Source organism: Oncorhynchus mykiss, chromosome 30 (assembly GCF_013265735.2).
Source record: "Oncorhynchus mykiss isolate Arlee chromosome 30, USDA_OmykA_1.1, whole genome shotgun sequence".
Taxonomy (NCBI): domain Eukaryota; kingdom Metazoa; phylum Chordata; class Actinopteri; order Salmoniformes; family Salmonidae; genus Oncorhynchus; species Oncorhynchus mykiss.
Genome location: NC_050570.1, coordinates 30,935,053 through 31,007,141, shown reverse-complemented (window position 1 = coordinate 31,007,141; position 72,089 = coordinate 30,935,053). Strand labels below are relative to the sequence as shown.

At 41.8% G+C, this 72,089-nt stretch overlaps 2 protein-coding genes across 10 annotated transcripts; both read right to left on the bottom strand.

Moving 5' to 3' along the window:
• Positions 1-17,580: 17,580 nt before the first annotated feature.
• LOC110521708 (volume-regulated anion channel subunit LRRC8D-like) lies at positions 17,581-28,237 on the bottom strand. Its single transcript, XM_021599500.2, has 2 exons — positions 26,969-28,237; positions 17,581-20,627 (listed from the first exon to the last, which is right to left on the bottom strand). Exon 2 carries the CDS (start codon positions 20,623-20,625, stop codon positions 18,094-18,096), a length of 2,532 nt encoding a protein of 843 aa, XP_021455175.1. The 5' UTR covers positions 20,626-20,627; positions 26,969-28,237; the 3' UTR covers positions 17,581-18,093.
• Positions 28,238-39,361: 11,124 nt separating this feature from the next.
• On the bottom strand, positions 39,362-71,687 carry LOC110521707 (volume-regulated anion channel subunit LRRC8C). 9 transcript variants are annotated; one of them, XM_021599494.2, is made up of 8 exons: positions 71,412-71,686; positions 62,042-62,176; positions 56,917-57,062; positions 43,023-43,412; positions 42,280-42,884; positions 41,798-42,119; positions 41,032-41,394; positions 40,247-40,813 (listed from the first exon to the last, which is right to left on the bottom strand). In XM_021599494.2, exons 3-8 carry the CDS (start codon positions 57,052-57,054, stop codon positions 40,247-40,249), a joined length of 2,385 nt encoding a protein of 794 aa, XP_021455169.1. In that variant the 5' UTR covers positions 57,055-57,062; positions 62,042-62,176; positions 71,412-71,686. The 9 variants fall into 9 exon arrangements, with proteins under 9 accessions (XP_021455173.1, XP_021455169.1, XP_021455171.1 ...); XM_021599496.2 differs by having other exon boundaries at positions 56,917-57,059; XM_021599497.2 differs by having other exon boundaries at positions 62,042-62,121.
• Between the last annotated feature and the right edge of the window lie 402 nt (positions 71,688-72,089).

Here is a 72,089-nt window from a genome sequence, read left to right as displayed (position 1 = left end):
TTTTACTCCACCCAAAATCTATCCACGAAAATAATAATTTTTGTATGGAGGTCAATGAGTGTCGAATTCGGTCAACAACAAAAATTGTATTACTAATTTGCAACGTGAGGCTTATTTGTTCGAATGGAAGTTCCGTAATGGTTAGGAAGTTACAAATACACTGATATGAGTGGACGCATGTGGCGTTTTAGCAACTTTAAAAAACAACAACTTTATATCGAAGTTGTGCCTGTTGTCATGAAGATAGACAGAGGACTCATCATGGATTTAACCCGTTTTAACATGGACATTGCCATTGACGCCTCCGCCATTTTAAAGTAGTCAACTGGGTGGGATTCCTATGAGTTGGGGGCAATCATCCAATGAAGAATAAGAAAATGTACTACTTTAAAATGGAGATAGCCTCAATGGCGCTGCCCATGTTGTCACAGACGATATAATGGGACAGATACAAAGATGAGTCCTTTATCTATCTCTATTGCCACTTGTTCATGCGTGTATCTGCCCTCTCATTTGCTAGAAAGGTCCCACGTGATCTAGCCTCCTCCATAGCCACGGGAAGTAGTTTGGGGGTTGGGGTGCTGCAATTTGCAGGAAGAAAATTGCTCACTCTGAAGACGTCTATATTGGTCCGCTACTTGAAATACTTTGCACACAAAAAGGGGTTGTTAACCGTGTTATTTGATCAATATTTTATTTTTATTTGATGTGGATGTTTTGTGTCTTTGTCCATAACGTTGCACCTTTTGATGTAAATGTTTGAAGACAGGGTTTGGTTCTTTCTGGATTCCATAAGAATGACTATGGCAGAGAAAGGGACAGGGCAACAACTCTTACAATTCCAACTATTGACTCCTGCAAGATAATTAAGAACAGTATCTAACTACCTTTATTGCCAAAGTTGAGATGCTAAAAAAAAAAAAAAGCCCCTCGTTACAGACATCTATATCGGTCCGCGAATACTAGTAAAGGCCCAGGGTACTGCTTTTGTGAAGAAGGAAAAAAAAATCATACAAATGTTTTGCCAGGGGGTGCTGCAGAATCATCAGCACCCCTACTTCCCGCTGCTATGGGTAAATTGACAAACCTTGTGTTAGGGCTGGAGAATGCCAGTGTGACCGTTTTTACACGACGAACTTGCAAACTAACATGCGTTTGACACTTATGCCTGCGCCTCCTTAGCACTAGACGGAAATAGAGCCCACAGTGTCTTAATTAATTCAGGCTTTAGTGGGTTTGAATAGCTTCTTTAGCGTAGAAATATGCAATCTCCTGATACAGGATCAGTCCCCAAGGGGTTTCCTCTCCCCTTTATGGCCTGGACTGGTGTACATTTCCCGTTACATCAACAACCTGGGTTGTTCTTTTAGATTCACATACAGTACCTGCTGCAATATTACATCAAACTGACCTGGGCATCGTTCATTTGCATAGTTTAGTACTTTGAAAAATATCTAAATTGTTCTGGCTAAAACTTCTGTGTACACTGCAAACTACAAATCAATCAAATCAGTGCAAAGTTTTGCAGCAAAGCAATTATTGCAGTTGACTAGCAGCTTTACTGGGGGTTTTAGACTAACACAGAGTGGTTAATATTTAAATATCTATGCACCCTACACACATTTATATTTCATTGGGTTTCCAATGCAGTTTATACTCAAAGCAAAGTGTTGGACTGCGTAATTATTTCAGTTTAGAACTTTTTCCAATCCATTACTTCCATAAATACAAGAATCTGCGTTATAGCTCCTCAGAGGGCTAATTTAAGAAAGGCACGTATTCATTAAAACAACCCTAGATGGAAAGCGGAGAAATCCCTAAATAAGCTGTTGGTTGAATGAGATGATTTCTCTCCTTCAAAAGAAACAGGGGACAATTATTGGAGGAAGCAGTGGTTATTTTTCTCCCTCTCGGCTGATTTAGTCTGCTACAAGCAGGTCTCTCTCTCTTTATTTCTCTCTGGACACCTCAAAAAAATAACGCTTCCATCAATCAGTGTGAACCCAGGCTGCCCATTCTCCTTGCTCAGAGCAGAGGGAGAGTAAGGAGACACACACATGCAGACATGCACACACACACGCACACAAACACACACACACTGGACAACTACACAGATGAGACCCCAATGTCATCTGTGGTCATTCGATGGAATTAATAGTAGTAATAGTCTATCAGATTAGATGAACAATATTAGATCAATAGAATGTTGTATGTAGATATTATAAAAGAGATTCATATTTGAATATTAATTTGTCTCTCTGTGTCTGTGTTATTAAATAATATGGTTTATAAGATTTTCAGTTTGTCATTTTTTGTAGTGTTGTGTCAATTCTTTTGTTGTGTTGTGTGTGCCCATTGTTGATCTCTGAATCCAGAGTCTGGAATAACGAAATAAATATTGAGCTGTTTAATATTTTACAGCCAACTAGGAGTAAAGTGGTAGTGTTTTTCTGCCAGACCTTGTCCGCCCCCCCCTCCCCTCCTCCCTTCACAAATGCATTGTGTGCTGTGGCCAGGCTGATCCATCACTCTGTGTCTGGTGGGAAAAAAAGCACTTTCCCAGGGTGTGTTTTTTATTTCTGCCAGCGCTGCTGTTTCCGTGGCACCCATGAGACCACGCTGATGGACACTGGTCATCACAGGAGAGCTGGGGGACTCCTCACAACCTTCTATACACCCCTTTACCTCATCCCTATCCACATACAGAAACATGCACTTACACACACACACACACACACACACACACACACACACACACACACACACACACACACACACACACACACACACACACACACACACACACACACACACACACACACACACACACACACACACACACACACACACGTAAGCAGGCACACACCCACACAAATACACACATTGATATACACACACATTCCACACCTTTCCACCCAAGCCTCCAACATCCCCCCTGCCTATCCCACCACTCACCTCATGTGTCCTGCCATCACCTTCTCCCATGTCCACCCTCTCCAGTCAAATCCAATCTTATTGGTTGCATACACATATTTAGCAGATGGTATTGTGGGTGTAATGAAATGATTGTGTTCCTAGCTCCAACGGTGCAGTAATATCCTACAATACACACAAATCTAAAAAGTTAAATAATTTAATTCTATATATATATATGAGGATATATAGACAATATGGACAGTATATGGATAGAATTGGTAGTATATCTGAAGAATAGTATATGTACAGGAATAGTTCAATAGGACACGCCTTGACAAGAATACAGTATATACAGGTACATTTGAAGTGGGTAAAACAGTATGTAAACATTATTTAAGTGACCAGTGTCCATAACTATGTAAATAGGGCAGTAGCCTCTAAGGTAGAGTAACCGGATAGTAGCCGGCTAGTGACAGTGACTAAAGTTCAGGGCAGGGTACTCGGCTAGTTGTGACTATTTAACAGTCTGATGGCTTTTCACCTTCTCTACTGCGGCCCCGTCGATGTGGATGGGGGCGTGCTCCCTCTGCTGTCTCTTGAAGTCCACGATCAGCTCCTTCATTTGGTTGAAGTTGAGGGAGAGGTTATTTTCATGTCCTCTCTAGTCCTACCTAGTCCTCTCTTGTAGCTAACGTGACAAGGTCATCAGAGAAAGAGCATGTCATGATTTGCATGTCATCAAAGTGTGACAGTAAGGATCATAATTAACATGATTATTAACAGGCTGGAAGGTCACTGCAATTCCAGATAAAAGCAACAGTGAGGGTGAAATTGTATTGAGGTTAGTAGCTTGTCTAATCATAGACAAGCTACTAAGGTAATTGTTTTTTCCATTCTGCAGTTATTCACATATTGGTCTGATATGGAGGAGGTGCATTGCAGGAGACACTACAGAAATTCATACAGTGTTTCATTTACCAACTGTGATGCCTGGTTTGCATTGTCGTTGGAGAGAAAGCTAGGTAGCTAGGGGAGGAAGGGGGTTGTGTGTGTGTATATGTGCTTAGAACAATTATGTTGCAGTAAATATATTCAAATTGAAGTCTGCTCCAGTTTTACTCCGACAAACTGAGATTTGATTTCCAAAATGCTTGCTCGTCTCGTTCTACACAAAGAAGCCAGCGGGGAGAGAGGGAGAGAGAGCGAAGGAGAGAGAGAGAGAGGGCGAGAGAGAATGAGAAAGTGAGAGCGAGTGAAAGTGAAAGCGAGAGAGAGAGAGAGAGAGAGAGAGAGAGAGAGAGAGAGAGAGGTAGAGGGAGAGAAAGAGGGAGCAATCACTGGAGAGAAGTGAAGAGAGCTGGAAGGCAAATCTAGGTGATGTGTATGTTCTCTGAGCGCCCCTGGGTCTATCCTGGGTAGGTAGGATCTGACAAAGAGATCTGTACGGGGGGAGAAATCCTCCACTCTGCTAGAGCATGGGAAATTAAGCTCAGATAAAGATTCACTCTTAAACATATTCCCTTCTCTCTTTCTTTTTTCTTCCCATTCTTTTTTCTCTCCTCCGCAGTAGCAGGAGAAATGACTAATTGTACTATTTGATAAACCAAAACAGTCCTGGTTGATAAGACCTTGGCTGCATCCCAAATGGCACCCTATTCCCTTTATAGTGCAGTACTTTTGACCAGGTCCCCATAGGGCTCTGGTCAAAAGTAGTGATATATATAGGGAATAGGGTGCCATTTTGAACACAGGATGAAACAATTAAAACGACAAGAACTAAAAGACATGACAACATTATTAGAAATGATTATAATAGGAGCATCATGATTGTATTTTCCATAGTATCACCGGTTCTTCTATCTTATTAAAAAGTGATGCTGTGCAAATGGGGGATTAGTTGGTGTAGCAGTCCCAGCACTGGTTGTTAAGACCTCTAGGTGCTGGTTCAGTCCCAGTTTAGTCTCCCTGAGGTGTTTGTTCAAAGGGAACCTCTACTAAGCCTCCTGGGGATGTTTAACTCATTGCTATGTTAAGTATTTAGAGAGAAACTCCACAAGTTTGGTCCTGTCTGCCAGATCCACAACTCAATTGTCACATTAGGTCCCAAAGAATTCTGATTGGAGGGAATTACAATCTGACCAATCACATCATTTTGACAAACCCTGGCCACCACCAATGACAAGTGGGACAAGGGGCTACTGTTTTTTTTGGGCGCAGACATTTAATTAGAATATTAAACAACACGACACTAAGTGCATTAAATTAGATGATTAACTAAGATTATAGCAGCGATGGCTGTCTGTCTGGTTCCCTGTTTTGATATCAAACAGATTTAGGCAGAGCAAACAGTGTTTTTTTTGAGGGGTTGATTTATGAATAATTTAATAAAGTCAGTGGAGGATACATCAATAAACTGGTACCGAATTGTGTGGAATTTCTAATTCAGAAATTGACACTCAGCAAACATCTTAGCAGGTCTTGTGAGTAATAAGGCTCTCGGGTTCAAAATGCATATTATTATTATTTTCCGGGGACAATAATAGCAGTGAAACCCTTCTGACTAAGTGTAATATATTGTGATGAATGTTACTATTTTTTTGGTAAAAGAACTCAATGCATACATTGCAGATATAGCAATGAGTGTTATCAAATATGATAAGAATATGACTTTGAATTATTGTAATGAAATGTCAAAATACTTTTGATTCAATCCACATTATATATTCACTACAAGCAATATAGAAGATACAATTTGATGAAGCTCAAGTTGACTGTAGGCTGTATGTTGATAGTTCACTCTAATGTTAAGGTTTGAGCGCCCTCTAGCTGTAGATTTAGAACATAACAAAAACACGGTTCACAAGTATTGTGAAAGGACGGCTGACGGTTGACGGTGTACGAGGGAGTTGTGTACGTTGGTCGCATGAGGCTCAAATCAAATCAAATGTATTTATATAGCCCTTCTTACATCAGCTGATATATCAAAGTGCTGTACAGAAACCCAGCCTAAAACCCCAAAACAGCAAGCAATGCAGGTGTAGAAGCACAGTGGCTAGGAAAAACTCCCAAGAAAGGCCAAAACCTAGGAAGAAACCTAGAGAGGAACCAGGCTATGAGGGGTGGCCAGTCCTCTTCTGGCTGTGCCGGGTAGAGATAACAGAACATGGCCAAGATGTTCAAATGTTCATAAATGACCAGCATGGTCAAATAATAGTAATCACAGGTTCCATGATTGGTGAAGCCTGTAGAGTTGATCCATAGTTCGGGGAATGGGAAATGGCGGAGAGCAGTGCGGACAAAAAGGAAAAGGAGAAAAAGTTGGTGAAGCAACAGCTGCGCTGGAATGCAAACAATATGGGTGTCAGTTATGATGGTATGGAGCGGGAGGATGAGGGTCAAGGACCAGAATGGTCAGTAGTGGAAAGACATAGGAAGAAGAGAGATCATGATATAGAAAGCAGTGGGGCGTCTAGTAAAGAAACCATAAACAGGGCCAAGGTAGGAAGCAAGAGCAGTGATGTGTTGGATTGGAAAGTGGTGATACTGTTTGATGAGACCACAGGGCCTCACTTACACCCTATACAACTAACTAATGCCATAGAGAAAAAGGTAGGTGAAGTGAAATTAGCCTGGTTTATTGGAAATGGTAGATTGTTAATATTGTGTGGTAGCCAGGCCCAGCAAGAGAAGAGGTTGAATTCATTACGGTGAATGTGGAAGCAATGTGAAGGTGATGTGCTGTAATTGTGGGGGAGAACACAATGCAGCATTTGGTGGATGCCAGGTACAAAGAGAGGCTAGAGAGGCTCAGAGATATAGGATCAGTCATGATGCATTGTATGCAGAGGCCGTAAAACAGAAGTTAGGGATTTATTTGGTTTTGAATTGTATTTTCATGGTAATACAGAATTGGGCAGATCATGATTGATCGTACATTCCAGCACAGTAGGTGGCAGCATGCACTTAAACGATTGTTTGAAGACCGCCAGGATATCATAGAAGAAGAAGAAGAAGAAGAAGAAGAAGATGATGCTGATTGTGAAAGGCCTGCTATCCACGCTAGAGAGCACCAGATTATTGTGATGATCTTAAGTAGGAAATTATTTCCCTTATTGTAAAATGTATGACTTCACTACCAAATATTTATCTCAGATTTAACACAGCAACAAGACAGATTGGACTATGGAAAGGTATTCGAGCAACAAGATGACCAGATTTAATACCAGGCCCTATGACTCAATAACGCTGTGTGAATAATTCATTTTGAAAGTGTGAACGTTTAAGAAGCAGCAGAGCACGTTTCAAGTTATTTTTGAAAAATAAATAAGTGTCTACAGGTCGCTCTCTTTGGACTATTACTGTTTCTTGTTGTTCTCTCTGTTTCCCTCAGATGTTGCAGCTGATGTTGTGAGTGTCCATCCAGTCCTTTTTTGACCTTCTGTGAGGCAGCAGGCATGTGGATAAGCTAAAGTACATTTTCAAGAGCCATAGCTCAAATCAAAAACTCATTATAGATTTTACCTCCAAGGGAAGCCAGGTCTCACAAGGTCCTTGGCAATTTTACCTGTAGAGGAACCTAAAAGGGTTAGAGTCTCCGAGGATGGGTGAAGGGGGAGGGTGTGAAAAGAGGGAGGACAGGGGTGGGAGACATAGCCTAGCCCAGGACCCCAACCCTCATCTATCCTGTGCCAAGCAGGGGGGCAACACAGGTCCAAAATTGAGATTTATAAACGCTTCAACGTCAGTGATCCCCCGAACATTAGGGCCAGCACCACAGGGGAGAGAAGAGAGGAGAAAGCAGAGGAGAGGAGTGGAGAGGGGGATACATCTTCCAATCTAGGGGTATAGGTTGCGTCACAAATGGCGTACATAGTGCACTACTTATGGGCCCTGTCCAATAGGGGATAGGGTGCCATTTGGAACATAGAGATAGAGATGAGGTGCTCTGAGTCTTTCACTATGTAAGGGGATCACCAGGGGAGTTATAGCTTCCTTCAACCCACCTTGCCACCCTGCCCTCCAAATAATATATTTAACAGTTATTAGAGAACCCTGGTCTCTCTGTGAGTCCCCACACCCTCCTAAACCATGAGTTCCCACACCCTCAGTAACCGTGTGTACTAACAAGAAAGACGGAGGCCAATGAGGCAGCCAGATCACATCAGGACATCTGTCACTTTACAGCCACGGTCTCCTTAATGAGGGACAAGGCTACCCATGCCCTGGGCACACGATCGGAAGAAGGGGAGGAGGAGAGGGTGGTTAGCAGTGGCTGGGGGCGTTAACGGGGCAACACAGCCGTCAAAGTCATCCGATGCCCTTTTTCTAAAACAAGTTGTTCCAATTATAGCAAATCAGGGTGATCTGCGGCACTGAACTATCAGGCCGCTGTGGCCAGTATGCGGCAGACTGCTGACATCAAAGCTGCCAACCAACCAACTGTGGGTGCCATGGTGGACTTCATAGAGCTTTCAATCAGTAGACTTCATAGGGGTAGTGTTCCAAATGCCACCCTATTCCCTTTTTAGTGCACAAAGTTGACTAGGGGCCATAGGGTTCTGGTAAAAAGTAGTGCACTACAAGGGGGGATAAAGTGCCATTTGGGATGCACATAGAGCGTGTCAACACCAAATGTTTTCAAAATACTCTGTCTTAATTTGTAAGAGAGAGGGGTGGATGCCCTACAGAAATCATTAAAACATAATTACAGCTCATCAGCTATGCAAGTGCTTACAAGAGGCCATCACCGGAGATCTGTTCCTTATACCTCCGGGCAGAGAGGGAGCATCAGGCCACACACTCATCCAAATTCCCCTTCAAAACCAAGCCATGTCTCCATCCCAAATGGCACCCTAGCTATTCCCTTTATAGGGCACAACTAATGGCTGCGGCCCATAGTACAATAAAATATCATATGGAGCTATTTGGGATGCATGCAGCACTGCAGTCATACTTCCACAATTCCTGTGAAAGGCCTAGTCGGAAAAAGCATGCTCAATGGAGATTTTCCATAGAAATCTCAAGCATTTTAGTCCAGGACTAAGTTCAGGCCTAGATTCAATCAGATCAAGCATTAACCAGCGATAACAGACACGCACATAGGTGGTGTTGGAGGTGGAATTGTGTTGCAGCTGCTCTTGCAATCATTGTCACACCCGCCCTACTCAAGTTAGAAGTTTAGTTATAAATAATTATGTTTATATTGGATTTGACAGCTCTAGCCCAGTTCTACCTTCAACACCGCCAAAACGGATCTGAGTGAATGGAGCCCTTAATCTAGGCCCGGGAAACTGTCCCCATATATTTCACATAAAACGCCTACATGTGGTATTGCTCAAGTTAGGGGCAAACAGGTGTGCAACCACAGACCCGGTCTTCCTATCCAATCACATCTAGAGCGAGTAGTCAGGGTTTTCTCCATGGTCAAAAGTAGTGCACTATAAACGGTTTAGGGTGCCATTTGGAACATAGGATAAATGCACTACTACACTACTATACACAGTGGCGCCCCACTTGTGATTGGTCCCAAGGGGTTATAGAAATTCATGGCTTATGAATGAAATGCTCATAAAAGTACAGTAAATGCGTATATTTTCCTGTTGCAAAAATATATTGTTCATAACAAGCTGTTCAGATACTTACTACTCTGCCCCACAGTTACTGCCAGCAGAGGCAGCTCCGCCTCTGTGGGCGCATAGGCCTTGCGAACATTGCATGGATTGTTTTGCCAGTTATTTGCTATGATGGGGAACTGCCCTAATGGAATTGCAGGATTTCATAGCATAAATTATAACAGCACAAGGTAAATGGACAGGCCTGAGGCTCTCAAATGTGCGTCAGAACTTCTGAGTCTCTCGCGCCAGAAGGCTTACTTCCGCACGTGAGACTAGATCTACTCTATCAGGTACAGATAGGGCAAAAACACAAAAGACAATTGCAATTAACTCGCAAATAAATATTCATGGGATCCTGGGACCTGACAAACCAGACAACTACTTACAACAAGAGTTGAAGGACAGAGGGATACACTTGGTAAAACCTTCTCGTCGCAGATCTGGTAGGACAAGAGAGCATGGTCAATTTTATTGCTTAACCCCATGTCGTTCATCAGGTTCTACTGTAGGTGACAGGGTGGCATGTTGTGTGAACTAAAACAGCATAAAACTGGGTGTATCAAAAAGCATTATCAAATGAATTAGCCAGCTACTGTCAATTGGAGAAACATTGAGAAATACTATAGTTTGGTCAATTACATTTTTTTGGTAAATATTTTTCACTCATATTGTAAGTAATTATAGGTTATATTTCATAAAAATCTGGAAACACTGGACAGTTACTTGAACGTCCGCTACTTTGACTGCATTATTTGCTAACTATATCTGGAATATGACTTATTATACCCGGAAAAAAGGTATCTAAATAATGGTTCGCAGTAGTGCCAGTGTGAAGTAAGATCCATTGAATTATTAGAAAGTAAGTGGTTTTGCTACGTATGCAGGCTTATCTATGAGGAAATAAGCTATAGTAACACTATCTTCCCACACAATGGCACTCCAAGACCGTTCCCCACTAGACCTACCATCTGGTCCTAAGGCTGTCGGGTGACATCACAGCCTCCAAAAGGATATTAATACGTTGCATCTCCATTCCCAAGAGAAAGCAGGGGGCACGTTCAGCAAGACTCAATGTTTTGGAACATTTAGATAGAAATATGCTATGTAGAACAAACATGGATCTCTTACATGTAGAATAAGGACTCACGTCAGCTCTATTTGTAGTATTTCTATCTGCAACATTTAAGAACATTTTGTGTACTGAACATGGCCCAGAAGAGAACATCTGAGAACCACATTTAAACAGATACTGAAATAATAAAAAGTCATGTTGGTAACTGTCAAAGATAAAACAGGTACAACATGGATATCATTGTTTTTATTGTTCATCAAAAAAAGATAACAGGTAACCGAGGAATTTGATCAGGAGTTGTTTGAAAGTGCTGCAGGGATCACTGGTATCAACCATCCTAATAGCATAAATCATTGTTAAGTAAACAGTGTGGTTTGTATAATAACAATAATCCACAATGTACAGTTGTCAACACAAATAGGATTTGTTAATGCATAACCTGGGATGGTCTGTCAGGAAGGAAGTACTGTGCCTATAGAAAGTCTACACCGCCTTGAACTTCACATTTTGTTGTTACAAAGTGGGACTGAAATATATTTAATTGTACATTTTTGTCATTGATCTATACAAAATACTCCATAATGTCAAAGTGAAAAAGAAATTCTAAAATGTTTACAAAATAATAATTTATCAACTAAAATATAGTTGTTGCAAAAGTATTCATTACTTTTTTTAGGCAAGCCAAAATTAGTTCAGAAGTCAAATTTGGCTTAACAAATCACAAATTACATGAACTCACTGTGTGAAATGTTAGGGGTTGACAATTTTTAAATGACTACCCCTTCCTCTGTCTCCTATACATACAACATATGTAAGGTCCCTCAGTAAAGTATTGAATGTCAAGTGCAGATTAAACTGCAAAGACCAGGGAGCTTTTCTAAAGCCCCATAAAGAAGAGCGGTGATTGGTAGATGGGTATCAATAAACCATCTAATGTTGAGTACATCTTTAACCATGGTCAAGTTAATAAATATGCTGTGGATGATAAACCACCCAGACACATCAAAGATAGTTGTCCTTCTGAACTGAGCTGCAGGACAGGAAGGACACTGCTTAGGGATGTCACCATGAGGCCATTGTTGATTTAGAAAAACCTACAGAGTAAAATGGCTGTGATGGGAGAACTGAGGATGGATCAACAACATTGTAGTGACTCCTCAATAATGACCTAAATGACAGCGTGAAAAGAAGAATCCAAATATAAAGAATAACAATTATTCCAAAACATGCAAAAAGGCACTAAAGCCATACTGCAAAGAAAAAATTCAACAGAAAAGGAATACACTTTTCTGCCTAAATGCAAAGCCTTATGTTTGGGGCAATCCAACAACACATCACTGGGTAACTGCCTCCTTATATTCAAGTATGGTGGCTGGATCATGGTATGGGTATTCTTGACATCAGCAAAGACCTTTTCAGGATGAAAAGAAATAGGATGGAACTAAGCACAGGCAAAATCCTAAAGGAAAACCTGATTCAGTCTGCTTTACACCAGACACTGGGGGAGGAATTCACCTTCCAGTAGGACAATAACCTACAACACAAAGCCAGATCTACGCTGGAGTATTTAGTTCAATCTGCTTGAACACATAGGGAAGATTTGAAAATCGCTGTCTAGCCATGATAATAATAATAGAGAGAATAAATTGCACAATCCAGGTGTGCAAAGCTCTGATGAGACTTACCCAATAAGATTCATAGCTGTAATTGCGGCCAAAGGTGTTTCTAACATCTATTGACTCATTTATGTTTTATTTTTCATTCATCTTAAAAAATGTTATAATTTCTCTTCCACTTTGACATTAGAGTAGTTTGTGTAGATCGTAGACCAAAAAAATGACAATTAAATCCATTTTAATCCCACTTTATAACACAAAATGTCAAGAAATCCAAGGCTCTTTATTGCCTCTGTATGTACGACTCAAATTTAGCTTGTGTTAGTTTAGTAGATATAGAAGAGAAACATTAGAATATCAGATGGTTAAAATACAAAATATTCTATTGAAACGTTAAAAAGAATAACAAAAAAATATGAAAATCATGTTGTTCTTGTTATTTAGAAACTGTGGAAATACTACATTTTTTAAAAGTAACGTTATACCGTACTAAACAAAAACAAAAGGACAACGGCTTCATATGAGACCCCCTTATTATTTGTTGTTTACAAAACAAGGTCAATTTAATTTATATTGGAACTTACATAATAATTCCCTGCCACACACGCACACAAAGAGCATTATCAGTCAGAAATCATGCTTTGACTAGAAATGGTGGTGAGGGCACATTACTACAGTGAATCACACGCATCCCTCATAGTAATCTTTTGGTTAGACAGTCTTTCTACACACTATTCTCATGACTTTTACAATGCTAAAAACATGTTCTTCTAACATGCTAAAAACTAAATTATATAGAAATGAATATAAAATAAGAAACACAAATTTCTACCCCCCAAAAATCTAAACAATCATGGAGAGAAAATAGTCATCATTTGGAAATGGGAATAATTTAATCCATTTGTGATATATTAACACTCTTAACATGTATTGTAGTCTATCAATAATGCATCAAATATGTGCATGCTTTTATTTGATCATTCTAATATTTTGATGGTCCACATTGTCATAGTTTCTGAGACCAAAGTGATACACTTTAATTTTGGGGTTCAAATAATTAAAATCTATACCTTGCAAGCGCAATCTACAACTGATGATCCCATGAGCTTGTCATCAAATCCATGCAAGACGGGCAACAATTGGTTTACTGTGCAAGTCAACGCAACTCCTTTATTGAGTTACAATTGTCATACCTTAACATTCATAATCTTTTAACAAGTCGAGACTGAACACTGTAGCATTTCAGATGGTAGCATTTTTTTCCCCATTGGTTGAATGAAATGTCAACTTAAATAAAGTTTACCGCAAATCTAAGTTTGTCAGATAATTCCATGCAACAAAAAAGTGGTGTCAGGTTGAGGTGAAACCATATTCAACAGCAACTGCTGTGTAGATCAGCCTATAAGCATGAGGAGATATCTGCAGGTCTGAATCCTAAATGAATGGAAAAGATAGGCACTATATGACTAAATTAATTAGATGTGTGCCACCAATGGAAGGCAGGAATATGATACTTCTGACTGATTGAAAGGTGCAAAACAATTCAAACTGACCTGGCATGGCCTGCATCACATGCTCTGGTAGCCTACAACCATACCAGTGAAGTTGAAAATGCTTCAAACATATTGTGAAATTGCTAGACATAGGGGGAAATCAGATAACAGAGGAACCTCTGGTATATCTCATTCTGAATGCATCACAGTGGAACGGACATGTTGAAAATGTCTATTGAAAGAGTTAAATACTTTACTGACACATTTATGAGTAAAAGTATATGATAGTAAACATAGACATGCACAATGTCATTAAGTGAGTAGCCAAGACCATATTGTAGATGCACATCAATGATGCAGAGCGGATGTCACATCCAATAGTGTTCTTATAATTGTCCTTGTTGATAAAACTCTTCCTTGCTTTAGTCTGATTATAACATGTGGTTCTTACCACAGCAGATATAGTATGGGCATAGGCATGCTTGTTGACTGGGTTGTCACACTTGTCGGTAAGTTTGGAGGTTCCTTTCAAACAACCACAGGTATTTATAATCTAAATAATGACAACAAAATAATTAAGTAAAAATCATGAGAGGAATCCCTAAACTCCTACATCCTGGATTCAGGTAAAAAGTAGAGACATGTTGCTATAAAAAAAAAACAGTAAATAAAACAAAATAACAAAAGATGAGCTTTTATCAGTCCTTCAGTCCAGGGTTGGGCCCAATTCAGAATTTTGGAATTGACTCCCATTCAACTCATGAGTTGACATTTTAATTGAATTTAGCCACACTCCACGGGATGTAGAATTAGAGTTTGAGTGACAGGAAGTATAATTTAATTCAGTGCAATTCAAATGAATTCAACTCAGTCATAGAACATGAGTTTCATTGAAGTCACACTTCCAGATACACTACCGTTCAAAAGTTTGTGGTCACTTAGAAATGTCCTTGCTTTTTAAAGAAAAGCACATTTTTTGTCCATTAAAATAACATCAAATTGATCAGAAATACAGTGTCAACATTGTTAATGTTGTAAATGACTATTGTAGCTGAAAACTGCTGATTTTTAATGGAATATCTAAATAGGCGTACAGAGGCCCATTATCAGCAACCATCACTCTTGTGTTCCAATGGCACGTTGTGTTAGCTAATCCAAGTTTATCATTTTAAAAGGCTACTTGATCATTAGAAAACCCTTTTGCAATTATGTTAGCACAGCTGAAAACTGTTGTTCTAATTAAAGAAGCGATACAACTGGCCTTCTTTAGACTAGTTGAGTATCTGGAGAATGAGGATTTGTGAGTTTGATTACAGGCTCAAAAGGGCCAGAAACAAAGACCTTTCTTCTGAAACTCGTCAGTCTATTCTTCTTCTGAGAAATGAAGGTTACTCCATGCAAGAAATTGCCAATAAACTGAAGATCTCATACAACGCTGTAGAATGGAAAGAGGAGTGGGAGGCCCCAGTGCACAACTGAGCAAGAGGAGAAGTACATTAGAGTGTCTAGTTTGAGAAACAAACACCTCAAAAACACCTCAAAACTCAAATGACCAGTCTCAACGTCAACAGTGAAGAGGCGACTCCGGGATACCGGCCTTCTAGGCAGAGTTCCTCTGTCCAGTGCCTGTTCTTTTGCCCGTCTTAATCTTTTCTTTTTATTGGCCAGTCTGAGATATGTATTTTTCTTTGCAACTCTGCCTTTTGAATTTCTTTGAATTTCACTTAATTCAAATGTATTTCCTGTAATTCAAATTGCAATTCTTATCCTGTTTGCTGCTTAAATTCAAATTCAATTCAAGAATAGAAATGTATAAAGTATTCTCAATTAAATTCTGAATTGAGCCCAACACTGATTTACAGTCACCACCAAAATTGTTGACACCCTTAATAAAGATGAGCAAAAATGACAGTATCACATAAATAATACAAATACTGAACAATATTGTATGGCCTATTTGAAAAAATTGGAAAATTATATTTTATAATAATACAATTGCTCAGAGAAAAATATAATCATTTTGTTTAACAAGCTAAAATAATATATATATTGAGATACGTAAAAATGATTGCCACCCATTTCCAATCCACTGTGCACCCTTGCAAGGATAAAGGCACTTATCCTTTTTCTATAAGGTTTTATGAGATTTGAGAACACATTGGGAAGGATCTTAGACCATTCCTCCACACAGAACCTTTCCAGATCCTTGAAATCCTTTGGTCTGTGCTGGGGTTCAAGTCCAGGGCCTGAGATGGCCGTTTCAAAATGTGGATTTTGTTATCAATTAACCATTTCTTTGTGGATTTGTTTTTTCTTTGTGGCCAAGTTTCAGCCTCCTGGCAGAGACAACAAGGGTTCTGGCTAAATGTCCTGGTACTTGGTAGAGTTCATGATGCCGTTGACCTTAACAAGGGCCTCAGGACGAGTGGAAGCGAAACAGCCATATTAAAAAAGATCTACCACCATATTTTACAGCAGGTAAACTAAAAAAAAATTAAAGTCTCTTTTTCAGGACACTGTCTTTCAAAGATAATTCGTAAAAATCCAAATAACTTCACAGATATTCCTTGTAAAGGGTTTAAACACTGTTTCCCATGCTTGTTCAATGAACCATAAACAATTCATGAACATGCACCTGCGAAACGGTCGGTAAGACACTAACAGCTTACAGACGGTAGAAAATTAAGGTCACAGTTATGAAAACTTAGGACACTAAAGAGGCCTTTCTACTAACTCTGAAAAACACCAAAAGAAAGATGCCCAGGGTCCCTGCTCATCTGCGTGAACGAACCTTAGGCATGCTGCATGGAGGCATGAGGACTGTAGATGTGGCCAGGGCAATAAATTGCAATGTCCGTACTGTGATACGCCTAAGACAGCGCTACAGGGAGACAGGACGGACAGCTGATCATCCTCGCAGTGGCAGACCATGTGCAACAACACCTGCACAGGATCGGCACATCCGAACATCACACCTGCGGGACAGGTACAGGATGGCAACAACTGCCCGAGTTACACCAGGAACGCACAATCCCTCCATCAGTGCTCAGACTGTCCACAATAGGCTAAGAGAGGCTGGACTGAGGGCTTGTAGGCAGGTCCTCACCAGACATCCCTGACAACAACGTCGCCTATGGGCACAAACCGTCGCTGGACCAGATAGGAATGGCAAAAAATTATCTTCACTGACGAGTCGCGGTTTTGTCTCACCAGGGGTGAAGGTCGGATTTACATTTATCGTCAAAGGAATGAGCGTTACATCGAGGCCTGTACTCTGGAACAGGATCGATTTGGAGGTGGAGGTTCCGTCATGGTCTGGGGCAGTGTGTCACAGCATCATCGGACTGAGCTTGTTGTCATTGCAGGCAATCTCAACACTGTGCGTTACAGGGAAGACATCCTCCTCCCTCCTGCAGACTCATCGTGACATAATAAATTCTTATTTACAATGACGGCCTACCTCGGCCCAAACCATAACCCGGATGATGCTGGGCCAATTGTTCCACCCTATGGGACTGCCAATCACAGCCGGTTGTGATACAGCTTGGACTCAAACCAGGGTCTGTAGTGATGCCTCTAGCCCTGAGCTGCAATGCCTTAGACCGCTGCGCCACTCGGGGGCCCGGTGATGGATGACAAATGGATTTTACATGTGTGTTATCTCATTTTTACACAGGAAGCCATGGAAGGCCACAATATAGTTCCTTAAACTGAGACTCACATTAAAAAGTAAAATAAGAATCTTTGGGGGTGCCAATAGTTGACACCTATAGTTTTGAGATTTGTTTTGTTTTACTTGTTAAACCAAATCTACTTCTCTGAGCGATTGTATTAGTATAAAATAAAAATAAAAATTGCATACAATATAGTTCAGAATTTGTATTCTTTATTTTATACATTCTTTTTTGCTCATCTTTATCAAGGGTGCCAATAATCTGAGGCTACTGTATCCCTGGTATCTATGAATTCTACACCACCATTCTGTTTCATTAAGAGGAGCATCCCTTTTCCTCAGAACATTGACTAATCATTTAGTGGTCTAACACAAACATTGCTGTCATTCTACAACTAACTCACTCTGGAACCAGCTCCTTATTCTGGAATCAGCCCATCACTATGGAACTAACCTATCATTCTGGATCTAGACCATCAATCTAGCATTTTCCACAGTACCTGGAATCAACTCACCTGACTAGTTAGCACAGTGCCATTTTCTATAAGTTTAAACATCATCTGTTCGACGAGTCAGCCCTGAGCAAAAACCTTTATTCCAGTTCACATGCTGTAATTAAAAGAGTTGACTAGCTGGCTGTGCATGGACAGTTATTGCCACATTTTTGTAATCTCCTTCCTGTATGGGTAAAGTGACTGTCCTCCCACACTCACACCCCATTAGCAAAGGGAACGTTGGCTTCCTGATTGATACTCTCCTTGACGTCTAGGGGGAGTGAGTCAAAGAGGTGGTCCTCCACCACCAGGCAGTTCCTGCGGAGGAGATGACACTGGCCAAGCTGGGCTGGCAGGCGGTCCAGACAGTTTCCCTTAAGCTCCAGGTTTGTTAGCTGCACCAGATTGCTTATCTTCTCTGGAAGGACAGAGATACAGTTGTGTCCCAGACATAGTGTCTTCAATTTGGTGCACTTGAACAGCTGCTTGGGTACCACCTCCACCTTGTTTCCTGTAATGGCAAAGTGCTGGAGGTTCTGCATGAAGCCGATCTCCAGAGGGATCACCACTATGGAGTTGTGGCTAACGTCCAGATACCTCAGCTTCAGCAGGTTAAACAAAGGTACGGGCAGAGATTCAAGTTTGTTGTGCGAAAGGTAGAGGGACTCAAGGTTTTTGACGTGGCTTATGGACAATGGAATGGTGATGATTTTATTGTGCCACAGTTTAAGGCAGATCAGCCTATTGAGGTGCTGGAAGCTGATGACCTCCTCAATGGTGCGAATGTTGTTGGATTTCAGGTCCAGCTCCTGCAGGTTGGTCAAACTAAAAATAGCATGGGGAATCCTCTCCAGTTCACAATTGTGAAGCTCCAGTTCAGCTAGGTTCATCATTTTTTTCAAACTGTTCAGTACCAGGAGTTTAGTACCGTCATTATGTACAACCAGCTTGATCAGGTGTGGAGAGAGATCTGTTATGTTGGTTGGGACCTTCGTCAAGTTGCTTTTTAGATGCAGAATCTTCAGATGTCTCAGGTCTCTGAGAGATTCTAAACCAATCATCTTGTTGTTTTCAGAATTCAGATTCCCGACCAAGTATAGCTCCCTCAGACTTTTCAACAGGTACACCCAGGTGGGGATCTCAGCTACGTCTGTAAACTTGACATGAAGGCACCGGAGGTGGTCACGAAGGAAACTGAACGCGGTCTGCTCAACTTTGGCAGGGCAGTGATAAAAGTGAAGCTCCTGAAGGTTGATCATCTGGGAGATTTTGGCTGTTATCCTGGCCTCTGGGATCAGCTCCAGCTTTAGGATCTCCAAATCCGTCAGATCGAAGACAGCATCTGGCAGACCTGACAGCATGAAGAGATGGAGCTCCAGTTTGTCCTGAGCGTTGCGGGTTACATGCTGTCTCAGTTTCTCAAAGGTCCACTCGTGATTCAAGCTGATCTCTCGCAGTTTATTCTCGCTGACTTCAGAGAGGAAGACGCCAAAACGCTTTGAGTACAGCTGGTCATACTGATCGACCATGTGCAAGAGAAACGCGAAGTCGTTCTTCACGTCAGGAATGTCACTGAAACTACTCTCCTCTCTGACTTTCTCGAAAGAGTACTCCTTGAGAGGTCGTCGAAACAGCCAGAAGAGAGTGTATATACAGATTAGACCATATATACAGACGAGGGAAATATAGCTGACAAGCAGCTTCCTTAACATGAATGCCATGTTATGTGTGCATTGGAATTTAGAGTATCCGGTTAAATGTTTTATGTCAGGCTCACACACATGGTCAAAGTCAATTGAAGCAACAAATGTCATTGTGTAACACAAGATCAAAATGAACTTCACAGTTTTGATCACAGTTTGAGCAACATAGAGCTTGTAGATCAAATCACTGTCTTCCACGTGGGCACGGAACTTCCTAACCTTTTCAAACAAGGCCTTGGCCTGCTCTCCATCTTTCTTGTCCAGTATGGTCATGCATGGCACTTCAATAACAGGCTTATCAGCAGTAAACTTGACCCCAGATTTAGCCAGCATCGGGGTGGACTGGTTAGGACTTCCCTCTTCACTGCTGGTTGAGAAATGTTTTGGTAGGGAATGGGCACCAGTGAGCCTTTGCTTATTCTCCTCCGAGTCCTCACATGCAGTCTCGGACAATGCCTTGGTCGTCCAAGGAGACTCAAAACACTTCCCCAGAATCCCCACAAAATGCTCTATTTTTGAACTAGTCTTTGGATATTTGAACCAAAAGTTACTGCTGACCATGAGGACGATGGTGTGTATGAGAGCAAGGTATGGGAAGTATTTTGAGTACCACGGCAGGGCAACGTGGTAGCACATCTGATTGACAAAAACATACTGCTGAAAGTCCAGGTTTGTCCTGACGCCTGTTGGCGGAGGCTGCTGTCCAACACCACCAAACTGTGTGAAGTGGATGACACTATCCGGTAGATCATTAATCATTAGGGGCGCTGCGGCTAGAGTCACCCTGCTTCCTCCGTTCCCTGACCCTGACCCAGACCCCTCCTCTGGCTGCGGTGTCGTGAAGCTGCTGGGGTCCTCTGGAGTTGGTTCCAGAACGGGAAGGCAAACCACCTGGTCTTTGGTTAATTGCATGGTTCCAGAAAATATGGCCAGCATCAGCATGACGACGCCCAGGTAGTCCATAAATACGTCCCACCATGGTTTCAGGATCCGATAGGTCGGCTGGATGTCATTCAGGGCGGCTACCTCTGTGAGAGTAAACATCACTGCAACAGAAAACAGACATATGAATTAAACAGTGAATTGAAGATGGGGGGGGGACAAACGGCAGTGTCTACCCCAGTACCTTTGTTATTGTTTTTGCTTTGTGGACGAAAGGTTAGGTTCATCAAGCAGCGTGGTAAAAAAAACAGCAGGATTCCAGCACTCCACTTACCAAGACCATTGCCGAATAAGGCACACTGTCACCTGCTTTTATCGTAAGCCCTGAGGTGGTAACACCCAGCACATCACGAAGGGAGTGTATTTCATACCGAACCTCTCCCTTGAGATGACTACATCATGATTTCAATGGTAGAGTTGAACTGCTAGAGGCAAAAAAAGTTATATTTTGTAGTAAATCTATCACTTTGTGGTCAAAATGTACACCAGAATTTACATCTTTCACTATAACTAAGCCTTAAACATTTGATTTCAATGAGAAAAAATATGTTTAATTAAAGTTACTCTTAAAAGTTATGGCCCATGTTATACAAAGAAATTGGCATAGTAGGCAATGTAACCAATTACATCCCTCATTTCAGTTGTATTATAGCACATCCTACAAATTACCAGCAGAGGGTGACCATTTTGAATCCATTTCACATTCACTCAGTTGGTAATACTTACAAATAGGATCCTAACTCTAAAAGTAGCAGAGATCCCACTCTGGAACTTTAATATGATAATGGTTTACTTTGTTTTACCTATTTTCTATTGATATTGTTTTGTATATACAGTGCCTTCGGAAAGTAATCAGACCCCTTGACTTTTTCCACATTTTGTTACATTACAGCCTTGTTCCAAAATGTATTAAATAAAAAGATCCTGAGCAATGTACACACAAAGCATAAACCGTTTATTAGACATTTTTAGAAATGTATAAAAAAATAAAATCAGAAACACCTTATTTGCATAAATATTCAGACCCTTTGCTATGAGCCTCGAAATTGAACTCCGGTGCATCCTGTTTCCATTGATCATCCTTGAGATGTTTTCAAAACTTGATTGGAGTCCACCTGTGGTAAATTCTATTGATTTAACATTATTTGGAAAGGCACACATCTGTCTATATAAGGTCCCACAGTTCAAAAACCAAGCCACGAGGACAAAGGAATTGGCCGTAGAGCTCAAGAAACAGGATTGTGTCGGGGCACAGATCTGTGGAAGTGTACCAAAATAATTCTGACCATTGAAGGTCTGCAAGAACACAGTGGCATATATATTTCTTAAATGGAAGAAGTTTGGAACCACCAAGACTCTTCCTAGAGCTGGCCGCCCGGCAATCGGGGGAGAATGGCCTTGGTCAAGGACGTGACCAAGAGCTCCAGAGATCCTCTGTGGAGATGAGAGAACCTTCCAGAAGAACAACCATCTCTGCAGCACTCCACCAATCAGGCCTTTAAGGTAGAGTGACCAGATGGAAGCCACTCTTCAGTGAAAGTCACGACAGCCAACTTGGAGTTTGTCAAAAGCAACCTAAACAATCTCAGACCATTTGAAACAAGATTCTCTAGTCTGATGAAACCAAGATTGAACTCTTTGGCCTGAATGCCAAGAGTCACGTCTGGAGGAATCCTGGCACCATCCCTACGGTGAAGCATGGTGGTGGCAGCAGCATCATCATGTTGTGGGGATGTTTTTCAGCGGCAGGGACTGGGTGACTAGCCAGGATCGAGGCAAAGATGAACGGAGCAAAGTACAAAGAGATCCTTGATGAAAACCTGCTCCAGATAGCTCAGGACCTCAGATTGGGTATGAAGGTTCATCTTCCAACAGGACAACACAGGAGTGGCTTCAGGACAAGTCTCTGAATGTCCTTGAGTGGGCCAGACAGAGCCCGGCCTTGAACCCGAATGAACATCTCTGGAGAGACCTGAAAATAGCTGTGCAGCAACGCTCCCCATCCAACCTCTACAGAGCTTGAGAGGATCTGCAGAGAATGGGAGAAACTCCACAAATACAGATGAGCCAACTTTTAGCATCATACGCAAGAAGACTCGAGGATGTAATCGCTGCCAAATGTGCTTCAACAAAGTATTGAGTAAAGGGTCAGAATACTTGAATAAAAAAATGAAATATCATTTTTAAATTAGCAAAAATGTCTAAAACCTGTTTTTGCTTTGTCATTATGGTGTAGTGTGTAGACTGATGAGGGAAAATAATAATTTAAACAATAAAGCTGTAACCTAACAAAATGTGGAAAAAGTCAAAGGGTCTGAATACTTTCCGAAGGCACTGTTCCATTCAAATTATGCTGATTCATGACTTAGACAGGTTGATAAAAACTGCCTGCCTGTCTCATCCCGACATGTTCATTACTATGTGACAGCTGTTGATTAAATTTGATAATTGAAACAATAAGGTTTATACAAATCTCCGCTGTTGAAAACTAAATGTTAGTCGAAAAGAAATGTGAGATAATGTCTAGATGCTTTTTAGAGTGGAGATCGAGTTCTTAAATTGCCTTGCTGGGCTGATGAGACAGTGGATTGCGCAGTCAGATGGACCAGAGTAAATAGGTATTTTTACATCATCAATTTAACTTGTGGAATAGACACCGGCTGGAATGAAGTTTTAACCAATCAGCATTCAGGAATAGACCCAACCGTTGTATAAAAAGGCAACTGTTGCACAATCCAGGTGTGCAAAGCTCTTAGAGACTTACCCAAGAAGACTCACAGCTGTAATTGCTGTCAAAGGTAAATGTAAACTCAGCAAAAAAAGAAACACCTCTCACTGTCAACTGCGTTTATTTTCAGCAAACTTAACATGTGTAAATATTTTTATGAACATAACATTCAACAACTGAGACATAAACTGAACAAGTTCCACAGACATGTGACTAACAGAAATTGAATCATGTGTCCCTGAACAAAGGGGGGGGGGGGGTCAAAATCAAAAGCAACAGTCAGTATCTTGTGTGGCCACCAGCTGCATTAAGTACTGCAGTGCATCTCCTCCTCAGGGACTGCACCAGATTTGCCAGTTCTTGCTGTGAGATGTTACCCCACTCTTCCACCAAGGCACCTGCAAGTTCCCGGACATTTCTGGGGGGGAATGGCCCTAACCCTCATCCTCCGATTCAACAGGTCCCAGATGTGCTCAATGGGATTGAAATCCGGGCTATTCACTGGCCATGGTAGAACATTGACATTACTGTCTTGCAGGAAATCACGCACAGATCAAGCAGTATGGTTGGTGGCATTGTCATGCTGGAGGGTCATGTCAGGACGAGCCTACAGGAAGGGTACCACATGAGGGAGGAGGATGTCTTCCATGTAACGCACAGCGTTGAGATTGCCTGCAGTGACAACAAGCTCAGTCCGATGATGCTGTGACACACCGCCTCAGACCATAACGGACCCTCCACCTCCAAATCGATCCCGCGCCAGAGTACAGGCCTCGGTGTAACACTCATTCCTTCGAAGATAAACGTGAATCCGACCTTCACCCCTGGTGAGACAAAACCGCGACTCGTCAGTGAAGAGCACTTTTTGCCAGTCCTATCTGGTCCAGCGACGGTGGGTTTGTGCCCATAGGTGACGTTGTTGCCGGTGATGTCTGGTGAGGACCTGCCTTTATAACAGGCCTACAAGCCCTCAGTCCAGCCTCTCTCAGCCTATTGCGGACAGTCTGAGCACTAATTGAGGGATTGTGCATCCCTGGTGTAACTCGCGCAGTTGTTGTTGCCATCCTGTACCCGTTATGCAGGTGTGATGTTCGGATGTACCGATCCTGTGCAGGTGTTGTTACACATGGTCTGCCACTGCGAGGACAATCAGCTGTCCGTCCTGTCTCCCTGTAGCGCTGTCTTAGGCGTCTCGCAGTATGGACATATGGCCACATCTGCAGTCCTCATGCCTCCTTGCAGCATGCCTAAGGTACGTTCACGCAGATGAGCAGGGACCCTGGGCATCTTTCTTTTGGTGTTTTTCCAGCACATTGTAACAACTTTTTACCATTTGTGGGTAGGCTATTTAGGAGACACCCTTTTCCATTAAAACAAATGAATGAGCTAGAACTGATATAAACGGTGACAAAGCATTGGAAAAGGACTTTAGGCACACTAGAGCTCTTTAGATCAAACCACCTCTGAGTGAATTTAAGTAAACGGCATTGAAATGTTGACTTTTCTTATGGATAACCGTGTCAAGCGAAGGGTTTTACTCATGCTCAGTTCTAGGGTCTGGAGCGCTGTGCAAGTGGAAATTTGAAATGGAAGTTAAGGAACTCCCTTGTGTGCTTCTCTTAAATGTGAAAAAGTCCCCAATTAAAATGTATTTAAAATGTGGAGAATGATAGGCTACATTTGCATTTGTTGGCCATCAAAGGCTATTCATGTATATGCCATTGTAAGCTACTGTTGCCTACCATATGATACAGTACAATAAATATGTTGAAATGTTGATATCGCTGGAGTCATTGCAAATCAATTTGTGCCACTCATGTTGCCTACCAGGAGCTGGCAAACAGATGTAATAAATAGCCTTTAACTCAGTTTTTAGTTGTAGTCTTGTGATATTATGTAATTGTTAATGGCCATGTTTAGTTAATTAAACTGGAAGTTATCAATTGTGATCATGGTCACAGCTCTATCGCAAATGTATCATTCTCCACATTTAATGTCAGTTTCATTGTGGACTTTTCCCTGAAATTAGATGTTGGCCTTTCAGGGGCTATAGCCTACCTGCATCTAGCTCAGCAAACCTTGGCAAAGTTGAATTGCAATTATAAACCCAGATTTTTGCCAATAGCCTATGCCTATTGTACTAACAATGACATTTCGTAAACAGGCCATTTATAACGGTTTGTAGTCTTAACATCTGCCGCACAATTGCCAGAAAATAGCCTAGCATTCGTTTTTTGAAGTTCGTCCAAGTGTTTCTTGCAGAGATTGAGATCCTCTGTCCAACTTTCATCATTCAAACTCTCCTGTCGGAATTATCTATAGTTATGCACATGCACAAACAGGATTTATTCACAATTATAAACTGGGTGGTTTGATCCCTGAATGCTAATTGGTTAAAAGCCATGGTATATGGTAACATGGGAATGACAAAAAAAACAACACTTTTACCCTTTTAATTACACTGTTAACCAGTTTATAATAGCAATACGGCTCCTCATGTTTTTGTGGTATATTGGCCATATACCACACCTCCTAGGGCCTTATTGTTTAATCATAGCAGTCAAAACAAGTTAAATCGACATCCATTGATGGAAAATGATCTGGAATAGTTTAATAAGGGCAATTTATATTTTCTCTTGAAACATATTCTTAAACTTGCAAGAATTATTATTTTGATGGAAAACCAAATTTTTCTTCCTAGCCTTAATCGTTAAAAATGAAGTAGACATTCCTTAATTCGCTCGTTAAAGGTATGGAAAAAAGGTACACATGGATAAATGTTGTAACTCTCTGCGCTGAAAACATTTTTTGGGACTGGTTTTCAGAGTCATTGGCTAGAGATTTTAGCTCGACCTGGCAACACTGCCCACAATCAAAATAAACCATGTTTGTGGTAGCTAGATGCCCTTGTAGGCTTCTGTATTCAAACTGATGGACCACATTCAAATGCTGTAGGCTCGTCAGAGATTAAAAATATACCTGGTTTACACTGTCATATCACAGTCAAGGCTAAAAACTGCGTAATCTACACATCAACTACGCTATAGTTTATATGGACCTTATATTATGAACAGTTTCGGCTACTACTGTGTTCCAAAAATGATTAAGTAGCCTACACGTCATATGAAATTGCATAGGCTACCCACCACCTCCTAGATTGAACATAGGCTAGTGTCATATTAAAAAGATGAGAACACAGCGTGATAAAGAACTCCCTGTTTTATATAGTAGGTCAAACTGGATTTGCTATCCCACAACATCATCGGCTGCGCACTGGCACGGGATGCACATGAATGGGCTCTAAATGTGACACAGCATTTCTGCTCGGAAAAGTCTCTACTGGATCCTCGAGACGTCTAACTCTGACGTCACCCAATTGACGTTGCAATTTAACACGGTAGGGGTTATGGTTAGGATATGAGTTCAGGCCTGGATTTAGTAGGCTATAAAAAAACAAAAAATGTATAGGCTACAGTAGGCCTAGCCTACTCTTGATTTCTGGACAGCGTGTTAACGTTACATATTGAAATGTAACACGGCCTAGCCTTCTCTATAGCAGCCTTATTGTAGCCTCTTCCAGTACGAGTTTTCTTAATAAGTGGGTACACATTATTTTGTGACAACATATATACATATGGTGCCGCTATTTATACAGAAAGGCATTGCATAATATTCTTGGCGGCGGTTTCTGAGACGAGATAGGCTACGCATACGCACCTTCAATTAATTTATGGGTCCCGTTGCCTCGATACTTCAGCCGAAAAATGATAATTATTGGTACGTCCCATGATTCGATAAGGTAAACAAAGACGAAATGCTTAACATCTAGTCAACCGTACTGCTGAACAGACACTAAGCTGATTAGAAAATTGCTTTGGTTCTGCTTCCTCCATAGCGACATGCTGCGGCCATGAAGGTTGGTTGCAGCATGGGACACAGAGTGCACAGGAAATAAATATTTAATGTATCCTAAGCTAGTCCAATAGCTTTACCGAACCATCTTTGGTATTACTGTATCAACCAATCATGTCTCAAAAACAAGACAAGTCTCAACTCTGCTGCCTGGCGTGAAGTGTAAACCAAAGCCTGTAGGGCACACACACACACAATCTATACAATATCCTTATGCAAAACCACCCATTGACTGTAAACAAATTATAAAAGCTTGGTTGTATTACATTGTCATAACTAACATATCTATGATTTTTAAAAAAATACAGAAAAGCTATTGCTGCATTATTTATGTTTTGGTTTGATAGGAGATTTTGTTAACTATATATTTTAGTCCTACATAGGGAAAGTAGTTTACTCCACTGGATTATTTTGGTACACCACTCAAAATAAAAAAAAAGTGCATTTCTGGCACCCTCCACAGATCCACATATCCAGCAGCCTAATCAGCTACGATCAGTCCATGACAAGCAGTGACATTTCAAAGCATTTTTTTCTTACATCAGTTTCATGTTATAATGAATGACGGTGACCTCTGAAACAGCTCTCTAAAAGTGGAAACAGAGAAATGGCATACATACTGTAACAGATCACAGCAGCTGTGCTTTACTTGCTGTGTAATCTCGTGTCCTCATGACAGACTAAACATTTGATTCCTGGAGCCAATACTGGCTGTATATTCTTAGGTACTGTCAGACATTGCCCCATCAACACATCATGTTGGTGTCAATATTTAACTTGTCATTTTGAAAAAAACATATTCAAAAGGAGGGCTTTGAAATTATTAAAATATATGTCAGGGGACTGGAATTCTGTGCTTCTCAAAATTTGCAAGGGGTGGTTCTTAAGAAGACATTTCCATTTCTTATAAAATTGATAAAGTACATTAGCTATCTATTCTGTGGATGATGATCCTAAATACTGTGTCTATGTGCCATTCAGAATGTCATTGTGTTCTCTGTAAAATGCCCTTCATAGAACAAGCCCTGTATTTGTGGGCCAAACAAATGCTACATAACACAAATATAGCCGTCGTCTTGGACTGGGCAGCTTGCCAGGAACATGGAACAGAGATGTTGGAGCACTTCTGTTGAATAAACAAAGGCCAAAGTTACAAATTATTTTATGTTGGATGATCATTAAAACTATTCAGTATAATGATGGTCCTATTTATTTCTGTTAGTTGCGGTAGCCATGTAGCCACTGCACCTCCGATCAGTTCTTTGTCTACTCCATCATGTCTGAGGGGCTCTGACTTAAAATAGTCAGTCTTGTCAATGATATGTCTATGGTCTTGTCAGATGAGGCTGATCAAATAGCCCTAGATAGTGACTACACAGTAACACAGCGGTAGAAATAGAATCTAGTAATTCTATACTTATGACCACATCTCCTCCAGTGAATTACAGCCACGTCTTTCACCTGCCCTAACTAAGGTCACCTTGACTTATCTCCAGTATCAGGCACAAGGGCACACCAACATGCCTATCACCAAGGAGAGGAGGCATGAGAGATTGGGAAGATCTCAATTGCATACTCCTCGTGTCCTCACTCTTCTCAAAACCATTGAAGGAGAAGGTCAGAGGGGCGGGACCTCTGACTTTCTCATCCAATGAGTTTTGAGAAGGCAGCAAGGAGATAGGCTGTCTGGAGAATGCAATTGAGATCTTCCCATGGAGTGTGGGTGATAAACAGGTAACTGCCAAAATAGTGGAAACACTTGATTAAATCAGGGATACATAGTATATTGAAAGCAAGTGCTTCCACACAAGTGTGGTTCCTGAGTTAATTAAGCAATTTCCAATGTAAATCCCAACAAGTAGGCTACCATTGTCAGATCGTGCAATGCGCGTTCAAATGCATTTTTACCTGGCCAAATGATTAGATCACCTGCAAAAAATATATACAGTACCAGTCATAAGTTTGGACACACCTACTCATTCAAGGGCTTTTCTTATTTTTTTTTACTATTTTCTACATTGTAGAATAATAGTGAAGACATCAAAACTTAAAAAAAAAAATAACACATGGAGCCATGTAGCAACCAAAACAGTATTAAATCAAAATACATTGTATATTTGAGATTCTGCAAAGTAGCCACTCTTTGCCTTGATGACAGCTTTGCACCCTCTTGGCATTCTCTCAACCAGCTTCACCTGGAATGCTTTTCCAACAGTCTTGAAGTAGTTCCCACATATGCTGAGCACTTGTTGGCTGCTTTTCCATCACTCGGTCCAACTCATTCCAATTAAGTTGAGGTCGGGTGATTGTGGAGGCAAGGCCATCTGATGCAGCACTCCATCACTCTCCTTCTTGGTCAAATAGCCCTTACACATCCTGGAGGTGGGTTTTGGATCATTGTCCTGTTGAAAATTAAATGATAGTGGGACTAAGCAGCGCAAACAAGATGGGATAGCATATCGCTGCAGAATGCTATTCTAGCCATGCTGGTTAAGTGTGCATTGAATTCTAAATAAATCAGTATCACCAGCAAAGCACCCCCACACCATCACACCTCCTTCATGCTTCACGGTGGGAACCACACATGCGGAGAACATCCATTCACCTACTCCATGTCTCACAAAGACACAGTGGTTGGAAACAAAAATCTCAAATTTGGACTCATCAGACCAAAGGACAGATTTCCACCGGTCTAATGTCCATTGCTCGTGTTTTTTGGCCCAAGCAAGTCTCTTCTTATCATTGGTGTCCTTTAGTGGTTACTTTGCAGCAATTTGACCATGAAGGCCTGATTCATGCAGTCTCCTTCGTACAGTTGATAGTGAGATGCGTCTGTTACTTAAACTCTGTGAAGCATTTATTTGGGCTGGTAACTAATGACCGTATCCTCTTGCAGCAGAGGTAACCCTGGGTCTTCCTTTCCTGTGGCGCTCCTCATGAGCCAGTTTTATCATAGCGCTTGATGGTTTTTGCGACTGCATTTGAAGAAACTTTAAAATTCTTGAAATGTTCCAGAGTGAATGACCTTCAGGTCTTAAAGTAATGATGGACTATCATTTCTCTTTGCTGATTTGAGCTGTTCTTGCCATAATATGGACTTGGTCTTTTACCAAATAGGGCCATCTTCTTTTTTATACCACCCCTACCTTGTCACAACACAACATTTGGCTCAAACACATTAAGGAAATAAATTCCACAAATTAACAAGGCACACCTGTTAATTTAAATGCATTCCAGGTAACTTCCTCATGAATCTGGTTGAGAGAATGGTAAGAGTGTCCAAAGCTGTCATCAAGGCAAAGGGTGGCTCGTTGAAGAATCTCAAATATAAAATATATTTTTGATTTAACACTTTTTTGGTTGCTACATGACTCCATGTATGGTATTTTTTAGTTTTGATGTCTTCACTATTATTCTACATTGTAGAAAATAGTAAAAAATTAATAAAAAAGTATGAATAAGTAAGTGTGTCCAAACTTTTGACTGGTACTGCATATTTTTAAGTCACTGCAAAAAGGAGAGTGGACCTGAATTTACGCGCTCTCCCCACTTTTTGTTCCTGTAGTGAGGATTATTTAGTAATTTATCTGCATATGTATTTATTTTATTTATTTCACCAGGTAGGCTAGTTGAGAACAAGTTCTCATTTGCAACTGCGACCTGGCCAAGATAAAGCAAAGCAGTTTGACATGTACAACACAGTTACACATGGAATAAACAAACATACAATCAATAATACAGTTGAAAAATCTATATACAGCATGTGCAAATGAGGGAGGATAAGAGAGGTAAGGCAATAAATAGGCCATGGTAGCAAAGTAATTACAATATAGCAATTAAACAAAACAATGGAATGGTAGGATGGGAAGAAGATGAATGTGCTAATTGAGATACTGGGGTGCAAAGGCGCAAGATAAATAAAAAATACACTATGGGGATGAGGAAGATTGGATGGGCTAATTACAGATGAGCTATGTACAGGTGCAGTGATCTGTGAGCTGCTCTGGACAGCTGGTGCTTAAAGCTAGTGAGGGAGGTAAGAGTCTCCAGCTTCAGAGATTTTTGCAGTTCGTTCCAGTCATTGGCAGCAGAGAACTGGAAGGAGAGGCGGCCAAAAGAAGAATTGGCTTTGGGGGTGACCAGTGAGATATACCTGCTGGAGCGCTTGCTACGGGTGGGTGCTGCTATGGTGACGTGGGGCTTTACCTAGCATAGACTTGTCAATGAGCTGGAGCCAGTGGGTTTGGCGACGAGTATGAAGCGAGGGCCAACCAACGAGATCATACAGGTCGCAGTGGTGGGTAGTTTATGGGGCTTTGGTGACAAAATGGATGGCACTGTAATAGACTGCCTCCAATTTGTTGAATAGAGTGTTGGAGGCTATTTTGTAAATGACATCGCCGAAGTCGAGGATTGGTCGGATGGTAAGTTTTACGAGGGTATGTTTGGCAGCATGAGTGACGGATGCTTTGTTGCATAGCGAAGAAGGTACGGTGAGATTCAAAATGGTCGGTAATCTGTTTGTTAACTTGGCTTTTAAAGACCTTAGAAAGGCAGGGTAGAATAGATATAAGTCTGTAGCAGTTTGGGCCTAGAGTGTCTCCCCCTTTGAAGAGGGGGATGACTGCGGCAGCTTTCCAATCTATGGAAATTTCAGATGATAAGAAAGAGGTTGAACAGGCTAGTAATAGGGGTTGCAATAATTTCGGCAGATATTTTTAGAAAGAGAGGGTCAAGATTGCATATGTGGGAGGTGGAACAACATTGTTGGTTAAGGCATATTGAGCAGGGCTATAGGCTCTACAGTGAAATAAGACTAATCACTAACCAGGACAGTAATGGACAAGGCATATTGAAATTATGGAGAGGCATGCATAGCCAAGCGATTGTATGGGTCTAGTGAGTGGTTGGGCTGGCTGGGGACACAGCGATTCAGACAGTTAGCAGGCTAGCAAGCTATCAGTTAGCAGGCCGGGGCTAGCAAGCTATCAGTTAGCAGGCCGGGGCTAGCAAGCTAGCATAAGGGCCTTAGAGGGACGTCGCGATGGGGGAAAAGTCTGTTTTTGCCTTCTCGTGCGGTGACGTCAATAGACCAGTCATGGAATTAGTAATGTTCCAAGTAGCAGAGAGGTCCAAGTACAATTGGCAAAATGGGTATAGTGGTCCAAGAAACTGGCTGGTGGATCAGCTAACAGTCCAATATGCTATAGATACAGTAGCTAGCAGGCCGCGGTTAGCAGAATGGGCCTTCGGGGGACATTGTGCCTGAGGGGCCTGTTGGGACCCTCGGGCAGATTATGTCGGTATTCCAGTCGTGAAGGATTGGCGGGGTTCCGTGCCCCGTACCGGCAGTAGAAGGGCTCTGGATATTGTAGCCGAGGAGTGGGATTCAGGAGTAGCCCAGGAGCCCTAGCCGGGAGATGGGTCTAGCATGGGCTAGCCCCAGGTTAGTTGGTGCTTGCTCCGGGATGGAAACGTTAGCCAGGACTAGTCAACCCGGGTTGCTGTTAGCTAGCTGCCATGATCCAGATGAAAGGGTTCAGAGTCTGCGGTAGGAATCCGGGGATATGGAGAGAAAAATAGGTCCGGTATGCTCTGAATTGAAATGCGTTATATGAACTGGCGAGAGCTTTCCGAGCTGAAGGTTAGCTGACTGATAGCTGATAGCTAGTTAGCGAGCTTCAGTTTAGATATTCCAGTTCGGAGGTAAATAGAAATACTTTAGAAAAATAACTGATCCACACCACATTGGGTGAGGCAGGTTGCAGGAGAGTATTTTGAAGTTGAGGTTCAGGAAAAATATTAAAAAGAATGCTAAGAAAAATATATATACATGGGACGAGACAAGACGTCTGACTGCTACGCCATCTTGGATATAATCAATGCTTTGAGCTCAAAAAGCAATAGTAACCGTATGCAAATCAGGAAGCCAAATGAAGGGCTCTTTCACCAATTAGATTCCCTACATTTGCCCCCAAAAAATCCATTCTAAAACAGCCTTTTTTTTTGCAAACGACCGGTAACTACAAAACACCAAATTATGGAATTTTTCTTGGAAAACTGTGTCACATCCCTCCAATGGAGTTCCAGACACATGTACATCAAATAAAAATGTATTTGTCACATACACATGGTTAGCAGATGTTAATGCGAGTGTAGCGAAATGCTTGTGCTTCTAGTTCCGACAATGCAGTAATAACCAACGAGTAATCTAACCTAACAATTCCACAACTACTACCTTACAAAACAAGTGTAAAGGGATGAAGAATATGTACATAAAGATAAAAATAAAGATAAAGATATATGAATGAGTGATGGTACAGAACGGCATAGGCAAGATGCAGTAGATGGTATCGAGAACAGTATATACATATGAGATGAGTAATGTAGGGTATGTAAACATAAAAGTTGCATTGTTTGAAGTGGCTAGTGATTTTTTTTTTTACATACATTTCCATTATTAAAGTGAGCTGGAGTTGAGTCAGTATGTTGGCAGCAGCCACTCAATGTTAGTGGTGGCTGTTTAACAGTCTGATGGCCTTGAGATAGCTGTTTTTCAGTCTCTCGGTCCCTGCTTTGATGCACCTGTACTGACCTCGCCTTCTGGATGGTAGCGGGGTGAACAGGCAGTGGCTCGGGTGGTTGTTGTCCTTGATGATCTTTATGGCCTTCCTGTGACATCAGGTGGTGTAGGTGTCCTGGAGGGCAGGTAGTTTTCCCCCGGTGATGCGTTGTGCAGACCTCACTACCCTCTGAAGAGACTTACGGTTGTGGGTGGAGCAGTTGCCGTACCAGGCGGTGACACAACCCGACAGGATGCTCTTGATTGTGCATCTGTAGAAGTTTGTTAGTGCTTTTGGTGACAAGTCGAATTTCTTCAGCCTCTTGAGGTTGAAGGCTGCTGCGCCTTCTTCACAACGCTGTCTGTGTGGGTGGACAAATTCAGTTTGTCCGTGATGTGTACGCCGAGGGACTTAAAACTTACTACCCTCTCCACTACTGTCCCGTCAATGTGGATAGGGGGGGTGCTCCCTCTGCTGTTTCCTGAAGTCCACAATCATCTCCTTTGTTTTGTTGATGTTGAGTGAGGTTATTTTCCTGACACCACACTCAGAGGGCCCTCACCTCCTCCCTGTAGGCCGTCTCGTCGTTGTTGGTAATCAAGTCTACCACTGTAGTGTCGTCCGCAAACTTGATGATTGGGTGAACAGGGAGTACAGGAGAGGACTCAGAACGCACCCTTGTGGGACCCCAGTGTTGAGGATCAGCGGGGTGGAGATGTTACCTACCCTCACCACCTGGGGGCGGCCCGTCAGGAAGTCCAGTACCCAGTTGCACAGGGCTGGGTCGAGACCCAGGGTCTCGAGCTTGATAACGAGTTGAGGGTACTATGGTGTTAAATGCTGAGCTGTAGTCGATGAACAGCATTCTCACATAGGTATTCCTCTTGTCCAGATGGGTTATGGCAGTGTGCAGTGTGGTTGCGTCGTCTGTGGCCCTATTGGGGCGGTAAGCAAATTGGAGTGGGTCTAGGGTGTCAGGTAGGGTGGAGGTGATATGGTCCTTGACTAGTCTCTCAAAGAACTTCATGATGACGGAAGTGAGTGTTATGGGGCGGTAGTCGTTTAGCTCAGTTACCTTAGCATTCTTGGGAACAGGAACAATGGTGGCCCTCTTGAAGCATGTGGGAATAGCAGACTGGGATAAGGAGTGATTGAATATGTCCGTAAACACACCAGCCAGCTGGTCTGCGCATGCTCTGAGGACGCGGCTGGGGATGGCGTCTGGGCCTGCAGCCTTGCGAGGGTTAACACATTTAAATGTTTTACTCACATCGGCTGCAGTGAAGGAGGTTTTCGGTTTTCCGCAGGTTTTGGTAGCGGGCCGTGTCAGTGGCACTGTATTGTCCTCAAAGCGAGCAAAGAAGTTATTTAGTTTGTCTTGGAGCAAGACATCCTGGTCCGCGACGGGGGCTGTTTTTCTTCATGTAATCCGTGATTGACTGTAGACCCTGCCACATACCTCTTGTGTCTGAGCCATTGAATTGCAACTTTACTTTGTCTCTATACTGACGCTTAGCTTGTTTGATTGCCTTGCGGAGGGAATAGCTACACTGTTTGTATTCGGTCATGTTTCCGGTCACCTTGCCCTGGTTAAAAGCAGTGGTTCACGCTTTCAGTTTCGCGCGAATGGTGCCATCAATCCACAGTTTCTGGTTTGGGAATGTTTTATTCGTTGCTCTGGGTACGACATCGCCGATTAACTTTCTAATGAACTCGCTCACCGAATCAGCGTATTCGCCAATGTTGTTGTTGGACGCAATGCGGAACCTATCCCAATCCACGTGATCGAAGCAGTCTTGAAGCGTGGAATCAGATTGGTCGGACCAGCATTGAACAGACCTGAGCACGGGAGCTTCTTGTTTTAGTTTCTGTCTGTAGGCCCGGGGGAGGGCCTTATATGCGTTGCGGAAGTTAGAACCACAATGATCCAGGGTTTAACAATTTATGATACAATTTAGGGAGTCTTGTTTTCAGATTATCCTTGTTAAAATCCCCATCTACAATGAATGCAGCCTCAGGATATGTGGTTTCCAGTTTACATAGTCAAATTAAGTTCGATGTGGACCATCGATGTGTCTGCTTGGGGGGGAATATATACGGCTGTGATTATAATCTAAGAGAAAACCCTTGGTAGATAATGCGGTCGACATTTGATTGTGAGGAATTCAGGTGAACAGAAGGACTTGAGTTCCTGTATGTTGTTATGATCACACCACGTCTCGTTAATCATAAGGCATACCCCCCGCCCCTCTTCTTACCAGAAAGATGCTGGTTTCTGTCGGCGCAATGCGTGAAGAAACGAGCTGGCTGCACCGACTCCGATAGCGTCTCTCGAGTGAGCCATGTTTCCGTGAAGCAAAGAACGTTAGTTTCTGATGTCTCTCTGGAATGCTACCCTGGCTCTGATTTCATCAACCTTGTTGTCAAGAGACTAGACATTGGCGAGTAGTATGCTACGGAGTGGTGCGCGATGTGCCCGTCTCCGGAGCCTGACCAGAAGACCGCTTCATTTGCCCCTTTTACGGCGACGTTGTTTAGGTTTGCCGGCTGGGATCTGATCATTGTCCTGGGTGGAAGGCAAAACACAGGACCCGCCTCGGGAAAGTCGTATTCCTGGTCGTAATGATTGTGAGTTGACGTTGCTCTTATATTCAGTAGTTCCTTCCGACTGTATGTAATGAAACCTAAGATTACCTGGGGTACCAATGTAATAAATAACACGTAAAAAAAAACAAAATAGAATATATGCCAAGGTGCATTGAAGCAGTTCTGGTTCAAGGTGGCCCAACTCCCTATAAAGACACTGTTGGTGTTTATTTGGCCAGTTACCTGTATATGGTTAGCATCCCAAATGGAACACTATTCCCTACATAGTGCTCTGGTCAAAAATAGTGCACTATGGGCCCAGGTAAAACTAGTGCACAATATAGGAAATTTGCGACACACAGTGGTTCATGACAGACAGCTCAATTCAAGGTGAGGAGAACGTATACCCTGACAGGTTGCTGAGAAGTGAGAGACATTGACTGTACAGTATTAGCCTCTGTCACAAGCTTTAACCTCACAGCAAAGCTTGGGCATCCAAGGCTAGTAAAGCATAGACCAAAGTCTGCCCCGTTGATCTAAACAAGTAGGATAGACTATAGTTTCCATCTATCACTTGAACATGGCTTTATTCAAAGCACATCACTGCCACCTAGGGTAAAACTTTGATTCCACATACCATAACAGTTTATTTTATTTTCTCTGAGGTAAACAGAACTGCAACTGTACATGAAATGGGATGCAACACACTGTACAGGTATAGGATAAGACAGACTACAAAATGTCTCTTAAAGCAGCTGGTTGTTTTTATTCATCAAGAACCAAACACAGCAAATACGATCTGTTAAAATAACTGTTAAAAAATAACTGTTAAAAAATAACAATATATATATATATATATATACACCTTTTAATTATCTTTACTCACCAGATGTATTCATTTGGGGGGGAGGGGGGGGGGTACTATTTCGCATTAGACTATAAAGCCCTACATAAATGTAGATACGGTACTGTTTTTATACATTAAGATAGCAGCTGACCCTGGCACCTTTGCAGTGATCTACAGCTCTGATAGACATTGCAGTGTAAGGCGTGGACTTTTTTTTACCTCTCTGAGGACCAAAAAGTTTAAATCTGTCTATAAGGCATGTGCAAAGTGTTTTGTGAATTGTAATAAAGATACATTACTTACAACTTGGCTGGTATTTTTTTTAGCTTGTGTAAGCTGTTGACTAACTGAAACAAGCTAGCCTTCCTGATAAATATAGTATTGCCACAGGCTATTGACAGAACAGCTACAGCTGAGTGAGTCCACACTGTTCTATAAATAACTTTCAACATGATATATAGACTACCTGAGTAGAGAACAGTGGATCAGATTCAATATTTATTTTTTTGTGTTTCTATAATGTAAAAAGGTAACAGTCATGGGTTGAAATGGTTAAACATGACCTGATCAAATGTTGTTTGAGCTTAAAAGGAGCAATCTGCAGTTCAAACCAAGTGGCCAGCCGCCACTGATTTGGTAAACAGCAGAGGGATGGAGAATGCAAACACTCAAACTCAAGGACCGAGGATTAGCCCATTCAAATAAATAGTAAATGTTAAACATTATACTGTCTTTCACAAAGCTGTCTGCCACTTGAGGGGATTTTTGCCCAAATGCTCCGTCTAAACGCAAATACACCTCGCACACGATACCATTTTGAAAACATTTGTAAGTTAACGCTCATATAAGCGAGAAATGATTTTTCAAATACAAAAAAACAACACGTACTGTACGCAGTTTAGGAAAGCTGCACCCGGCTGTATTTTGAGAAACAGGAAATGTGGAATGGAATGGAAATGGAAATGAAAGCAAAAGGTGAGAGGATGTGTCGTACCCAAGGCGACATGTGAAAACAGCCAGGTGTAACTTTGCCAAACTGCTCACACTAAGATCTTTTGAGAATAGAATAGAGATGTAGGACTGGTGAATGGATAATGGTCAACTACTGTGGGGCTGTGGTGAAGGAGCAGACAGAGGCAGAGATAAAGTCTATGTGTATTCAGATGAAGATGGTACATGGCATGGAACAGGTTCAGATTAGTTGAATTACAGCACATGGTTGAGTTAGGTGAACAGTTGTTGTGCCAGTCTCAACAATTATTGGTACACTACATGACCAAAAGTGTGTGGACACCTGCTTGTCAAACAACTCGTTCCAAAATCATGCGCATTAATATGGAGTTGGTCCCACATTTGCTACAACAGCCTCCATTCTTCTGGGAATGCTTTCCACTAGATGTTGGAACATTGCTGTGGGGAATTGCTTCCATTCAGCCACAAGAGCATTAGTGATGTTGGCACTGATGTTGGGCGATTAGGCCTGGCTCAGTCGGCGTTCCAATTCAACCCAAAGGTGTTCGATGGGGTTGAGGTCAGGGCTCTACGCAGGTCAGTCAAGTTCTTCCACACCGATCTCAACAAACCATTTCTGTAAGGACCTCGCTCTGTGCACGGGCGCATTGTCATGTTTAAAGAGGAAAGGGCCTTCCCTAAACTGTTGCCACAAATGTAGAAGCACAGAATCCTCTAGAATGTCATTGTATGCTGTAGCGTTTAGATTTCCCTTCACTAGAACTAAGGGGCATAGTCCGGACCATTAAGAACATCGGAAGACAATTATTCCTCCTCCACCAAAAACTTTACAGTTGTCACTATGCGGAGCCGTTGCTGCTCCTAGACGTTTCCACTTCACAATAACAGCACTTACAATTGACCGGGGTAGCCCTAGCAGGGCAGAAATTTGACTGAATTGTTGGAAAGCTCTTCATTAAGGCCACCTGCCAATGTTGTTTGTCTATGGAGATTGCATGGCTGTGTGCTCAATTTTATACACCTGTCAGCAACAGATATGGTTGAAATAGCTGAATCCACTAATTTGAAGGGGTGTCCACATACATACAGTATATACATATATACATACAGTATATACATACATATACATACAGTATATACATATAGATACAGTATATACATATATATATAAAAGCTGTGTATGTATGCATACATAGTTTATCTACAAAGGAGACAAAGGTACAAATAAGAACAGGTAATAATGTGCATAACTCATTGATGTAATTTGTATGAATTTCAAATGACAATATACAAATGCAATGTAAATTAGTAAAGCTTGTACATAAATATAGCAGCAATTCAACAAATCGAATGGAAAAGAGGGTGCAATAGCATGTGGCACAGAAGGCCAAAGCTAGAGCAGGCTAGGCTAGCAGGGGCTACATAGCATAGCACAGCACATGGCAGGCAAACAATATAAAAATAAAATTAAAAATGAAATGAAAAGTATTCAAGCAGCAATGCAATAGCCATAAAAAGCAGGCCTTAATTAGCATAACATAAGCAAAATGCAGAAAAGGTGCAACGAGTGATTAACATATGTCAACTAGCAACTACATGTAACAGAAGAAAACAGATATGTTTGTGCTATCCTTCCATTCCTTGCCACGCCATGTCATGCCAAACATTGTGTGGCATATGACAGAGAATAAGGAGTCAAATATTAGCCTGGGTACAAGTACACCTTGCCTGTGACTAACCCTATTGTTAAGAACCATTTAATTACAACACAATGCCATGTTCCCTTCTGTCATGAAGTAAGACTTCGACATAATACTAAAAACATTCACCCATGATTATCACATCTGCCCCCTATAAACAAACTTAGGGTACAGTGCTTAGATTTTGATCGCGATGTGTAATACAGTAAAATCGACCATTTTGGTTGACTAGGATTGCCAGACAAACTGGCTTTTTCTTTTTGAACAGTCAAGTAAGTTGGCTTGTCCGAGCCAGAATAACCCATTGGCTCCTGTCCTATCACTTTTTTATATAGTTTAATGCAGCTTGAAGTATACCCCCTGGGCGGGACGCTAGTCTATCGCAGGGCCTTTTGCACAGATACTGTAAGACATTTCACTCAGTCTTCAATTTGTCTCGGATTTCCGATGGCAAGGTTTCAAACAGAGCGTCTTCCACCATTAGGCCACCCCGCTTCAATGCCCGGCAGAACCCAAGCTCTGGAGGCAGGAGTTCAAAATGGTTGCCCTTCAGTTCCAGGTGTGTCAATAGAACCAGGTATGAGATCTTTGGTGAGAGCAATGACAGCGTATTCTTGCCCAGCTTGAGGGTTGTGAGCTTCTTGCAAAAGAACAGCTCGTCTGGGAGGTTCTCAATCTTGTTGCATGTGACGGAGAAGTACTGAAGACTCTGTAGGACACCAATCTCCGGCGGAATAAACCGGATGTCGTTGTTGGACAGGTCCAGGTAACGAAGCTTGTTGCATAAGAACAGGTGCGAGGGCAAGATCTCGATCTTGTTGTGACTGAAGTAGAGGCGCTCTAAGCTGCCCAGCTTCTTGATGTGTTCTGGGATGTAGCAGATACTGTTGTGCCAGAGTTTCAGGCACGTCAGCTTGCGGAGGTGCTGGCAGCTGACTATCTCCTCGATGGAGTGCAGGTTGTTTTCTTTCAGGTCCAACTCCTGTGGAGTTAGAACATTTTGTTTTAAGTATAACGCCACAATATTACAGGAATTGGCATATTTGAGGTCAAGAAAACCACCCAGAACAGGGGTCGCTGGAATTTCACCATTGAAGCCCTTTTCTCCACTAGGAGCTGACAGGAATAACTCCTTACATATTTAAAAACCACATTGTAGATCACTCAGATAGCAGGCAGTCAAAGTAATGCATATCATACCTGTAGGTTCGTGAGGCTGAAGACAGCATGTGGGATGCGTTCCAGGTCACAGTGCACCAGCTCCAGTTCAGTCAGGTTCACCATCTTCTTCAGATTGTTGAGCATCACCAGCTTAGTGCCGTCGTTGTAGACATACAGCCTCTGCAGGTGGCTGGACACGTCCACAATGGACTGGGGGATCTTTGTAAAGTTACTTTTGAGTGACAGGGTCTTCAGATTCTTCAGCTCCCTCAGGGACTCCAGAACCACATTTTTAGAAGCGTCAGGACTCAGTGAGCCAATGAGGTAGAGCTCCTCTAGATTCCGCAGGTGGTACAGCCAATGAGGCAGCTCTCTGCTGTCATCAAACTTCACCCTGAGCACCTTAGATAAACAAAAATATAAAATGCAACAATTTCAAATATTTTACTTAGTTACAGTTCATAGAAGGAAATCAGTCAATTTAAATAAATTGGCCCTAATTTATGGATTTCACATGACTGGGCAAGGGCCAGCCATGAGTGGGCCTGGGAGGTCAATTTACTTTGTCTCCACCCACTGGGGAGCCAGGCCCAGCCAATCAAAATTTGTTTTCCCACAAAAGGGTTTTATTACATACAGAACTACTCCACCTATTAATCCCATAGGAGGAAATGTAATGTCAATAACAAATACGTACAAAATACACATACTGTACGAGACAAAAACCCAATACAACGCCAGGAGGAATAAAAATATATATCCTATACAAAAAGACTACGAGAATAGCACATGGTAGAAAACTTACCTTGAGGTTCTCTTTGAGGAAGGAGGTGGCTGTGGCGTGGATCTTTAAATAACACTGATACAGAGAAAGCTCCTGAAGGTCTTCAAGCTGGGCGATGGAAGCTGGGATGGTTACGTTGTTGATGATTTCAAGCTTCAGGGACTGGAGCTCTGTCACCTCAAAGATGGTGTCTGGAAGCCCAGACAGCATGAAGAGCTGCAGCTCCAGTCTGTTGTTGTGGTTGGTCATCAGTCTCTGACGCAGCTTCTCTGGCGTCCACTCATGGTTCAGGTTCAGCTGTTTCAGTTTGTTTTCACTGACCTCTGATAGGAACACTGCGAATCTGAGAACAAGAGAGCGAAAGAGAGAAGAAGAAGTCAAAGATTTATTTGGACTTTATTGTCCAAGGATGGTCAAAGGAAACTTTTACAATTGGAGGCATTGCATACTTATCAATAGCAATGAAGAGCTAAATTACTTGTACAATTACAAAGACAACGCACCTCTTGGAGTATAGTGGGTCATACTGGTCGATCATGTGCAGCATGAAGGCAAAGTCATTCTTCACGTCTGGGATGTCATCGATTCCCGTTTCCTGTCGTACGTATTCAAAGGAGTATTCCTTCAGCGAGCGGTAGAAGAGCCAGTAGGAAGTGTAGAGGCAGGTGAATCCATACACAGCCACAAAGCATAGGTAACAGTATGACAGCTTGGAGAACAGGTGGGCCATGGTGTGATTACAGGAGAAATGCTTATATCCCGTCATGTCCTGCATGTCCACATTGCACTTCACTGTGATCTGCACCTCCGAGACTAACGCACTGTTATACGCGATGATGAGGAGGAACTTCATCACTTTGAGAACAGTTTGGCGAACATACATAATATAGAGGATGTCCCCCTCCTCAACATGCAGGCGGAACTTCTTCACCTTCTCAAACAGAGCTTTGGCTTGCTCTCCTTCCTTCTTTTCCAGGGCACTAGCCGTGGGCTTGTCCACGACGATCTTCTCTGGGATGGATTTGAGGGACTGGGTCTTCTCCAGGTCGTCCAGGTTCCCCTCTACAGACACGTTGAGGATCGCTCTGCTGGCACTGCACTTCTTATCCTTGAATGAATGAATGCACTTTATTTGACATATTAAAATTATACAGTTCGATATAGGTTAGGTTTCTCGGACAAAGATTGAGCTTAGTCCTGGACAAAAATTATTTTAGGCATGTACACACACATATACAAACAATACCTTTTCCTCTGGGTTCTCTCCAGACACTTCAGACAGAGCTCTGGTAGTCCAGGGGGAGTCAAAGCACTTTCCCAAGATGGAGATGAAATGCTCTATCTTAGAGCTGGAGCCTGGGAACTTGAACCAGAAGTTGCTACACACCATGAAGATCAGGGTGTGTATGAGGACCAGGTAAGGGAAGTACTTGGCGTACCAGTGCAGAGCCTTCTCGTAGCACATCTGGTTGATGAAGCTGTACTGCTGGAGGTCCAGGTTGGTTTTCAGGCCCATCATCTCGTGCATGTCCTGTGGCACAGCGGGTGAGACCAGCTCGGTTTTATTTGGTAAGAGTATTGTTTGGTTCGGCATGGACATTCTTTGGGGAAGGCAGATGATTTTGTCCTGCATCACCTGAAATAAAATAAGGAACAAATAAGCAAGCAAGCAAGCAAGCAAGCAAGCACGCAAGATCGAAACTAGTCTGTTACAGTGATAATAGAAAGAGGGGAATATCTGTCTCATTTCCTGCACTGACTTCCCTGGTAGAGATGCGACTCAGAAAGGAAATAACCAGTTAATGTTTTAACTACCGCAAACTGAAGAGGGAGACAGACTTCCTAATGCAATACTTAACCACCAAATTATTTGTTATGCTTTAACTCACTATTGCACCTCGTTAAACAATATTTGTTTTACTATTCATATAGTACTTACAACATTACAAGTATTTTACTTTATTGAAAACATAGATGAATCATGGATCCAAACAAAAATGATTATTTTTCCTTCAGCTTCGTAAAGATGTACTTGTCTTGCTATGATGCAGACTAGTGACTTAGCCTAAATATCATGTGGTTTATGGGCCATAGGAAATTACTCTTGGGGTTGTGCAGCAGCAGTACGGGGCAGAACAGATATGCAAAGTCAAACCTGCTAAGGGAGAGATACCATAGTACCCTCAAAGCTCATTACCAAGCTAAGGATCCTGGGACTAAACACCTCCCTCTGCAACTGGATCCTGGACTTCCTGACAGGCCGCCCCCAGGTGGTGAGGGTAGGTAGCAACACATCTGCCATGCTGATCCTCAACACCGGAGCTCCCCAGGGGTGCGTGCTCAGTCCCCTCCTGTACTCCCTGTTCACCCACAACTGCATGGCCAGGCACGACTCCAACACCATCATTAAGTTTGCTGACGACACAACAGTCCTGATCACCGACAACGACGAGACAGCCAATAGGGGAGGTCAGAGACCTGGCTGGATGGTGCCAGAATAACAACCTATCCCTCAACGTAACCAAGACTAAGGAGATGATTGTGGACTACAGGAAAAGGAGCACCGAGCACGTCCCCATTCTCATCGACGGGGCTGTAGTGGAACAGGTTGAGAGCTTAAAATTCCTTGGTGTCCACATCAACAACAAAGAATGGTCCAAACACACCAAGTCAGTCGTGAAGAGGGCACGACAAAGCCTAATCCCCCTCAGGAACCTAAAAAAATTTGGCATGGGTCCTGAGATCCTCAAAAGGTTCTACAGCTGCAACATCGAGAGCATCCTGACCGGTTGCATCACTGCCTGGTACGGCAATTACTCGGCCTCCGACTGCAAGGCACTTCAGAGGGTAGTGCGTACGGCCCAGTACATCACTGGGGCAAAGCTGCCTGCCATCCAGGACCTCGACAACAGGCGGCGTCAGAGGAAGGCCCTAAAAATTGTCAAAGACCCCAGCCATAGACTGTTCTCTCTACTTCCGCATGGCAAGCGGTACCGGAGTGCCAAGTCTAGGACAAAAAGACTTCAACAGTTTTTACCCCCAAGCCATAAGACTCCTGAACCAACCCCTATTTTTACGTGTCTGCTACTCTCTGTCTACTCTCTGTCCATCATATATGCAGTTACTTTAACCATCCCTACATGTACATACTAACTCAATAAGCCTGACTAACAGATATCTGTATATAGCCTTGCTACTCTTTTTTCAAATGTCTTTTTACTGTTGTTTTATTTCTTTACTTACACACACACACACACTTTCCGTACCATTGGATAGAGCCTGTAAGTAAGCATTTCACTGTAAGGTACCTGTTGTATTCGACGCACGTGACAAATAAACTTTGATTTGATTGAAATTTACAGAATGGTTACCTGGAGATAAATGGGAGTGTCATATTTCAGTTTAGACTTAGTTGCTTATTTGTAGACCCGCATGGTATCCACGCACGCAGAATTCTGCCGAAAAGACGTGGAATTCCGAATAGAATGCATATGATTCTAAAAGGTAAAAATAAGCTGCCAGCTGAAAGCAAAGTTAAATAAAATTGACTTGAATAACATTGTTTTTCACTGATGTATTTCAATCACCGAAAAACGTAGCCATAGGTGTAGCCCACTCTCGCCACTGTAGCCCTTCCCCTGTGTGAGTGAGAAGTGCAGGATGCAGACAGCTCCATGAATGAATGACAGCTGTCCGAGGAGAGAAATATTTAACAAAAAATGCCCAGATTTACAGCAGAGGAGCTGAGGAGTAAAACAAGTGATGACCAGAATAACAGCCAGGGACAGGGAGTTCCCAGCTGAACTGTACGAGGATGCAGACTTTTCTGTCTGTCAGCATTCAATGGACTAAATACGCATCAAACTGCGGTGGAGCGCTAGCGGTCACAACGACACAAAAATAGGAGGGTTAGTGTGCCAGGTAAACATTGATGCTTTAGCAAGCTACAGATAGCTAGTTAATAAGAGGTTTGTTCTAATTAGCTAATATCTGTTCTTGACCATTACATTTGTCTGTATCTTCAATGGCAAGTTAGCTAGCTAGTTAACGTTAGCCTGGCAAGCTTCCCAAGTTACTCCAGCTACATCACTTTATTTAGGCTAGCTAGCTCCACCACATCACTTTGGCTATCAAAAACAAGAGAAGTTAGAGAGGGGGAAAAAAAACTACCTTTACTCCACACACAGAGACACATAAAAAAAAAGCTCCCCCCCTCGCATTTGGCAAATCTGACCATAGTTCTATCCTCCAGATTCCTGCTTAAAAGCAAAAACTAAAGCAGGAAGTACCAATGACTCAGTCAATAAAAGTAGTCAGAAGATGCAGATGCTGCAGGACTGTTTTGCTAGCACAGACTGGAATATATGTTCCAGGATTCATCCAATGGCAGAGGAGTATACCACCTCAGTCACCGGGTTCATCAATAAGTGCATCAATGATGTCATCCCCACATTGACCATGTGTACAATTCCCAACCAGAAGCCAAGGATTACAGGCAACATCTGCACGGGAATAAAGCTGCCGCTTTCAAGGAGCGGACGCTTTTTAGAAATCCCACTATGCCCTCTATAATCCTACTACACCGGCTCTGGCGCTCGTCAGATGTGGCAGGGCTTGCAAACGATTACGGACTACTAAGGGAAATCCCGCCACGAGCTGCCAGTAATGCGAGCCTACCAGGCGAGCTAAATGCCTTTTATGCTCGCTTCAAGGGGGCCGAACAGGCCCCTCGTTTAAATCGACTGGGATGTTGTGGAGTGGGTCGAGAGTTTCAAATTCCTTGGTGTCCACATCACCAACAAACTATGGTCCAAACACACCAAGACAGTCATGAAGAGGGCAGGACAACACGTATAATGCTTTATACTACTCCCTTCACAGAACAGAGCAAACTGGCTGTAACCAGAATAGAAAGAGGAGTGGAAGGCCCTGGGGCACAACTGAGCATGGCAAATAGGGACTTTGCAATTAATCTCTTCATAACATTCTGGAGTATATGCAAATTGCCATCATACAAACTGAGGCAGCAGACTTTGTGAAAATTAATATGTGTCATTCTCAACTTTTGGCCACGACTGTAGACACTAATGTACTTGTCCCTTTGCTCAGTTGTGCTGCGGAGTCTCCCACTCCTTTGTATTCTGGTTAGAGCCAGTTTGCTCTGTTCTGTGAAGGGAGTAGTACACAGCGTTGTATGAGATCTTCAGTTTCTCGCATGGAATAGCCTTAATTTCTCAGCCTCTGTACGCGTACGTAGATATTCATTTTTTTTTTTTTTAAGTCAGACATTTCCAGCTACAATAGTAATTTTCAACATTAATAATGTCTACACTATGCATTTCTTTCAAAAACAAGGACATTTCTAAGTGACCCCAAACTTTTGAATGGTAGTGTATATAGTTCCAGTCAAAAGTTGACACTCATTCCAGGGTTTTCCTTAATGTTTTACTATTTTCTAAATTGTAGAATAATAGTAGGCATCAAAACTATGAAAACACATCTGGAATCGTGTATTAACCCAAAAAATATATCAAAATATGTTTTATAATTTAAGATTCGTCAAAGTAGCCACCCTTTGCCTTGATGACAGCTTTGCACTCTTGGCATTCTCTCAATGAGCTTCATGAGGTGGAATGCATTTCAGTTAACATGTGTGCCTTGTTAAAAGTTAATTTGTGGAATTTCTTACCTTCTTAATGCTTTTGAGCCAATCAGTTGTGTTGTGACAAGGTAGGTGTGGTATACAGAAAACAACTTTACTTCGTAAAAGACCAAAAAAGTAAAAGACCAAGTCCATATTATGGCAAGAACAGCTCAAATAAGAAAAGAGAAATGACAGTCCATCATTACATTAAGACATGAAGGTCAGTCAATCCGGAAAATGTTGAGAACTTTAAATGTTTCTTCAAGTTCAGTCACAAAAACAATCAAGCTTTATGATGAAACTGGCTCTCATGAGGATGGCCACAGGAAAGTAAGACCCAGAGTTAACTTGCTGCAGTGGATTAATTCTTTCGAGTTGCCAGCCTCAGACATTGGACCTCAAATAAATGCTTCAGAGTTCAAGTAACAAACAACATCAACTGTTCAGAGGAGACTGCATGATTCAGGCCTTCATGGTCTAATTGCTGCAAAGAAACCACTAGTAAAAGGACACCAATAATAAGTGACTCCCTCGGCCAAGTAACATGAGCAATGTTTGGACTGATGAATCCAAATTTAGATGTTTTTATTCCAACCGCTGTGTCTTTGTGAGACGCAGAGCAGGTGAATTTATGACCTCCGCAAGTGTGGATCCCACCGTGAAGCATGGAGGAGGAAGTGTGATGGTGTGGGGATGCTTTGCTGGTGACACTGTCTGATTTATTTAGAATTCAATGCACACTTAACCAGCATGACTACCACAGCATTACGCAGTGATACACAATCCCATCTGGTTCGCGCTAATTTGTTTTTCAACATGACAATGACCCAAAACACACCTCCCACCTTGGCCTATTTGACCAAGAGAGTGATGAGTGCTGTATCAGATGACCTGGCCTCCACAATCACCCGACCTCAACCGCAATGCTTTACGCTAGAAACAAGCTGTAAAATACCCGGGAAAGACGTGACTCCGATGCATATGGGGGATATCATGGTTTCATTTCTTTGACGTACAGAGGCCGTCTTTGCTTGGGAAGTAATCTAATTCTGTCACTATCAATTGATTAAGCTAGTCAGTTTCTGTAGGCCTACAATAGAAGATGTTTAAACCCAGACAACCTTTTAAGGAAACACTGCTCTCATTTGGTTAAACCACGGAAGACGACTAGCCAGCAGTGAAAACATTTTTCTATGTCGGTAAGCCTACTCTGTCTGGGGTGGAAAGGTTGTGTGGTATTAAAAAAAAATGCATGCAAAGCTTTAGCTATAAAGGAGATCTTTATACCCTTACTTTTGTCAGACCACGGTGCTCTGTGAGCCTTCTGGCCCGTAGCCATCTGCATCAAAATTCCTTTGTCGTCATCTAATGCTTACAGGATGAAGAACAGTTTCTAAAACTGCATATATAAGGCTCTGGTCTGTCCAAGTAGTGAGGGTAAACATGTTCTGCTATCCACTTTGTTTTAATAATTTTGGGTATAGGGGAGGGTCACTTGGTTTTTTTTTAGCGTTAAGGGAGAATTTAGGTCAAAAATACTTTGCTGAAGGGAGGGCCATCCGTTTACATTTCAGAGAGGTCAAATTTTCTCCATGAATCCCTTATTATAAATAACGTTCACTCCCTAAGTACAGTCTCTAGAGAGGATTAGGAGAATTCTACACCCTCCTTTCTGTCCCCCTCTTACTCCCTCATGTACTCTGTTTCACACTCCCTTTCTCTGTGCCCCTCAGCTCTCTTTCTCTTCCGCTTCGCTTGTCTTGTTCGCCCTCGCTCTCCCTCTATATATCCCCCCTTCAGCTTTCTCCCTTTCCCTATATGTGGTAGCTGGTATGTAGAGCTATACATGAGCTACTCTCGGTTTAAAAAAAAATGTTTCCCCTTTGGCAGGGCCAGTGTTTCCCCCACGATTCTAAACTGAGACAGGAAATGTATTAATTAGGGCTAGTAAAAAATAAATAAATAAAAAACAGTCTGCTTTGACAAGGCTGCAGTTCTCGGAAGTCATCGGATGGGTGGTGTTTTGTCAACCTTGTCTCAGGGAAATTCTTAGCATTTGGTAAGTAAATATGTTCCCTCCATTTAGTATGATAGATTACATTATGAATGGAATAGTGATCGTACAATGTCATACAAATTACAGGACGTATAGTATTATATATCTTAGCCGGTCATACAATAGCATCCAAATTGGATGACTTAACTGATCATATGTTATTTGTCACAAATACAGTACCAGTAAAAAGTTTGGACACCTACTCATTCAAGGGTTTTTCTTTCATTTTTACTAGTTTCTACATTGTAGAATAATAGTGAAGACATAACTATGAAATTGCTACATGATTCCATTTGTGTTATCAAAAAAAGTGTTAAATTCAAATATATTTGAATTTGAGATTCTAAGTAGCCACCCTTTACCTTGATGACAGCTTTGCACACTCTTGGCATTCTCTCAACCAGCTTCATGAGGTAGTCACCTGGAATGCATTTCAATTAACAGGTGTTGTTAATATGTGGAATTTCTTTATCTTAATGCATTTGAGCCAATTAGTTGTGTTATGACAAGGCAGAGTTGGTATACAGAAGATGGTCTTTTACCAAATAGGGCTAAGTCCAAATAATGGCAAGAACAGCTCAAATAAGCAAAGAGAAACAATAGTTCATCATTACTTTAAGACGTGAAGGTCAGTCAACGCAGAACACTAAGAACTTTGAACGTTTCTTCAAGTGCAGTTACAAAAACCATCAAGCGCTATGATGAAACTGGCTCTCATGAGGACCACCACAGGAAAGGAAGAGCCAGAGGTACCTCTGCTGCAGAGGATAAGTTCATTAGAGTTACCAGCCTCAGAAATCATCAATTAACTGCACCTCAGATTGCAGCCCAAATAAATTATTCAGAGTTCAAGTAACAGACAACGTCAACTGTTCAGGACATCATGGTCAAATTGCTGCAAAGAAACCACTACTAAAGGACACCAATAAGAAGAAGACTTGTTGGACCAAGAAATATGAGCAATGGACATGACACTGGTGGAAATATGTCCTATGGTCTGATGAATCCAAATGTGATTTTTGGTTCCAACCACCAAGTCTTTGTGAGACTTAGAATAGGTGAACGGATGATCTCCGCATGTGTGTTTCCCACCATGAAGGAGGAGATATTATGGTGCTTTCCTGGTGACACTGTTAGTAATTTATTTAGAATTCAAATCACACTTAAAAAGCATGGCTACCACAGCATTCTGCAGCGATAGTCCAAACCAGATGGGATGGCGTATCATTTGTTTTTCAAGAGAACAATGACCCAAAACACACCTCCAGGCTGTGAAGTAGCGTGATGAGTACTGCATCAGATGATCTGGCCTCCACAATCACCCGAACTCAACCCAATTGGGATGCAGAGTGTAAGAAAAGCAGCCAACCAGTACTCAGCATATGTGGGAACTCCTTCAAGGCTGTTGGAAAAGCATTCCTCATGAAGCTGGTTGAGAGAAAGCTTTACACACTCTTGGCAATCATCAAGACAAAGGGTTCCTACTTTGAAGAATCTAAAATATATTTTGATTTGTTTAACACTTTTTTGGTTACTATATGATTCCATGTGTTACTTAAGAGTTGATGTCTTCACTATTATTCTACAATGTAGAAAATAGTCAAAATAAAGAACAACTTTTGAATGAGAAGGTGTCCAAACTTTTGACTACTACTGTACATATTTGGCAGATCACGGGTGTAGGGAAATGCTTATGTTCCTGGCTCCAACAGTGCAGTAATACCCAACAATAAAAAATTAAAAAATTGCAATTCCCCCAAAATAAAAGGAATTAAGTAATATAAGAATGAGATAATATGGCTTGGAGGACGTACAGTATTATACATCTTTCTCTGAGACCTGGTTGCTTGTTGCATCTTAACAACAAAAGGAGAGCTACGGAGAGAATTACATTAGTGGTTTGGAGAATTAATGACGAAGGTTAGGATAATTAAGGTAAAAGGTTAGGATAACAAAAATGACCAAAGTTAGGATAATTTGCATAGCAGGTTAGCTGAATTCGGTTAAAGTTAGAATAAGGGTTAGATAAAAATCCTAGTGACTCCAACACGCAACCTTTGGTTTGCTAGACGGTCGTGGTATATGCCCACCCATGATCCCCGACCAACCTCCCTACTGTAGTTTGTCTAAAGTACAGTAGCTAGATCATTGGTAGATATCATACATCTTGGAGGTTCTCACTAATACACTATATAAACAAAAGTATGGTGGACACCCCTTCAAATGAGCAGATTCAGCTACTTCAGCCACATGCATGGTGACGGGTATATAAAACCAAGCACACTGCCATGCAATCTCCATAGACAAACATTGGCAGTAGAATGGACTTACTGAAGAGCTCCGTGACGTTCAACATGGCATCGTCATAGGATGCCACCTTTCCAACAAGTCAGTACGTTAGATTTCTGTCCTGATCCAGATGCCTGAGGCAGCTCTAAGTGCTGTTATTGTGATGTGAAAATGTCTAGGAGCAACAACGGATCAGCCGCAAAGTGGTAGACCACACAAGCTCACAGAATGGGACAGCCAAGTGCTGAAGAGCGTAGCGCACAAAAATAGTTTCACTACACCTGCTTCCAAACTGTCTTGCGAAGCAACGTAAGCACAATAACTATTCATCAGGAGATTCATGAAATGGGTTTCCATGGCCGAGCAGCGGCACACAAGCTTAAGATCACCATGCACAATGCCAAGCGTTGTCTGCAGTGGTTTAAAGCTAATTGCCCAACATCAGTTCCAACCTCAATAATGCTTGTGGCTGAATGGAAGCAAATCCCCGTAGCAATGTTCCAACATCTAGAGGAAAGCCTTCCCAGAAGAGTGGGGGCTGTTATAGAAACAAACGAGGACGAAGTCCATATTAATGCTCATGATTTTGGAATGAGATGTTCGACGAGCAGGTGTCCACATACTATACATACACTACATGACCAAAAGTATGTTTCGTATTTCTGAGGCCAGGCTGGTTTTTACCATTTGTGAAAGCAACCATTTCTAAACACTCATTCTGTCTTTCGTAGAGACCCCTCCCTCGGCTCAAGGGACAACAGGGGATATTCCCACCCTAATAAATAGTTCCTGTCAGTGGTGTTTGGGGTTTCAAAAAATGATTAGTCATAATCTACACAGGTTTATACAGAGATGTAGCCCCTATGGGCCCTGGTCCAAATTAGTGCACAATGTAGGGAATTGGGTTCCTTTGGAAAGCAGCCCAAGAATCAGCAAATCGAGCTCCACCCTCTCCAGCTGGTCTGAGTGATGAAGAACATTGAAGTGACAGGCCATGGGGCACATGAATCATGACTACATCTCAAATGGCATCCAAAATTCCCTATTTAGTGCACTATTTTTGATCAATGCACTATATGAAATAGGGTGCCATTTGGGACAAATCCCAAGTGTTTATAAAGAGCGGGTGGGGAAGGCAGGAGGACATTTTTGGCGTGGTGCAGTGTGTGTGTGTTATGCAGGAATTTATTTCCTTTCCGTTTGTATACTCCCGCCAGACTGCAACTTACTTGAACCCAACACCGGGCTGTTTGTCACTGCAGGACAGGACATAAAGTTCTAGAGCTTGGTGTCCCTAATGACTTACTGTATCTTATTTATTTGTAAACAGCTGGTGCACAATATCTAAGGAAGTCAAGGTTTTGCTCGCCTGAGCTAGAGTATCGCATGATAAGCTGTAGACCACACCACCTACCTAGAGAGTTTCTGTATTTTTGTAGCTGTCTACATGCCACCACAGACCGATACTGGCACAACGACCGCACTCAATGAGCTCTATTCCGCCTTAAGCAAACAGGAAACGCTCATCCAGAGGCGGCGCTCCTAGTGGCCAAGGACTTTAATGCAGGGAAACTTAAATCAGTCTTACCTAATTTCTATCAGCATGTTAAACCAGAGGGGGAAAAAAATCTAACATATATTAAAACATGTATTTATTTATTTTTTACTCTGGACCACCTTTACTCCACCCATAGATGCATACAATGCCCTCCATTTGGTAAATCTGACCATAATTATATTCTCCTGATTACAAGTAAAAATGAAAGCAGGAAGCACCAGTGACTCAGTCTATAAAAAAGTGGTCAGATGAAGCATATGCTAAACTACATGACTGCTTTGCTAGCACAGACTGGAAAATGTTCCGGGATTCTTCCGATGGCATTGCGGAGTACACCACATCAGTTACTGGTGCATAGATGACGTTGTTCCCACAGTGATTGTACGTACATACCCCAACCAGAAGCCATGGATTACAGGCAACATTCACACTGAGCTAAAAGGTAGAGCTGCCACTTTCAAGGAGCAGAACCCAGAGGCTTATAAGAAATCCCGCAATGCCTTCCGACGAACCATCAAACAGGCAAAGCGTCAATACAGGACTAAGATCAAATCATACTAAACCGTCTCTACAAGCCCTGCCAAACCCGTCGAGCATCAAACTATTACAGACGACAAAGGGAACCACAGCCGAGAGCTGCCTAGTGACACAAGCCTACCAGTGACATAAATAACTTATATGCTCGCTTTGAGGCAAGTAACACTGAAACATGCATGAGAGCATCAGCTGTTCCAGACGACTGATCACGCTCTCCGCAGCCGATGTGAGTAAGACCTTTAAACAGGTCAACATTCACAAGGATCAGGGCTGGACGGATTACCAGGACGTGTACTCAGAGCATGTGCTGACCAACTGGCAAGTGTCTTCACTGACATTTTCAACCTCTCCCTGACTGACTCTGTAATACCAACATGTTTCAAGCACACCACCATAGTCCGTGCCCAAGAACATGAAGGTAACCTGCCTAAATGACTTCCGAAACGTAGCACTCACGTCTGTAACCATGAAATGCTCTGAAAGGCTGGTTATGGCTCACATCAACAACATTATCCCAGAAACCCTAGACCCACTCCAATTTGCATACCGCCCAAGAGATCCACAGATGCAATCTCTATTGCACTCCACACTGCCCTTTCACTCCTGGACAAAAAAGAACACCTATGTGGGAATACTATTCATTGACTACAGCTCAGTGCTCAACACCATAGTGCCCAAAAAAGAGCATCACTAAGCTAAGGACCCTGGAACTAAACACTTCCCTGGATCCTGGACTTCCTGACGGGCCGTACCCAGTTGGCAAGGGTAGGTAACAACACATCCACCACACTGACCCTCAACACAGGGGCCCCTCAGGGGTGCATGCTCAGTCCCCTCCTGTACTCCCTGTTCACTCATGCACGTTCAGGCACGACTCCAACACCATTATTAAGTTTGCAGACAACAATAAGACAGCCTATAGGGAGGAGCTCAGAGTCCTGACCGTGTGGTGCAAGGACAACAATCTCTCCCTCAACGTGATCAAGACAAAGGAGACGATTGTGGACTATAGGAAAAGGAGGACCGAGCACGCCCCCATTCTCATCGACGGGGCTGTAGTGGAGCAGGTTAGGTTCCTTGGCATCCACATCACCAACAAACTAACATGGTCCAAGCACATCAAGACAGTCATGAAGAGGGCACGACAAAACCCATTCACCCTCAGGAACTGAAAAGATTCGTCATGGGTCCTCAGATCCTCAAAAGGTTTTACAGCTGCGACATCGAGACTTAAGCCACCCTAGTCATAGACTTCTGTCTGCTTCCGCACGGCAAGTGGTACTGGAGCACCAAGTCTAGGTCAAAGAGGCTTCTAACCAGCTTCTACCCCCAAGCCATAAGACTCCTGAACAGCTAAACAAATGGCTACCCAGACTATTTGCATTGCCCCCCTGCTGCTAATCTGTTATCATCTATGCATAGTCACATTAATAACTCTACCTACATGTACATATTACCTTAATTGCCTCATTCCCCAACTCTGATGATTATTTCTTTTGGGGAGAAATGTTGCCAATAGTTTATAGAATAAAAACATATTTAAAAAAAATCTAATTCTACCCAAACACATAACTATAAATAGTAAAATCAGAGAAACTGATAATTTTGCAGTGGTCCCTTAATTTTTTCCAGAGCTGTATACATTTTTTATTATTATATTTCGTTTTTGGAATAGGACTACGATGAGCATTAAAGAACACGAGAATGCAAGAATATATGGGTCAGCGCCAGTACCTCATTCAATGTACAGGGGTACTGGAGTGGTTGAGGTGAGTTGATACATACAGTACCAGTCAAAAGTTAGGACACACCTACTCATTCCAGGGTTTCTTTACTTGGACTATTTTCTACATTGTAGAATAATAGTGATGGCATCAGAACTATGAAATAACACATATGGACGAAAAAAACAAAAATATATTTGATATATTTGAGATTCTTCAAAGTAGCCACCCTTTGCCTTGACGGCTTTGCACTTTCAATAACACTTTCAATAACAGGTGTGCCTTGTTAAAAGTTCATTTGTGGAATTTCTTACCTTCTTAATGTGTTTTAGCCAATCAGTTGTGTTGTGACAAGGTAGGGGTGGTATACAGAAAATAGCCCTATTTGGTAAACAACCAAGTCCATATTATGGCAAGGACACCTCAAATAAGCAAAGAGAAACAACAGTCAATTATTACTTTAAGACATGAAGGTCAGTCAATCCGGAAAATTACATTTCTTCAAGTGCAGTTGCAAAAATCATCAAGCTCTATGATGAAACTGGCTCTCATGAGGACTGCCACTGGGTCTTCCATTTCTGAGTTACCTCTGCTTCAGAGGAGAAGTTCACTAGAGTTACCAGCCTCAGAAATTGTAGCCCAAATAAATTCTTCATAGTTCAAGATTAGTAACAGACACATCTCAACATCGACTGTTCAGGTGAGACTGTATCAGGCCTTTATTGTACAATGGCTGCAAAGAAACCACTACTAAAGGACACCAATAGAAGAAGACACTTGCGTGGACCAAGAAACACAAGCAATGCACATTTGACTGATGGAAATCTGTCCTTTGGTCTTATGAATCCAAATTTGAGATTTTTGGTTCCAATCTGCAGCAATATGCCATCCCATCTGGTTTGCACTTAGTGGGACTATCATTTGTTTTTCAACAGGACAATGACCCAACACTGCCAGGCTGTGTAAGGGCTATTGACCAAGAAGGAGCGTGATGGAGTGCTGCAGATGTGTTATTAATGTGATCTTCACTATTATTCTACAATGTAGAAAATAGTACAAATAAAAACCCTTGAATGAGTAGGCGTGTCCAAACTTTTGACTGGTATTATAGTTTAAAAGAAACAAAATATAAAATAAAATATGACTGTTCTGTACACAGAACAGAAGGCAGACTGAACTACAATAGTAAAACTTTCTCAGTTTTGCCCCCTGGGTATAGGCTTATGCTTTAAAATGTTTAGAACATGTATGCACCCCTTAGGAACAATAGTTTGTTCATAGATAGTCAGGCTTTTTATGGAAGAGCTTTTGAAGCTGTTGGATGTTACTGACCTGTAAGGTGCATCCGAACACTCCGATCATTAGCATGACCACAGAGAGGTAGTCTGTGAACACATCCCACCAGGGCTTCAGAACCCGGAACTGTGGCTGCTGTTCCGAAAACTGTCGGAACTCCGTCACAGGAATCATGGCTCCTGCTGGGACAGAGATTAAATGTAGGGGTTGTTTATAAACAATGGATAGCTTCAAAATATGTTTAGTCCTTATATGTGCCAGTTATTACAAACATAACTGCATTTATGAATTTGTGGTGTGGTGACATTTCTCCATCCCCTTCCCTTAGCTTTAGAGCAAGTGGCAGGCCTGCCTTTTGGTTGAAAAACAGGCCTTAAGCCTCCATTTAAATCCCCTTGTCACATTCCTGGAGGATGCCCACCATATAGGTTCAATATGTCCAGCTTCCAGACTAGTTGACAATGCAGGGGGAAATCCTTCACAAGACAACACTAGGATTGAAGTTGACGTTAAGCATTGCCTTCCGTACAACCACTCTGTCTATTGTTTGTCAAACAAACCAGCCCTGCCAAAATACAGCAGGCCCCAATATGGCCATGTTTGTTTTACATTCAATTAGGATCATACGACAGGCCTTTCACTGGAACTGTGAATCAAAGTTTCCTTTCAGTGTGAGGTTTGATGGATTTCAACTGCTTCCTATCGTGCTGTCAAACATGACAAAAAAAACTATTGTAACTAATGGTGTATAATTCCCTTTGTGATACGGTTAAAGATTTGAATGTACAACAACAAAAAACTCACTGGTTTGATGTACCAATACACAGAGGAAAGCCTCACTTTTGGCAGTTGGTTAAGATCAATTTCGTGGCTGGCATAGACAAAACAATCTGTCTGTTAGGATGGATAACTGAATCAGTCTAAAGCAGCATAATATATGGAGTAATCTCAGTTAACCCAGATTTAAGTCTCACATGATTGGTCTCCTGCTTGATTAAGTTCTGGATCCATACGTGAGAGAAGAGATGACGAGATGCTAGAACGAGGAGCGGAACCGGCACGAGGAGCTCCATCCACCCTCTCTATTTGCAAGTTAATGGCCGAAATGTACCCTCCCCTTCCGAAATTTGAAAGACGCTAACACCTGTAATATCGTGATTTCTCCAAATAACCATTGACGAAAAACCCAACAATTACTGCTGCTTGTTATCCCACAGTACAAATTATGTTAATGGTGATCTGGCCACGAGAGAATGTAAAATGGAGCAATGCTTTAGCATCATCAAGGCCTTATAAACATATGTCTATCATGTCTACAATGACTTTACTATCCCGGATTGAAAAAAAGCACCACCAACTGGTGGTGGTCTCTGAAAGAGGTGCCAGTTAAATATAGGTAGAATCGTACTGGCGCCTCTTAGGTGTGGCAATGACTAATAGGAGACGGATGTATAGAAAACTCTTTATTGCAAACACTTAAAGATGCACTATGCAGAAAATCGCTCCACCACTTCCTGGTTGCTAAAATTCTAATAGCCTCATTTCAGTTTGTGTGACTAAAGCAAGAAGTGTCTAAACCGCAGTGATATTTATTTTCCATAATCAAAAATAAAGTATTTTCAGCTGTTTGATGCAAAACTTAAGAACAGAAATAACTCACATAGAACTATTAGAATATTAGCTACATCTTCTTAGACTTGCTTTCAATGAGAATGACATATCTATAACCAACATCTTACATATTGCCGCTTTAAGACACACCAACATAGCAAGAGGGGACTAGTAGAAGTGATAGTGGTTTCTCTAATAAAACAAACAGAGAGTATGTAGAATAGGCTAAACATAGCACTCAATATAAACATAGCAGTGGGCTAGCACGCTATAGGCTAGGCCAGGGTTTTGTAGGCAAGGCACAATACAAGGCATTCAGGTAAACTATAATTTGCAAGGCTAACAGTGATGGCCAGCAGGGCAATGTACAGTGACCAAAAGGGCTTCCACTGCACACAGTAAACAATAATAAGGCCATGGGAACAGGCACAGATCAGGCACTACCTTTGTAGACTGGAAGGGGCATGTGCTCTGCAAAATGCCCTGATAGTACAATTTCCCAAAAAATGTTTTTTGTATACAATTGTCATTGTCATTCTGAACCCGCTGCCAGCAAGTAGTCATTAAATTCTCATCTATACTTCAGAACCAAATACTTGCACATCTTGATTGTTAACCAATGACCAATCAGCATTGGCAAGCAAAGGCGGACCAGATTACAATCCAGATTACTGACCAAAAATAACTGGGTTTTTTCCCCCTCCAGTTTTGCCTGGCAAAAACAGAGTAGGCCTACATTTATCATCCATACAAAATAAAGTTTAGCATTTACTACTGACTCATCTTTGCCAAAACAATTTGAGTGAACATTTTCATTTTTTTCAGATTGTCCTTTAACATAACTAAAATAGTAATTGCATTAGTATTCAGCTCCCTGACTCAATACATGTTAGAAACACCATTGCCATTGATTACAGTTGTGGGTCTTCTTGGGTAAGACTATAAGAGCTTTGCAAATCTGGATGGTACAATATTTGTCCATTAATCTTTTGAAAATTCTTCAATATGTTGGAACATGGCTAGACAGACATTTAAGTCTTGCCATATATTTTCAAGCAGACTTAAGTCAACATGTTTACTTGGGCACTCAGGAACACACACACTGTCTTCTTGGTAAGCAACTCCAGTGTAGATCTGACCTTGTTGTAGGTTATTGTCCTGCCGAAAGGTGAATTCCTCTCCCAGTCTCTGGTGTAAAGTGGAATGAAGCAGGCTTTCTTCCAAGATTTTGCCTGTGCTTAGCGCCATAATTTTTTTTTTATCCTGAAAAACTCCAGTATTTACAGATGTCAAGCATACCCTTACCATGATGCAGAATCCACCATGCTTGAAAATAAGGAGGCAGTTACTTAAATATCTGTTGGATTTGCCCCCAAAATGCATGTTATGGAATATTTGTATGTATATTTGTATTCTTTTCGCTCTGTCATTTAGGTCATTATTGTGGAGTCACCACAATGTTGTTGAGCCATCCTCAGTTCTCCCATTATGGCCAATAAACTCTGTAGCCATTTTCAGATCAGTGACCCCATAGTAACATCCCTGAGCAGTTTCCTTCCGGTCCTGCAGCTCAGTTCAGAAGGACAACTATCTTTGATGTGTCTGTGTTGTTTAATACATTATCCACAGCATAATTATTATAATTGACCATGCTTAGAGATATTCAATGTCTGATTTGTTATGGTTACCCATCTACCAATCACTGCCCTTTTTTATGAGGTTTTCAAAAAGCTTCCTGGTCTTTGTACACTGAACAAAAATATAAACACAACATGTAGTGTTGGTCCCATGTTTCATGAGCTGAAATAAAAGATCCCAGAAATGTTGAACCTGCACAAAAATATTCTCAAATTGCACATATTTACATTCTTTGTTAGTGAGCATTTCTCTTTTGCCAATCCATCCACCTGACAGGTGTGGCATATCAAGAGGCTGATTAAACAGCATGATCATTACACAAGTGCACCTTGTGCTGTGGACAATAAAAGGCCACTAAAATATGCAGTTGTGTCACAATGCCACAGATGTGCCAAGTTGCGGGAGCATAAAATTGGCATGCTGACTGCAGGAATGCCCACCAAAGCTGTTTCCAGAAAATGGAATGTTCATTTCTCTACCACAAGTCGCCTCCAAAGTAATTTGAAAGAATTTGGCAGTACGTCGAACCGGCCTCACAACCGCCGACTACATGCTTGGCGTTGTGTGGGCGAGTGGTTTGCTGAAACATTGTGAAGAGACTCCCCCATGCTGGCTGTGGGGTTATGGTATGGGCAGCTTTAAGCTACAGACAATGAACACAGTTGCATTTTATCAAATGCAATTTGAATGCCCAAAAATACAGTGATGAGACCATAAGGTCCATTGTGAGCCCTATTTGTTTTGTGTGTGTGGGGGGGGGGTCCTGTATTCCCAGTCATGTAAAATCCAGAGATTAGGGTCTAATTAATTTATTTCAATTGAGTGACTTCCTCATATGAACTGTAACTCAGCAAAATCAATGAAATTGTTCCATACTTGACTGAGAGACCTAAGAGATGTATGTAATTGGGGACAGCACAAGGGTTAGTCGTTCATAAAGTATGTCACAGAGTGAGTCCATGTAACTTATTGTGATTTGTTAAGCCAAATGACAGGCTACATTTGCACAGCAATTGTGCGTGCACATGCAAGTGTGCGCACGCACGAACATGCACGCACAATCACTGTGCAAATGTAGCCTGTCATCACAGCCATAAACAGTGATGCATTTTCAAAATGCAAAATAGGCTACATAAATAAACTGCATTTTACACCTGCATTTGGAGCTGGCACTCATTCATGTTAGCAGCCAATATCAGCTAGCGATATACAGTGCCTTGCAAAAGTACTCAGACCCCTTGGATTTCTTCACATATTGTTACAAGGTGAGATTAAAATGTATTTTCTCAACAATCTACACAAAATAAAAGTTGAAGATTTATTGTTGTTTTTGTTGATCAATAAAATTCCATAACTAAAATATAGTAATTGTTTAGGTATTCAGCCCCTTTGTTTAGGCAAGCCATTAGGTCATGAGTAACATTTGGCTTAACAAATCACAATAAGTTACATGGACTCACTCTGTGGGGGGGTCACATGTTTTGTACCACTCCTTTTTGGGGGTCATCCACTGGTAAACATGACAGTAGTAACAAATGGAGTTGGGTTGGATATAGTAATGGTAGGCTGCAGTATTTATTTAACTGGAGTTGTGTTGTCATTGTTAATAAGTGCAGCATTTATTCTAGTTGAAAATAATTTGCTAAATACTTTACTCAGATTGTGCTGCTTTACCCTCCTGTAATAATTGCCCAATGAGTCTGACCGTGGTTGCGGGTGTACTTTTTTTCGTTTCAGCACATGCCCCCCAAAATGTCTGTGCACAGCCCTGCACAGGAGCAGCCATCTTAGGTTACATAACAACACAGTGGCCATCTTGAGGCATATAGTAGCAATGACCGAGCCTGTACTGGCTGGTCTAAACATAAACAAGCAGGTTTCAATACACCCAAACCCAGTGAAGTCTACTTACTATGTCATGGATCCACTAACACTAGCGTGTGTTGTCAGAGTCCAGGTTTTCAAGAGAAAGGTCCATTCGTTGTGGCCCCGCTGTTGGTGTGCAGGGCAGAAGTTATCAGAGAGTTCCTTACTCTGCCACTGCTTTCTGAAGATGAAAGAGGCAGGAATTGGGTATCTGTGATCCCAGATGACTGCCTGTGATTGGCTGACCCCATGGTCTGATAAGGCAACCCTAGCAACCTGGCCTAGCAACAGAGGTGTGAAGTGCAAGTTTATGGCCCTTTAGGCTCCAGCGGGGATTGGGCGCCTACTTGGTGCAGTTGGACACATCTTGGGGATTTCTCAGGGCCAGAGAGGGTTTTCTCCACTAATGTTGCACGTCTCAGTCTTTCCGTCTCTCTCCCTCTGGTCAGCTTTAGCAATCTGCTTACTACGGGTATCACTCTGAATTCTATACAAATGATGAAATATAACAGCAATGCTTTTGTAAACACAAATAGGCCTACTATATAATGTGTAATTTACTGTATACAGCCCATTACGTCAGAGTGTACTAAGTTTCAGCTTAACTGCGGGAAATGCCATATACACAACTGACTGATGTTCTAGACAGGATAACATAGAAATAGAATCACTATTTCTGATCACTATTGTGATTCTATTTCTCTTACAGTATGAGCATGATTCTATTCTGTCTGCACTTTTGTGCAAATGTCAAAAACAAAAAAAAATACAACTTAGAAGGGTAATCCAGATACCAAAAACTTTTCCCATGCTTGCTATTTCCCGTTGTCGCTATGCCCATGGCTATAAATTCCTACCGCCAGCGAGCGAGTGGAGTTTGCCGCTCAAGACATGATTTACATCTCCGGCTGGTAGTCTCCATTCAGAAGACCGCTAAGCCGTCGGCAGGTCACTTTTGAATCACTGGCGTTTAACATCCACTCTGAGGACAGCTATACGCCCTAGGCAAACCATCTAGCCATGAAGTAATTCAAAAGACAATAGCCAGGAATTCCTCGACTCTCAAATTAGGCCTGCCACCATCCAGCTAACCACAGCCAGCCAGAGGCTACAAACTGTTTTTGTTGTGATCTATAAAACCTTCCCCTACAACGTGATTTAAAGTTGATTTGCCAATTTAAAATAAACAGACAGCGCATTGAAAATAATTGAGGATGACAAAAGTGATACAACTAATAATTTACAGTTTATAGCCATTAATAGCATTAATTTTATGTAGTAAGCTATATTTAAAGGCAATACCAACTGTTCCAGTTGCTTTGTTAGAGATGCCACTCCCTAAACCACTTCACACAGTATCGATCACTATCATTAAGGGTGAAGTTGTATATAGTCATGCAGCCAATTCAAGTCTATTGTATTGAGGCCATTAACACAGCCTACATTCCGGTGTCAGAGGAAGGCCCTAAAAATGGTCAAAGACCCCCCAGTCATAGACTGTTCTCTCTACTACCGCATGGCAAGCAGTACCGGAGTGCCAAGTCTAGGACAAAAAAACCCCGCTTCTCAACGGTTTTTACCCCCAAGCCATAAGACTCCTGAACAGGTAATCAAATGGCTACCCGGACTATTTGCATTGTGTGCCCTCCCAACCCTCTTTTTTTCGCTGCTGCTACTCTGTTTATCATATATGCATAGTCACTTTATCTATACATTCATGTACATACTACCTCAATTGAGCCGACCAACCAGTGCTCCCGCACATTGGCTAACCGGGCTATCTGCATTGTGTCCCACCACCCAGCAACCCCTCTTTTACGCTACTGCTACTCTCTGTTCATCATATATGGATAGTCACTTTAACCAAATCTACATGTACATAGTACCTCAATCAGCCTGACTAACCGGTGTCTGTATGTAGCCTCGCTACTTTTATAGCCTCGCTACTGTATATAGCCTGTCTATTTACAGTTGTTTTATTTCTTTACTTACATATTGTTCACCTAATACCTTTTTTGCACTATTGGTTAGCCTGTAAATAAGCATTTCACTGTAAGGTTTACCGCTGTTGTATTCGGGGCATGTGACAAATAAACTTTGATTTGACATTTAATTCGATTACCTGTTTATTGCTTCAAACTATGTTCAAATCGAAGCCACAGTCAATGTTGCAACTTGCAATGTAAATTTAAATGAATAGCCTGCATTGTTAAACTTTAGGAACCCATAGCCTTTTGTTCTGTGACCACAGATTGTGGATGGTAAACTCAAACTACTCCCTTTTTACCCTCCTTTGCCAAGTAAATGTTACTTGCATTAGATATCCATAAGCTGCTACAGTCTAAGACACGAGGAGGTGTGGTATATGGCCAATATACCATGGCTAAGGGCAGTTCCTATTCACGACACAACAGCATTATTAGAGCAGTAAAAATAAGTGTTGTCATACCCGCGGTATACGGTCTGATATACCACGGCTGTCAGTCAATCAACATTCAATGCTCGAACCACCCAGTTTGTAATCTCCTACAACCTTACCAAAAGAGAAATGCACACTACTTACAGTAGGTGGCAGCACCTCTTAAACCCTCAAAGAAAAGCTGGAAAGCCCAATGTCATCCCTGTTGTAGTAGCTATAGAAAAATGGCAACGGTAGGCTTTTGTAAATAAAGAACAGTTGAATTGTTTGTATTTCTCACCACCAAAACGTTTTGAAATACCGAATGTATACTAGTGGCATCATGTTCGCGGGCCTGGATTTTGAGACATTGAGAGCGATTCATGTTGTCTTTGTAAAAACTTGCTGGAGATATATCTATATTTTTATCTTTCTGTATAATTGTTTGGTACATTTTTAAAAAAAAATTTACCATCCAGAGCATTAGAAAATGTTTCTAGTTTACTAATTTGTTCATGCACCAGATTGGAACGCAAAGCCTTTAAAATCGTTTTGTAGTGTTAAATTGTCTGGCTTACCATCTGCTTGTGGCCATGCTAGCTGAGTTACTTACCTAGGTAGGTTGTTAATGTTAGATGCTAGCTAACAACATATTTCTTCTTCTTAGAACTAGTTGTCTCCCTATAACACAGACGCCACTTCAAGGGGCAAAGAGTCTGAATAAAAGAGAAGCATTATTATTTTCAGATGTGCTCGGTCCTGCTAAATACTGATGGAATTTCAGAAGAGAAACAAGACCTTTTATTCATGTATTCTGTCTATCAAAAAGGGCACTGGACACCCACAGTATAATATTCACGACAGCAGCATATGGATGACAGCTATGAGGTATGTAGTACATTCACTTAGCCTAAATGACACTATGATTATCTGTCCAGTTTTGAACAATATGTTATTGGATTGAAAGTAAACTAATTTTCCACGAGGGTAACTTTTAAACCTTGGTTTTATTTTTCAGGGCAGAAATCCAAGGACTGCATTTCTGCCCTGTTTTTCTGCCAAAGACTCCAGCAAGTTATTAAGGTGCTAAGGAGTGAGCAAGCACGTGAGAACAAAACTTGCACATCTATTTTTGGTGTATAATTGTTTTCAGGAGTGTGACAGTGATTAACTGTCGTCACACACATTTATTTATTTTTACTATTTTCTACATTATAGAATAACAGGGAAGACATCAAAACCATGAGATCATGTAGTAACCCAAAAAATGTATTTAAAAAAGTTAAACAAATCAAAATATATTTTATATTTGAGAATCTTCAAAGTAGTCACCCTTTGCATTGATGACAGCTTTGCACACTCTTGGAATTCTCCCAACCAGCTTCATGAGGCAGTCAGTCACCTGTAATGCATTTCAATTAACAGGCGTGCCTTGTTAATTTGTGAAATTTATTTCCTTCTTAATGCGTTTGAGCCAATCAGTTGTGTTGTGACAAGGAGAGGTGGTATACAGAAGATAGCCCTATTTGGTAAAAGACCAAGTCCATATTATGGCAAGAACAGCTGCATAAAATAAGTTCATTAGAGTTACCAGCCTCAGAAATTGCAGCCCAAATAAATGCTGCAGAGTTCAAGTAACAAACTAATCTCAAAATCAACTGTTCAGAGGAGACTGCATGATTCAGGCCTTCATGGTCTAATTGCTGCAAAGGAACCCAATAATAAGAGACTTGCTTGGGCCAAGAAACACGAGCAATGGACATTAGACCAGTGGAAATTGGTCCTTTGGTCTGATAAATCTAAAATTTAGATTTTTCGGTTTCCAACGGTCGTGACTTTGTGAGACGCAGAGTAGGTGAACGGATGATCTCCACCTGTGTGGATCCCACCATGAAGCATGAACGAGGTGGTGTGATGGTGAGGGGGTGCATTGCTGGTGACACTGTCGGTGATTTCATTAGTATTCAAGGCATACTTGACCAGCATGGCTACCACAGCGATACGCCATCCCATCTTGTTTGCGCGGGAATATAATTTGTTTTTCAACAGGACAATGACCCAAAACACACCTCCAGGCTGTGTAAGGGCTATTTGACCAAGAAGGAGAGTGATGGAGTGCTGCATCAGATGACCTGGCATCTACAATCACTTGACCTCAACCCAATTGAGATGGTTTGGGATGAGTTGGACCGCAGGGTGAAGGAAAAGCAGCCAGCAAGTGCTCAGCATACGTGGGAACTCCTTCAAGACTGTTGGAAAAGCATTCCTCAGGAAGCTGGTGGAGAGAATGCCAAGAGTGTGCAAAGCTGTCAAGGCAACGGGTGGTTACTTTGAAAAATCTAAAATGTATTTTGATTTGTTAAACACTTTAAGGGTTTCCTAATTCATTATTTCATAGTGTTGATGTCTTCACTATTATTCTATTATTACTACTATGTAGAAAATAGTACAAATAAAGAAAAACCCTTGAATGAGTAGGCATGTCAAAACTTTTGACTGGTACGGGTGGTATTGGACGCTTGAGATGGATAACATGAATACCTTGTTAGCCTATCAACAACAGGCCAATGGAGACCAGGCTGAACCAGGACACCGAGCTCCAGGAGAGACTTGTGAGTGTGCTCAGAATTGTATATAGCCATTGTTTTGTCCCGGGAAGAAGCAAGAGACGTTGAACTTTGACGTTGTTGTTGCGAGCATAATAAACTGATGTGACGGCAGCATTTTCTAAATTCCTCCACTCAGAATTATAACACAAGGCATTTATATTACATTTAAATAAACTTAGCAAACAAAAGAAACATCCCTTTTTCAGGACCCTGTCTTTCAAAGATAATTCGCAAAAATCCAAATAACTTCACATGCTTGTTCAATGAACCATAAACAATTAATGAACATGCACCCATGGAATGGTTGTTAAGACAAACAGCTTACAGACGGTAGTAAATTAAGGTCACAGTTATGAAAACTTAGGACACTAAAAAGGCCTTTCTACTGACTCTGAAAAACACCAAAAGAAAAATGCCCAGGGTCCCTGCTCATCTGAGTGAGCATGCCTTAGGCATGCTGCAAGGAGGCATGAGGACTGCAGATGTGGCCAGGGCAATAAATTGCAATGGCCGTGCTGTGAGACGCCTAAGACAGAGCTACAGGGAAACAGGACGGACAGCTGATCATCCTCGCAGTGGCAGACCATGTGTAACAACACCTGCACAGGATCGGTACATACGAACATCACACCTGAGGGACAGGTACAGGATGGCAGAAACAACTGCCCGAGTTACACCAGGAATGCACAATCCCTCAATCAGTGCTCAGACTGTCCGCAATAGGCTGAGAGAGGCTGGACTGAGGGCTTGTAAGCCTGTTGTAAGGCAGGTCCTCGCCGGCAACAACGTCACCTATGGGCACAAACCCTCCGTCGCTGGACCAGACAGGACTGGCAAAAAGTGCTCTTAACTGACGAGTTGCGGGTTTGTCTCACCAGGAGTGATGCGGGTGGCCCGTGAGTGAGGCGATGGTCAAAAAACCTGTGGCATGTCACGCGACCACTGTGGAGGGTTGCCGGCCTCCCAATTGCTCAATGTTAACTGGGAACCCAATGGGCACAAACTGGTTGAATCAATGTCCTTTCGACAATAGAATGCAATGTGATGATGTTGAACTAATGTGGGAAAATGATTGGATTAGCAAAAAGCCAGCAATGTAAAGGCATTTCGTGATCGTCTTTTTTTCTACCCTAAATCTAATGAGATGGTTAACATATAGTCAGGTCCATAATTATTGGCACCCTAGATAAAGATGAGTAAAAAAAAAAAATCTGTATAAAAAAATACAAATACTAAGCTATTGTATAAAGAAAAAAAATGGGAAATTATATTTTATATTAATACAATTGCTCAGAGAAAGAGACTTTGTTTAACAAGTAATAAAAAGATAATTTTGAGCTATGGCCACCGCTGTTTTCAATACTCTATAGCACCCTCCCCTTGAGAGGATAATGACACAGCCTTTTTCCTAAAATATTTTATGAGATTAGAAAACATGTTGGGAGGGATCTTAGACCATTCCTCAATACAGAATCTTTGCAGATCCTTGATATCCTTTGTCTGCTCTTATTGACTAAACTCTTCAATTCAAACCACAGGTTTTCAATGGGGTTCATGTCCAGAGACTGAGATGGCCAATGCAAAATGTAGATTGTGGTCAATTAACCATTTCTTTACGGATTGAGTTATTTTGTTGATGGAAGGTTCACTTTCGGCAAAGTGTCAGCCTCTTAGCAGAGGCAACCAGGCGTTTGGCTAAAATGTCCACATACTTGGTAAAGTTCATTATTCTGTTGACAAGGGCCCCAGGATCAGTGGAAGCAAAATAGCCCCATAACATCAAAGATCCACCACAGGTATGAGGTACTTTTCTGCATATGCTTCTGTTTTCCAACGCCAAACCGACCACATGTATGCATGGCCAAAGAGCTCAATTTTCATGTCATCTGACCATAGCACTGGTTCCAATCCAAGTGCCAATGCCATTTATCAATGGTCAGATGACATGAGAATGGAGCTCTTCATATAACACACATTTTTGCTTTGTAGCACCTACATATGAAACATCATGGAGTCTTAAAGGAGGCATGGGTAAGGTCAAAATGTCTTAAATATGCCAACTTTTATTAATTATTTCTCAATTATTCTTTTAGATACAGATGTTTGTATGGAATCACTTAATTAATGTGTATACACAGTCTCCAGCACTAAACAACCTCTATCAAAACATGTCTCAAGGGAGCTACAGCTAAATATTTTTGTACTTACAATAACACAGCTGCACTGTTTTACGTCACTGGGGCCAAGCGTCCTGCCATCCAGGACCTCTATACCAGGCGGTGTCAGACGAAGGCTCAAAAAATTGTCAAGGATTCCAGCCACCAAACTCCTAGACTGTTCTCTCTTCTACCACACGGCAAGTGGTACCGGAGCGACAAGTCTTAGGTCCAAAAGGCTCCTTAACAGATTCTACCTACAAGCCATTAGACTACTAAACAGTTAATCAAATGGCTACCCGGACTATTTGGACTGACCCCCTTTTTTACACTGCTGCTACTAGCTGTTTATCATCTACGCAGTCACTTTAACTCTACCTACAGGTACATACTACCTCAACAAACCTGTACCCCTGCACATTGACTCGGTACCAGTACCCTCTGTATATAGTCACGTTATTGTTATTTTAGTGTGTTACTTTTTTCTTACTTGAGTAAATTGTATTTTTCTTTAGCAAATGTTTTCTTACTTGAAAAAAAATGTCAACATTGGGCTTGTTAGTAAGCATTTCACAGTAAGTCTACACCTGTTGTATTCAGTGCACTTGACAAATACAATTAGATTTTTACTTTTTGATTTAATCTTAAATTAGACCGTGCCAGTAACAAACCGCCATCTTTAACCAGGGTCAGCATACAACGTTGTCTGAAAGTCAGACAGATTCTCATAATTTCACTGTGGAGACTATACAGTACTACTAACATCTCTAATTGTCAATCACAACATTGTTTCCTTGAGGAGTTCCTGAGTCTCATGGAAATATTGAATGTACCTCTGCAAGAAGGATGGAAGACGTAAACATTCACCTATTGAACCTGAAGTGTCTATATTACTCATAACTTCAACTCTATATGAAGTCTCAACGGGTGGTTAATGCAACTGTACCAAACAGTACCAAACTCTATCAAATAAAATAACTGTATGAGGGTTTAACTTAACTACGGGCGGGGCTTTAGATCATTTTTAGAAAATGGTTCCTCCCTTGCCTAGATTAGTTGTTCGCCTTGTCACCACAGTGAGCTGGCCTGGCTGTCCGGGCAGCCCGGGTCTTATCCTATGTCTGGCTCTTCCTGACAGGAAACTCTGCAGATCTAACACACACTGGAGTCACTTGGACTGCCCAAAACAGACTACGATTGCATTCAAAATGGAACCGAATATCTTACATATAGCACTACTTTTGAGCAGAGCCCTGTTGTGCCCTGGTGAAGAAAATAAATAGTACAATATATAGGGAATAGGGTGCCTTTTGGGAGACATGCATGTCTGGATAGTTCACACCCAGTCCCCAGGATAACACATCCTGTCCAAGATGGGTTCATTAGTTATCCATAAAGACCACAGAAATACACTGCAAAAAATATTAGACTCCAGGGTCACTTTGAGAGTATCAGGGGGTTAACTTGTAACAATAGGTCTTAAAATGTTGACAAAAACACAATAACGTCAGAAATCTTTTAACAATAACTTGTACAATGAAAATCCCAAATCTTTTAGGCTACTACTAGTACTACTACTAAACTGCATAATGCAAACTGCTGAGCCTATTGGCTGACCTTAGAGCCGAATTTTCTCCTTGTTCAACTTCAAACCACATAATAGGTTACAAAACTTTCCCCAAAAACAGACAAACTCAAAGCCATTAGTAAATTCGGCTATACAGTATAAATCTAATCTATGGTGTAAATTCTCGCCTTACATTAATAGGCCCTCATAGGCTACTTGCTAACCAATTATTCATATGGCCTGTGAAGCCATGGTGTGGAGAAGAATATTTTACAACTCCTTTTCTATTATTTTCTTTTTGGGAAGACGGGGAAGAGGTGGGGGTATATGTGATATCATTATCCAAACTCGAGAAATCGCCACGACTTCTCCTATTTCTAGCCTTTAAACAAAAAAATAAAACATAGGCTGTGTGTGTGTGTGTAAAAAAAAAAACGAATTGAGATATGTGGCGTATGCTAAAACTCAATATTAGCACCCTTCAGTAACGGTGCCAGTGATGCAGGAGGCTCGGGTTACATGGGCTATATACAGGCGAAAGTTATCTGTATCGCTTACCGGCAACAATGTGTGAGCTAATTTACAGTAAAACCCAAATACAGTCCCTGACAATGTAACGAAATGCATATCGTAAACAACATGGACCGTTACAACCAATCATAAATGTATACAATAACAACATTTACCTTACGCCTAGTGATGTCCGTCCGAAAGCCTAGGTTCTATAGAAGACGTCGATGGGTGTTTTTTAGGAGAGCGGCGATCATGTCCTTGTGGATCTGTGCACTGTGTTCAGTAGGCCTACGAAAAAACAGTGTGGAACGTTAAACTAAACTGTGTTGTTCTGAACGATCAGTTAAAAAAACGTGAGGAGTGGGAGAACGCTATAAGCATGGCAGCTGTCTTTGAATACGTCACATTCCTTCAAGCCACACCCCGCCACACCCAACAAACGGTTAGCGCTATCCTTTGGCCGTCCCTATCCTAAACCTAACCTTAATCCCTATCCTATCCTAACCCTAATCATAAATTTTACCTAACCATAATCATTGTACATTTCGACTTCAATTGGGTAGAGGTGCCCCAAGGATCCCAAATAGCAAGGACCCCCACCAAATGGAGAAAACGTACGTAAAAAGCATGTTCAAGAACGTTGAAGAACGTTTTGGGGAAACGTGTCAGTGCAAAACGTAACTCAACGTAGCAAACGTTTAATGGACCTGAACACACCCCTAGTGTGGTCCACCGCTTTCCATTATTTCTGACTGCGAGTTGCTGTAGTTAGTTCAAGGTTACTGTTTGTGATGCACGAAGACTACTGACTGACGCGGTTTGGCTGAAACTGAGTTATTCCGCTGCTCTAT

Coding starts and splice junctions, on each gene's coding strand:
- LOC110521708 (XM_021599500.2), bottom strand. CDS start 20,625: ATGTTTACTCTCACAGAGGTAGCCGCCCTGAATGACATCCAGCCGACC.
- LOC110521707 (XM_021599494.2), bottom strand. CDS start 57,054: ATGATTCCTGTGACGGAGTTCCGACAGTTTTCGGAACAGCAGCCACAG. Junction 43,413..56,916: donor TGTTCGGATGCACCTTACAG/GTCAGTAACATC, acceptor ATTTTATTTCAG/GTGATGCAGGACAAAATCAT. Junction 42,885..43,022: donor GAGAGAACCCAGAGGAAAAG/GTATTGTTTGTA, acceptor CATTCATTCAAG/GATAAGAAGTGCAGTGCCAG.